Genomic DNA, 72,089 nt, shown 5'->3' with positions numbered 1-72,089 from the left:
TTTTGTAGATAAGGCTCTGCAATCAGGATCGAAATAACCATGGGGCGAATCACCACATTGTCATACTGTAGTAAAATGTAATGATTTATAAATAAATACACGGACAACAAATAATACGGGCAAAAGCCCGCGAAGCGGGCGTTGACCGTTTATTCGTATCACTTTTCTGAAATACAAAGAGACATTACCTTATAGGGATACAAGTCAAATAATTTCTGCCGTCACCTATTTTCGCGATGGAAAATCATAGAGCGCTGGAGCACATAGGCACTTTGACAAACGCTATATGACACGTAGATGCATTCCTCAGGAAATAATACGGCATGGCAGTAATTATTAAGTAGCGAATTGTACTCTATGTTATTGTATTATGATTTTCTACGATCAAAATACGTCTGTTTGCCCCCCTGTGTGAAACTTCCTGTTTCCCATAATGCATTGCAAATTGAAAATTGCTCTAGATGTTGTTAACAAAATCTTAAAAAAGATAACCGGTCTAAATTATTTGCGTACTTCCGGTTTACAATACCGAATAAGATTAGTTTCGAATTAACTTCTTTAATGAACCCAATATTCTATAGTAAGTATTATCCCTTTTCATAAATAAACAATTGTTTAAAAGTTTAATTTGTTCACAACATGAACGGCCGCGTTTCTTTCGTCGACAACTATAATGTCTGTGTGACGTCACTGCTTTCGCCAATACATCATTAAGAAGTGAAAATTGAAACTGACATACTCTGGTGGATGTTAACATTGTTGAAATTTAATAAATTAATGGAATGCACTCGATTGGTAAGTAATTATTCAATTAAAATATTGCGTTTGGTTACATAAAACATCAATCCATAATTATATTGCTAAAGATTACCTTTGATAGCATGGGAAATGTTTTCGGCACATACAAAATTTCGCCGATTCTAAATTTAAGGTCATTATGATTATTATTCAGTCAAACTAATGGAACATAAAAGTTATCATTTTATTTAGTTTTGGAGTTATTTCTTGAGTATATTCTACGTGATTATTCTAAAGACCCTTTCTTTTGTGATGTATAAAGTTACGTTGTGATTGTAAACAATATTGCATCTCCGACTCATACTCGATCATTTTCCTACCAAACTGTTTCAAACTGTAAAAAATCAAACTGTGCTTACATACATATTGGAAATAGACTAATTCATATGTACCTTCTCTTTGATTTTCTTTTAGAAGCTGCTCTGTCAAATGCTGAACTTCACACATTCCATGCAGCATTCTGCTGAGCAAAACTGACTGCGTGCTTTGTACTCAACAACGAAGCAATTCTGGACCTATAAAGCTTGACCGGGACTAAAACATTAGCAATTGTGACTCTGTAATGTTCAACGTTAGTGGGACTGTAAAGAAACTGCAATTATTATGAAGAGACTCTGTATGTCTGTAAGCAAAAAGAATATACAACATAACAAATATCAGGTGTGAAAGAATAGTGAAATTAACTATTTGCAATCAGGCATGTCAAATGAATTGTTAATATTAAAAATGATAGTTCCCAGGCAGCTCTAGACGTTTTTTTCTGTATTTCTATTACTAGTATTATTTCATAAAATGTATGCCACAATTAAAAAGCACACTCTGTTTAGAGACCATTGTGTTGTCTTATTGTGTGATGATGACTTTGAGTAATACATTGTACATTAAACAATATCTACTAAGTGGTTTTTTAGTATCATATTTCTTGTTTATTACGTAAATGAATGTTAATTTTTGCTTAAATATAAATGTGCATAATGCAGTGCCAGTAGCACACTTTGCAATATTTTTATTGCAAAAGAGTGTGTTGTACACTTGAACTTATACCTATAATTAATAATCCTTGCCTTTAAATTCATTTGACACACCTGAGACCATATTGTGTATTACCATTATTATTTTGCACATTATGCTGACACTTTGAAAAAATTGCAAATAAGCGAAAAGTAGAAGTTTAGTCTTGTTAACTGTCTCTGATTAATTTTTTGAAGACCATATAAGAAGCAAAAGTGTAGGATACGGTATTCATTTTATTTGACGACTGCTTGTTATTATTTCTTCATAGAAGGCGTACTGGATGAGTGGAGTATTTTTTTTGGTTCTACATCTTTGATGAAGTCAACTCATTGACATTTAGTGCCATGACTGAGCGTGTTTTTGAACTAACAAACGCGTGGTAGGAACTTATCCGAATATATGCAAACTCATAACTGTGTGTTTAATACTATACATGTATGTGTTGAGTGCACAGAAACAAGGGCGAGAAGATAAGGGTATAAATGAACATACTGAATGTGTTATTTTGTTTATGAGCTTGAACATACAAAAACTTTACTTTAGTCAATTGGGATGTACATGCAGTTTAATAATCGGGTTGTTATTTTATAATCATATTCATGTGGAAACTGCCTCATTCACATGCAATACGCAGCTGCTGTCTATATGTTTAATGCCACATTCCATAATGACTGAATATCTTCACTTTCAAAACATGAAAATGAATTAAATGAAATGAAAATAAACGAAATAATGAAATTAAATTCAGGTGAAAAATACTTGATTATATTTTATTTAAATATGGTTTTGTAAATTATTTACTGGTAAAACAATGCTTGTTGATAACAGTAAATTCGTGATAATAAGTATGTTGTTGTTTATTTTTTATGTCTCACACATAAAGTGACAGGTACACTTATATATTTAGCGTTAAGCTTATGATGTGGGTCTTCTCTAAATTTTTGCTACTACTATTTTCTCATTAGCACAAACCAAATAATGTTCAATCTGTGTATGCCATAAGCGATAGTTTTTACCAACTGTTAATTCCTGAGGATTCAGAAAAATACAATAAGTTTACCACATTTCATGACATAAGCTCTAACAGTGCGGAAGATATGCAAAGAGTATTGTGTCCAAAGCCAAAGGTGATATTTCTGGTCTGTGTAATTTTGCGCAGTGAATGAGGTCTATGCACTTCTTTCAAAATAGATGCAAACACTCCCGCAAGCATTGTTGCATTTATATGTTTATTAACATTAATTAAGTACAAAAAGTTTTTCATTTACATATGCAGGGGATACATTTACGATGTCGATGATTTAGACATGGGACCAAAATAATGTAGTACGGCACCTTTCTTTTTTATGCTTAAGTTAAATAAAATCGTTTTAGAAATAATCTAGCCCTAAAACATAAATGGCATCCCTGCATATGGGAAACATCAATAAAACACAGTTTTGCGAGATTTTTGTTATATTTTTTAAATTCTAACATTGTTTTTTAAAGTAAACAAAAAATGAAATACATGTTTAAGAGTTTGAAAACAGTACAAGGGGTTACTATACATAAAGCATAGCTTCATAAACGTGTTTAAGATTAAAACAATTATATTTTATTGCTTTGCTAAATTACATATTGTTTTGTAAAGAAATTGAATGTTTTGTTGCATGATAATGTGCAGACATATATTACCCGTGTTATCTTTAACAAACATCAAATAAGCTTTTGCCCGTAAATTAGGTAGCACCTATTATCATATTATAAGCTTGTGTAAAGAAAGACCTACCTCAGTTTATATCGTGTTGGTTACAGAATGGACATTTTTGTAAGTTAGACGCAATTTTCCCTCGTTGTGATGTCACGCTCTTAAGATTTAAGTATCAATATTTTTATGTTGTCGTGAAAGTAGGGGCAGGTATAAAACCCGGAAATATCCGGAAAACCCGGAAATCTTTTAGTTAAAACCCGGAACCGATATAAATGGTTATAAATGCATTATTATTCGTCCGATATTAATTATAATGGTACTGTTGTAAAGAAGATCCTCTACAGTTTCTAACCATGTCAAAATATTTTATGGCAGGATCGTAGTCGGCCTGTAAATCGCGGACAAAATCGGCCTGTTTTAACGGTTTTTTTTACACACGCAAATGCCGTAAAGAAAACCCGGAACCGATATAAATGGTAATAAATGCATTATTATTCGTCCGATATTAATTATAATGGTACCGTTGTAAAGAAGATCCTCTACAGATTCTAACCATGTCAAAATATTTTATGGCAGGGTCGTAGTCGGCCTGTAAATCGCGGACAAAGTCGGCTTGTTTTAACGTTTTTTTACACACGCAAATGCCGTAAAGAAAACCCGGAACCGATATAAATGGTTATTAATGCATTATTATTCGTCCGATATTAATTATAATGGTACCGTTGTAAAGAAGATCCTCTACAGTTTCTAACCATGTCAAAATATTTTATGGCAGGGTCGTAGTCGGCCTGTAAATAGCGGACAAAGTTGGCCTGTTTTAACGTTTTTTTTTACACACGCAAATGCCGTAAAGAAAACCCGGAACCGATATAAATGGTTATAAATGCATTATTATTCGTCCGATATTAATTATAATGGTACCGTTGTAAAGAAGATCCTCTACAGTTTCTAACCATGTCAAAATATTTTATGGCAGGGTCGTAGTCGGCCTGTAAATCGCGGACAAAGTCGGCCTGTTTTAACGTTTTTTTTACACACGCAAATGCCGTAAAGAAAACCCGGAACCGATATAAATGGTTATAAATGCATTATTATTCGTCCGATATTAATTATAATGGTACCGTTGTAAAGAAGATCCTCTACAGTTTTTAATAATTTATATAATATTTTATGGCAGGGTCAGAGTCGGCCTGTAAATTGCGGACAAAGTCGACCTGTTTAACGGTTTTTTTACACACGCAAATGCCGTAAAGAAAACCCTGAAACGGAAAAAGGGGTTATCAAAACATTATTATTAATTCGATATTAATTATAATGGTACCGTTGCAGAGAAGAACCTCCACAGTTTCTAACCATGTTAAAATATTTTATGGCAGGGTCAGTGCCAACCTGTAAATCGCGGTCAAAGTTGACCGAAAAATACCGTTTTGTTTTTGTACACAAAACAATGTCTTTAGGAAAAGCTAAAAGGGGCTGTAAAAGCATTCTTTTTCTAACCGACCATACATTTTTGGTACCGTTGTTATGGTTTTCTTCCACTGTTTCTAAATATGTAAAAAAAATTGTGAGAAAGCATAATATGAATTTGCATTAGTTTTCTTAAGCCAAGTAGTTACGTCTGTTCGTACGTGATTCCAGCAGTGAATAATTTGTATGTTGGTTAGCGAATTCTGAATTGCTAATCTCGATCACAAATTAGCGGAAAATGTGTTCTTTTTAAATTTGGCATATGTTCCTTTATAACACTGAAAAACCTTTCATGGAATTTTGCGTCTCGCCGTTCGTGCATCATGAATGCTACGGGCACTATGTTATTGCCTTCAAACAAAATATGTTGATATGACAGAACAAACAAGTGCCCCATTTTATAAGTTGTGTCATAAAACATTTTTAGGGGTGTATCGGAGTCGAACATTAGTAATTCATTGAATTCTGTCAGTATTTCTTCCAACCCCGATATGCACACCAGGGATGGAAAGACGTCAATTTGTTTGTTACAATTTTCTAATTCTATTGAAATTTCACAGAGATTATATATTTCGTCGTTGCTATAACGTTTTTCACTTCTACTTTTGTATAAATGATTTTTTACCTGGCGAACGTTTCTTGCTGTTTTTCCTCCAAAATATGTACCTTTCTCAGCTTTGCATTTCAATTCTTTGTCTATAAAATTAGCACAAACGGTGACATCATCAGCACGTGACTTGATATGTTCAATAACAGAAGGATTTGTTCTTATAAACACCGTTTCCTTATTCTTAGAATTTCCATGTGCTAGTGGTGTATATATGGTGGGGTCTCCAAGGTAGTGTATAATTGCATATTTTCCATTTTCTAAGCGTTTGTATATATGCTTTTGAAAAGATTTTAAATGTTGGTTTTCGACTAATTTAATTTTGAAAAATGACTTAAACATCGTTGGTTTTTGTTATAATACTGCATGCTATACTGCCAGGGTCATGCGAAAATGTATCTTATTTCTTAATATCCAACTTCACACTTTATTAGCGCCGTCTTTATTAAGGCTATGTCTATTTAAAGAACAGATTACGGGGCGCCCAGATGACAGTGAAGTTTATACTAATGTGCAACAATGATGTGGTTCCACTCTCGTTGTTTATTTTAAATGTACATAACAATTTGGTAATAAGTGACAGTTATTTTCAGTAAATCCAATTTGTTCATAACAGTAGCCAGGTACCTGAGATAGAGCTGATAAATAGGGATAACCACAGCGGGTGGCTAATACACAGTGTAGACTTCCCCTGTTTTATTATTGAAATTGTTTTTTATCTGATTGGAATTTATGAAGTGTATTAATTCGGGTCTGTTGGCGATCATTTTATGTTCAAAACTGTGTTTCTTACATAATTTCAATCGTTATGCTTTTAAACACAATTTCATGAAACCATTTAATTAAACACATTGGCGCGTTGGAACATGAATTATAAATCAAGCTGAGTGGTATCAGTTTTTAAATCGCATAACTCGCTTAAATCAACGTTCAATGTCACGCACGCTTAACAAAATTATAAAAACATCACGTGATTCATTATATTTGTTTAAAAAAGTATGTACACATATTATATGTAATACATTGGTATATTTTGTTGTTAATCAACAAGAAAAAAATTAAAACATTGCCATATATAAAGCGCTTTATCTTTGCAAAATTTTACATTACATAAAGAAGTATCGTATTTGTTAAAGTGAACATGCTTGACATATTTATAATGCATTATTTGTAGTACAAACGGTTTTGACCTTTAACTTTATGCAATCCACATTTTTTAGCGTCGTATTGGAACAGTAGCAGACAACAGGCATCAGGTTAATAAGAATAACTGATGTATTTATTGAACGTGAATAACATCAAGAAGTAACATGTTTTGAAATTACAAATAATAGTATAACATTATTCATCTATCAATGGTCATTAAAAGGTATGTTTAAAAGCAAAAAATATCAAAATGTTTACTTCATTCTGAAATCGTAAATGCTGTACAGTTTAAAACTTAAATTTACGGATCATTGTAATTTCCTGCAACGATATCTATTCATACGACACACGAACACTAACACGGATCTTAATTAAGCAGACAAATGCTTCTGTTATTAACAAATTCACACGAGCCGCACTTTTATAAAGGATAATAACTGAATATACACTTATATTTGCAAATGCAGCAGCATCATACTACAACAAATCCCAGAAGAAAAAAAATGAATATCAACCGACAGAACTGACAGAAATGATTCGATGTACGATGTGAATCAAAATTTAGTTTAAGTTATACGACACACAGAAACTTTTTTAGTATACGGATCATTTCGGCTTAGAGGACTGAGACAGTCATGTAAAATATCGAATATAATATATATGTTTTATATACAACTGGTAGCAAGTTATAAATATATCGGCAATATACCAACCGAAAAGCACTTCATGCTGTTTATCATCTTATACGTAAATTGGTGTATATGTTTTTAAGTAGTTCTAATTGACGTGAAACTCTTAAATAGAAATTGCAGCATGACTTTTATTTAATGTGCTTTGTATTAATAATAGCGATTTTAATCGTTCCATTAAAACCATTTATTGCGCGAGAATCGAGACAATTTTGAGTTAATAATGTTAGCACAATTCAAGCTGACACAATAGTATCAGTTTTTAATTATGTGTAATTTCATTCGCACCTCTCGCTTAACTCAACGTTCAAAGGCACGAACATTTTCACACTTTATTAGCGCCGTCTTTAATCTGTTCTATCTCTATTTAAAGAACAGATTAATGTGAACTTAATTAACACAATTATTTTAACTAATGCAAGCTAGAATTAATATATGACTACTTGCTATACAATTAGTATCATTCGAAAATGGATCTTATTTAATTGTGGTTCCTTCTTTGAACTTATGCTGTCCGCCGACATTTAGAAATGTATTGCTTCAGATTCACATGTTGTTTTTTTTTAAGATATGAAAGATGCAAATGTGTCTTACTTAAATTGTTTTCTGGTCTTTAAGCTATCTTATATATGTGACTACGTGCTATTTTTTGGAGAAATGAAAGATTCAAATGTGTCTTATTTATATTTTATCCATGTATCATGTGTATTCAGTGTCATGCGAAAATAGATCTTATTTCTTAATTTCCACCTTCACACTTTATTAGCGCCGTCTTTAATTAGTTCAGTAAATTAATTAATTTAATATAAGTGCAATGGTGAGGTGGATCAATTCTCGTTATTAATTTAAAGTAAACACCACTTCAGCAATAAATGAAATCAGTTATTTTGGCTGTAAATCCATTTTTTCAGTACAGTAGCCATGTTCCTGTGTATTGAGCTGATAAGATCACCACAGCAAGTTGCTAATACACAGTGTAGACTTAAATGAAATCGGTTATTTTGACTGTAAATCCAAATTTGCCAGTACAGTAGCCATCATGGCCATGTTCCTGTGTATTGAGCTGATAAGATCACCACAGCAGGTTGCTAATACACAGTGTAGACTTCCCCTGTTTTATTATAGTATTTGTTATTTACCTGCTTGGAATAAATGACGTGTATTCATTCGGGTCTGATGGCGTTATGTTAAAGGTCATTTAATGCGAAAAGCTGGTTTTCTGACATAATTTTTCAATCATTTGAATTAAAAAAAAAATAATGAAACAATGAACACATATATAATTAATATCGGACGAGTAATAATGTTTTTATAGCCCCTTTTACCTCTTCCGGGTTTTCTTTACGGCATTTGCGTGTGTAAAAAACCGTTAAAACAGGCAAACTTTGTCCGCGATTTACAGGCCGACTACGACCCTGCCATAAAATATTTTGACATGGTTAGAAACTGTAGAGGATCTTCTTGACAACGGTACCATTATAATTAATATTAACCAAAATAATGAGGAACGCGAAAGCCTTGCGAACACTAAAAGACCCGGTGTATGTGAATGATCACCTTACAAAGCTCAATACCACAATACTTGCTTGCGTTAGGAAAAAGCAGAGAGACATAGTCGTGTCGACCTGGTCACGCGAGGGAAATGTGTACTACCGCGACGTCAACGAGATAGTACACAAAGTCGTCCAAGACCAATACCAATACTGGCTGGATCTACCATGGCCTAGCACTTAAGCCAGTATTGAAAATGTGATCTCTTTTCTTTTATAAACACTGTGTCCATAAACCAGAAACGCTCCACGAGATTTTCACAGTTGAACATTGTATATGACGTGCAGACCGCGCAACGAGAGGGCGAGAAAAACGATTCTACTCGCAGGAACACTAATTTAATTGTCTCTTATCGATAACATTATACTTTGCTTGATGTCGTGTTGAATAACCAGTACACATTTAGGTTTACAATTTATAAGTACGCAAACAACTAATACAATCAATACATACATTTTTTATATTAACAGAGTTATTAATAATTATTAACTATCATTGAAATTATATAGCCATGAGGCTTATCTAGTTTTTCATTTTCGTGCTAGACTTGCCAACTTGTGGGATTAAAAAAAAATAATTGTTCATATAAATGGGGCGTGAAAACCGCAAAACGTAAACGAACTTTAACGATGTTTTTATAACCGCACTTACTGTTGGGTTTTTCATTCGAAACAATCGCTGTTATTGATTGATTTTTTTAGTAGCTTTTTACACACCATTCATTTCTGCATATTGTAACTTAAATCCCCGTTAATTATCTACTATAAAAATTACATCTAAAAGAAAGCACACACAATAGTCTAAGCTGTATTGTTTTTGAACCCAACATACTGTTAACAAAATTAAATTGAACGATACACTATACAGTAGATTTTTCTAACAAAGATCGTCTTATATAATAAAAGTCCCCACGATATCTATAACATTACAAAACCAAATAGATGAATCTATTCTTTACATAAATAGATTCAATAATTGTTGGTTGTAAATTAGTTATATCTTTTATGTTAAAACAACAAAAACGGATTGTGCGTTTCTAATGCACGCCTGTACCGTGATTGTGTCTCTTGTTTAATCTTGCTATAGCTGGTAGAGGCAACTACTGCTTTTACATTATTAATCAGTTGTATAGTGATGGATGCATTACGCACGTACACACACAAAAGACAGACGAATGAACTCTTTTTGAAAAGTTTATATAAGTCGTTTGATTGTATTACCCTCTGAAATGATTTGCGTTAATAATGCGTCTATGGCTGGTAGATAAAATAACTTTTGTCCAACAATTAGTGATAGTTGATAGTAAAACCAAATGGTTCTTTTACTTATTTATTGCTCAAACGTATTCTGTGTTACAATTGTGAAAATGCCAACAACGAACTTAACACGTTAATTTCACTTAAACTTAAAATTTCAACTTGATCGGAAAAACTTATTCTTATAAAAATGTGTTGTATATCATTCAAAACTATATGTCACGCTCGGTTTTGTTTTCTTGTACATTGCTGTTTTGTTGCTGTATTTCCTTTTTGTCCAACAATTAGTGATAGTTGATAGTAAAACCAAATGGTTCTTTTAATTATTTATTGCTCAAACTTATTCTGTGTTACAATTGTGAAAATGCCAGCAACGAACTTAACACGTTAATTTCACTTAAACTTAAAATTTTCACTTGATCGGAATAACTTATTCTTAAAAAAATCTGTTGTATATCATTCAAAACAATATGTCACGCTCGGTTTTGTTTTCTTGTACATTGCTGTTTTGTTGCTGTATTTCACGCTCGGTTTTGTTTTCTTGTACATTGCTGTTTTGTTGCTGTATTTCTTTTTTGGTGTAAAATGAATCACTTTTACACACACAGTAAAACACACAAATGCATGCATACATGCAAGCAATCACGCTATCTCGAACACAAACGAATTACCTTTTTTTTTAAATAGCTTTCAACATGCTTGGTTGTTGTACCTTATGTTTTTTTCTACTATGTTTTATGATGTTCTGTTTGTTAATATTTTTTTTCTTTGTTTCTTTTTGTGTATTATATATTTCACAAGATACCGGGACATACACGCACGCTTAAACGCGCACACAAAAAACACACACGCGCACACACACACGCATACACACAAACGCATGAACGCACTCACACACACACACACACACACACACGCACGCACGCACGCACGCACGCACGCACGCACACACACTCATGCGCGAAAGTGAGCATATACTTGTTAACAATCACATTTCATCAACAAGAAGGCGTACAAACTACACTTTTTTATTTTTTTGGTGAAAAATCAGTGTTACACACACACACACAGTAAAACACACCAATGCATGGCTACATGCAAGCAACCACGCTCTCTCGAATACAAACGAATTACCAATTTTATTCTTTTTGTTCAAAAGAATTTTCAACATGTTTGCTTGTTGTATCTTATGTATGTTTAATGTAGTTCTGTTGTTTTTTCTCTGTCCCTTTAGATGTTTTATATATTTTCACAAAACACCGGGACATATACGCGCGCCTACACACGCACAAAAATCACACACACGCACACTCACGCACACTCACGCACACACACACGCCCGCGCACACAAACACCCACACGCACACACACGCAAACACGCACACCCGCACACACACATACACACACGCATGAACGTACACACACACACACACGCGCGCATGAATGTACATACACACACACACACACATGCACGAACTTGCGCATATACTTATTAACAATCACATTATATCAACGAGCAGGCGTACAAACTAAACATATTTATTACTTGAGATTACAGCATAGGAAACAAAAACATGTACTGTTTAAATACGCAAACGCCACGCAAACATTGTTGTTGTTTTTGCATGCCAGTGTTTTTTGTGTTTGCGTTGTTCTGTGTGCTGTTTTTCTTTCTCTTAAGCTTTTTTTTACTTGTTTAATGATAGTGTTTGTTACACAATATATATTTTTTTTTATTGGCGGAACCCTTTCTTCCTATTTGTCATTGTAAACAGCTTTTTTTATCATGTGTACCCGTTGCTTTTCGGGGTGTAAACATAACATTTTTTCTGCTCATTTTTGTTTCCATATTTTGTTTGTATGTAGAGACATATCTTATCTTACAATAGAAACTAACTGGAGATGTTTTAAATTTGAAACTAACTGGACAAGCACACACAAATCATCATTTACATCACCCTCCATTAAATTATTAAATTATGTACATTGAATGTAAAAGGGCTAAACAATAAAGACAAACGCATAAAAATCTTCAAATGGTTAGACAAAAAAAAAATATAGTATATGCCTTTTACAAGAATGTCATTTGACACCTACTTTAGCACAAACCTTAAAAGATGAATGGGACGGAGAAATCTATCTCAGTGGAGAACATACTAATAAACACCAAGATAAAAACATCATAGTCGGTGGTGATTTTAATACTGTTCTTAACCCATTATTAGACAAAAAGAATGGAAACCTTTATACTCATCCTAAAAATAGAAACATTTTAAATAACATAATTGAAAACTACAATATGATAGACATCTGGCGTACTATAAATCCAAACGAAAGCAAATTCACCCGGCACTCAAACACAAAACCAACAATATTTTGTAGATTAGACTATTTTTTAATATCTGAATCTCTTTGCAACATTATTGACACATGTAACATAAAACCAGGACTTATGACTGACCACTCTCTAGTTGAACTTAAACTGCACAATATACAACCTGAAAGAGGCCCAGCATACTTTAAAATTAACAACAGCATCTTATTAGATACACAATATCAAACACAAATAAAACAGGAAATATTAAATACAGTTCAAAATAATAAAGATGCAAACCCAAACACCTTATGGGAAGTAATTAAAGGAAATATACGTAACACAACAATTAGATACACATCATTTAAACAAAAAGAAACACACAAACTTGAAACTGAAACCATCAAAACCATTGAAACACTTGAAAAACAATTGCATCAAACAAACACAAATGATACCACCGACATTGAAAATGAAATAACATTAAAAAAACAAATATTAGATGGAATCTATCATACACATCTCAATGGAATAATACTAAGAGCGCGTGCACAGCATGTTGAACACAATGAAAAAAATACAAAATATTTCGCAAACATTGAAAAACGTAGAAGTGAACAAAAAACTGTACACAAATTAGTAGTCAATGGCAAAGATATAACAAACAGAACTGAAATACTAGAAGAACAACGTTTATTTTTCGAAACCCTCTATAAACGAAAAAATGTTGAAAATAACACCCGTTTTAAAAATACATATCACGCTTTAAACCAAGAGGAAAAACAACTGTGCGACGGATTGCTTAATGAATATGAATGTGGATTAGCCCTAAAAGAAATGCAAAATAACAAAAGCCCAGGATCTGATGGCATCACAATCGAGTTTTATAAAATATTCTGGAATGAGATAAAAACACATCTAATTAATTCACTTAACTATTCATTTAACAACGAAAACTTAACTACGCTACAAAAACAAGGTATTATATCGCTTATTCCAAAACCTGGAAAAAACTTAGAATCCTTATCAAACTGGCGCCCGATTAGTTTACTAAACAATGATTATAAAATTGCAACTAAAAGTATAGCAAACAGAATTAAAAAAATATTACCACCAATCATTTCAAAATCTCAATCTGGTTTTATAAAAGGACGTTACATTGGTGAAAACTTTCGTCTTATCCAAGAATGCATAAACTATTTCAACAATTCAAATAATCCTGGTCTAATATTCTTTGCAGACTTTGAAAAGGCATTCGATTCGCTTGATCATTCATTTATGTTCTCTTGCTTAGAAAATATGAACTTTGGTGAAAGTCTCATTCAATGGGTCAAACTATTCTATACCGATATTAACAGTATAATCATTAACAATGGCTTCTTTTCATACAGTTTTAACATCGAACGAGGGGTTCGACAAGGATGTCCACTCTCATCATCGCTATTTATTATTTGCATCGAGTATCTATCACATCAAATCCAATCAAATAAACACATAAAAGGCATATCACTAGAACCTGACGAAGAAATCAAACAATCCCTATTTGCTGACGATGCAACTTATTTTTTAAACGACAATTACGATTCTTTCCATAACCTAATAGAGTCGCTAACCCTTTACGGAATGACATCGGGTCTTAAACTAAACAAAAGTAAATGTACTGTGCTACGAGTAGGTAAATTAAAACAAAGTACTGTTCAATATAAAAAAGAAATGAAATTACATTGGACATCCGATGAAGCCACAACGTTAGGCATTACTTTCACAAATAATGAAAAGGATACAGTTCTTAAAAACATACTACCTAAATTACAGAATTTTAAAAACTGCTTAAAATCATGGCATCATCGTAAACTTACACTAATCGGAAAAAACACAGTATTGAACACGTTTGCACTTCCTAAATTAATATATGTATTAACAGTTCTCCCAAATCCACCAAACGATGTAATTAACGATATAAAATCAGCAATATTTAATTTCATATGGGACGGTAAGCCTGATAAAATAAAAAGAACTCAGTTAATTCAATCTGTAGAAAATGGAGGTATCCAATTAACGAACATTGACTCATTCTTGAATGCAATCAAATGCAGCTGGGTTAAAAGATACCTAGATAATACCAATACGAGTAAATGGAAATTATTCTACCAGAAAATCCTTAAAAAATATGGTGACTCCTTACTTTTTGAATGTAACATCAGCAATACTATCTTACATGAAATTGCAAACGAAAACATATTTCTGTCTGATGTTCTATCAGCGTGGAGTGATGTCACTCATAACTTAGAAACCCAAACCAGCAGTAAAACAATTTTATGGAACAATAAAGACATAACTTCAAACAATAAGATGTTTTTCTATAAAGATTGGTTTGAACGAAGCATTAAATATGTCGACCAATTATATGACTACAGAATTAAGGATTTTTACTCTTTTGATAATATATGCTACATATACGGAATACCTTCAAATAATTTTCTGAAGTACTACACACTAATCAAAAGCATACCCATACATATTAAATCTGAAATCAATACAAATAATACACCATGTACTCAAACAACATTTGTAGAAAACATACTTGGAAGAAAAAACAAAACAAATAAAATATTTTACACACTACAAATTAAAAACCCTACAGAAAACTCCAAAATCCAAAATAAATGGCAAGACCTTTTTGTAGAAAATGAACTTAATTGGAAACACATATTTACCATGCCATATAAAGCAACCATTGAAAGCACACTGAGAAATTTTCAATATAAATACATCCATAGAATTATAGCTACAAATAAATATCTCTTTAAATGCAAATTAGCTAACTCAAATCTGTGTGACTTCTGCAGTGAAAACATTGAAACTATAGAACATCTTTTTTGGGAGTGCAAACACATCCAGCCTATTTGGAATCAATTAATATCATTTCTTGAACAACAGCAACTAAACGTTAAACTATCTTTCTGAAATGTAAGTTTCGGAATTAACTCATTGAAATCACTAGACGGTAATAATATTGTGAATTTTATGGTTATATTGATGAAATACTTTATCTTAAACATGAAGTACAAAAAACAAGTACCAAATTTTAATTGTTTTGTCCATAGTCTTAAACTAAAAATCCAGATTGAGAAAGAAATAGCCCTCAGTAATGACACATTACAAATCTTTGAACAAAAATGGAATCGGATTAAATTCTCATAATGTTTTGTCCACTTTTATACATTTCACTCTAATGTTAGTTTATCTTTCTAAAATAGTTTTGTTTATTTTTTTTAAACATGAAGTACAAAAAACAAGTACCAAATTTTTATTGTTTTGTCCATAGTCTTAAACTTAAAATCCAGATTGAGAAAGAAATAGCCCTCAGTAATGACACATTACAAATCTTTGAACAAAAATAAAATCGGATTAAATTCTCATAATGTTTTGTCCACTTTTATACATTTCACTCTAATGTTAGTTTATCTTTCTAAAATAGTTTTGTTTATTTTTTTTTTCAATCTGACAAGATCATTGTGAATATAAAACAAAACACACAAGTCCAGTATGCTTTCTTCCGACTTTATACAACTCATCATTTTTCATAACTATTCCTCTGTTGTTCTTTTCTATTCTCTCTAAAAATATATATATATTAGCATATCTTGTATAACATGTCTGAACTTTATTGCTTTGTACAATCACTATGTTGTATGATCATATACATGTTTACATTGTATGTATGATATTGAATAAAAAAAAAACAAGTTAAAAAAAAATAAAAAAATAATAATAATTAATATCGGACGAATAATAATGCATTTATAACCATTTATATCGGTTCCAGGTTTTCTTTACGGCATTTGCGTGTGTAAAAAAAACGTTAAATTAGGCCGACTTTGTCCGCGATTTACAGGCCGACTACGACCCTGCCATTAAATATTTTGACATTGTTAGAAACTGTAGAGGATCTTCTTTACAACGGTGCCATTACAATTAATATCGGACGAATAATAATGCATTTATAACCATTTATTTCGGTTCCGGGTTTTCTTTACGGCATTTGTGTGTGTAAAAAAAATGTTAAAACAGGCCGACTTTGTCCGCGATTTACAGGCCGACTACGACCCTGCCATAAAATATTTTGATATGGTTAGAAACTTTAGAGGATCTTCTTTACAACGGTACCATTATAATTAATATCGGACGAATAATAATGCATTTATAACCATTTATATCGGTTCCGGGTTTTACCTTAAAGATTTCCGGGTTTTCCGGATATTTCCGGGTTTTATACCTCCCCTGAAAGGAGCAGTTTTTATCAATTCGTGCCCCCCACATTTCGTTCCAATATCATTGAGGTAATTTTCTTTTTATATAAGTTGCTCAATAACAGCGTAATTGCAACGCCCTTGCAAATAAAAGTGAAATGCTTAGAAAACATTTAAAAAAAACAATATAATTTGCCGTATAAGTACTGAAATGTACACAATAATTGTCACGTCTTCTCCTTTTACAACCCTATTTTTTTTACTGCTACCATAGGCATAGAAATAATCTTCTAATGTCTAGGACTTCTATCACTATCGTACTTTCAAACGTAGGTATTAAGAGTGGAACTATAACTTGTGAAATGTTCTTCAAATCATTATGGAAAATTTAGCTCGACGTGTTACTTTTTTCTATACATAATATCACTATAGAAGCATACACTCAGAGTAAAAAACTACATTCTTAACATTAATGCTCCATAACCACGTTCTATGCGCTTTACGTCGATATATGGCTTTTTAAAATAAATTAGGAGAAAACAATTTATACCACGACCCCACCTGACCCTTTGTTATGCCTACTCTAAAATTGTTTGTGTTATTTCAGTTTAAGTTTTCGAACAAGAGGGCGACTTTCGATCATATTTACTAAGCGTTCACAAATATAGAGAGAAATATGGAAAACATATTTTTACGATTTCTGTTTTTTTTTACATATTTTATTTAATCGGGAAATACCTTGCGTATGCTATTCTTATTGTCGATTACTCAAAGATCTTGCATACGCAGGACACCATCATACAACAATCTATTGTTGCCATAATTGGAGTAGAAAGCGTTGCACCATCGTTATGTGGACTTTGGCCCCGTGCATCCGTCGTGAGCTGTGGTTTATTTTTCGTATTGTTCTTGTCGTATGAGACAAACCAGCCAATGCTTTAGCGCGTCTCCCGTCCTTGGTTTTCCTATCTGATTGACCTATTGGCCTCGAGCAGAGGTGGGTGATACAAGTCTGACCACTACTCTCCAACTTGTCAAGCTTGGGAAGCTTGGGAAGCCTACTTAGAAGTTTAGACTCCCGCTGGTATAGCTCTAGAGGCACTCAAATCACCACACCACAATAAGGAATCAGCCATGCGTATAGACTCGCGTATAATAAAACCAGTTTACAAAATAAAGCTAGGAAAACCTGCGAACACGATATTTGGGGGGATATTAGTGGAACTTTCACTTAACTGATTTTATTTGATTAATCGGTCTTACTGCGCAATATGAAGAAACACCGATGTCTTAGATCAACGCAATGAACGTTGAACGGAGTAGTGGTTATGCTTTATAGTCAGAAAACTTAGACAAACGTCTACAAAAAGGCTGCAACCGCATAAGCTAGCTAGCTAAAGGCACGTCAGTTTACCCAATCGACGGAGTGCGTTACGGTTTACGTTTAGTCTCAAGCGATCAACGAACCATTTCTGTGCGGCTCCACGGAAACTCTCGAGGGTATGCTTCCCGTCGGTGTAGTGTTGCACTCTATTGCATTGTAGTTACCAAGACGTCACCAGTTAGAGAACCTTGGGTTTAAGTACAAAGTATATCCCGCGACATGGAGCGCTCTGGGTGCTCTACTAAAACGGCTGTTCGGTTAGCGCAGTGGTGTGCACAACAGCATCTCACATGAGCGACCCTTAGTCAATACCCGCTTCTGACGCATGTGTTGGTTGCAATGTGTTGAATCTTGTTGTTGTTTTAGTTGAGGAGCCAGCATATTGTACACACATGGTATTTGTTTGGTTTCGTTTATTTCCGTGAATATTTTTACAAACAACTTTGATTACCATTATATTTTTTCAAATAATATATAATCTAAATACACTTGAAATATAATTGTTATTTTATGATTTTGATATAGATGATTATAATATTTCTTTCTTATATATAGATACTACTTCTCAGACATCGGTTTTACAAACGACACTATTTAAAACGGTCCCAAGCTTTGTCCATTCAGAGCAGTTAATTCATTTGCAGTGACGATAGTGTAATCATAGAATTCAAGAATTCCTTTGTGGTATTTAACTAACTATTATATTTTGCTTATTAAAAAAACTGTTCACAGTACTCGGTATGGATTGTAGTAATATTTTCATTTAATGATCTAGATGGTATGATTGGACATATTATGCAGTTTTGTGGTATGTTAAATAGCAGTTTACGCGATAATATAATTTATTTACTAACAATTTGCTCATTGTTTTAATGCCGCTTGAAATACGTCGTATAACTGATGCCTTCGTTTCATTTGAACGTAATTAATATGTATGTCGTCATTGCGTTAAATCGCATCGAACTATATGGCTTGGAATACCCTAATTTATGAAAATGTTTTTCCGTCAATAATGGACACAGTTTGTTCTTAAGAAAGCAGATTAACAGCAATGTGAAATATTATATAAATTAAACTTAGTGACGAAATCGCTCTTAATATTGATCTAGTTAATCCTATTTAATATAAATAAGCATTGAATGTATTATATTATTCTAGCTCATATGATCCATGCATCTTCCAATTCCTAGACTGTTGATGACTTTTCTAGCAACATCCGCTTAAACATAGTTTTCGCTCTTCAAAATACATGTACATACTTGTATCAGCATAAATGTTACAAGAAAATTGTAAACATTTTAGACTGGTATTTGCATTTGTTAATTCCTCTTTTGGGCGTCTACATTTCAACGGACCGGAAACTTGTTGTTAAATAAGAATTTAAAAATTAAAATATAAATTAAAAAAAATAATTTGAAGTAATTTAATATGACGGAGAAGTGTTATATGATTTGTATATCAGCACCGATCATAAAATTGTTATTGAGGTGCTCTACTGAAAACATTAACATCAAATAATACACTTTACATCCATGTAAAACTTCAATATTTTGCATGTATTTGCTTTTCAGTGAACATCGTACTAACCAGGATCTCATGCGAATTCGAAATTAGAGATTTTGTTACACTGCTTCTTTCACGTTTCACAATGCCCTGTGCTAATATCAACAAGAAAGGCAACCCAATCATACTTTTGGTAAAAATGCACTGTGATTACAACCCTTGCTATATTAAATATACTTTCGTACATTTGCAATTTTCAAGATGAAAACATACAATTTTTCATCGCTGCTTGTTTGGTCATTTATTAATCAAAACTAAATGTTTTTGCCTTAGCAATGCAACAATATTAAAGTCATGAAGAACAACATGAAGTCTGCAAAAACGTGTCAATATTACTAATAATTTAAATTAAATAATGTGAAATGACACAATACGTTTTAAACTCGTCGATACAAATATCTTCACAATACAGAATGTCTAATGACCATGCATAATTGTTCGATTTTCTATGACACTTCGACCATGTGTTGTTGGCGAAGTCTGAAATAGTCTCATTGTTGTGCCATGCCATATCTGAAAAAAAGTGCTTAGATAGCACAAATACCATCCTCCTACGTATCGCCAACATCAGCATCCCCACGTATCACCGACATCATCATCCGCACGTGATCACCACCATCATCAGCATAAACATAATTGATGTCATCATCATAGCCCTCATCGTCGTTTCTGTCCTTATTATCATCATACATGTACATCATGTTGTATATCATCATCATGTTCCCGAGATTATAATAATCCGTTTGTGTCGGTACCGAGTAGAGCTAGTCGGTGTAGAGCTCATATTGATGTCTTCATTCGGTCATCTGACTTGCTCATGATGAAAAGATTGGTTGTGGTCCATAAAGAGAATTTCTGCAGATGAAACCTAAAGTACAGATGTCATGGTGTTTTTTTATTCGTTGATATTGGGGTCTTCATGTAAATCAGGATAGAAACATATCAATATTAACATGATACATACGTAAGTGTAAAGCATGTAAACTACGTTATGAAACATAGGCGATGCAATACATGTCATGCAAACATTTCACGGCTAGTTTAGTTAGTTGAGGATAAATTGTGAAATAACGAATGCGTTACAACTTTCACATTAAAACATCTTAACTTTCCTATTACTTAAACTTTTTCTTTACTTGTATTTTTGATTTCATATATACAAACTGGTTTTGCGATTGGCAAAGTCGGTGGTTTTCAAAGCCGCAAGTAGTGTGTCGTTTGCTTGGTCATGCATTCACTCCAATCAACAGAAAAATAACCGTGTCTGGCACATTGCTTGTATAACATTTCGTCAATGTTGGTTCGATCAGTGTAATTCATAAAATTTCCCCTGCATATGCGTCAGCGCCCTTTCGTCTGTACGAAATGCCAAACAACGGAACAAACAGCTCACACTACAAACATGTGACGAACACAATGTTATTTTGCCTATATTGTACATACATGTACAATTTTAGCGAATAACTTAAAATTTCAGTGGTGTAGTTGATCGGAGATCGTTCTTATTACTTTCCTAACAATACGTCTCTTCACAGAAGTGTTCCAATAACGTGGGGATTTCTTCACAGTTTACTAAACGGGTTTAAGTAAAAAATAATCATCATCTGTCGTCTATTATAATGTGCTATCGTTTAATCTGTATATGTTGTATTTCATCCGTTTTTTTTTCTCTTTCGTCTTGACCATAACCTTAAACTACCGCACTGGTTAAATATATAAATAAAACTATTTATACAAATTTTTTATATCTTTAAAGTATCTTTACGCTAATATTATTAACTAACAAACAATGGATATTGCTCTTGACATGTTTCCTCATTTGAAGAGCGAGCTAAAGTGTCATTGTTTTATAATTATTAATAATTAAATGCCACGACGTTTTGAAAACGTGTTAAAAACTTTTGCGACATCAAGTGGTTTAGTTGATATGGTGTCTGCCTAGGGGTCAAGATGTTTTGAGTTCAACCCCTACCAATTTACATGTTTTGCGGTGAGATAAAATTTCTCAAAAAGACGACTAGTTCTGGTTATTCTTGAACTTGAATGCGTCTCAATACACGCACGCTTTTGACGCAGTCAATCTTTAATAAGTATATTTATACTTTATTCTGCATGGCCTAGGCTTGAGAATTCCCAGTTATAAACACTCCCTTTTCCCGATGTGAGATAAGAGTAGAAAAAGCTCTAATTGTATAAAACATAATTCTATTGTCAAATTAATACAGAACGTATTTTATCCACAACATATTTTCGAGCCTTAGCTAATATATGCGAAACTAATAATTATTTATTTAATTTTCATTTATCAGGATTCTGAGATGTCGCAGTGGTGTCATCCATACGATATTGATGTCGTGAGTTCGATCCATACGAAATTAAGCACTTGAAGGGTCTTTGTCAACACTTAGTTATTGTTTCACACAGAAAAGAAACCTCTTTCTTTTGGCTCAATCTATTGGTAGTCAGTACGTTTACTCTTAAACTTACGGTTAATACTTGAGACGCTAGAAAGGACGTCATACTTTGGAAGTAAGAAGAGATATAAAAGCTTGAAAAATTTATGTGGCACTTCAATAACGAAAAAAGTGTGTTCCAAATTTACCGGTATCCAGTAGCAATTGGCCTCGTTTCAGCAGCAATCGATTTTAAAGAAGTACGCCGGCGAAGCGAGATACAGTCTGCACGAGATCCACTAGAACGGTCATAGTGGCGACCAAAAATCTCAAAACGGACAAAAATGTCGATAGGAGACGGATCAAGGTTGTATTTTTAGTCAGCTTCATTCATGCATTTAGGTTTAAATAACAGATAAATCAACAAGAACAGCATGTATCTTTATTTGCTAACTGTTAAACACACATATCTTTAAACACCGATATGCGGTCATACAATTTGTGAATGTCTGTGAAATAGAATCAGCTATATCAATTAGATCAAATATCGCGGATGATTGTTTTCCCTGCGCAGTTTTTAACTGCATAAAACCCATATCGAAGAGTCCTAAATAAAATGGTGAAGTTGATGGAATAATTGTAATCTAATCAATACCAAACGTTATCGTTCATTGTTAACACATTAAGACTGTATTATGTCCTCGCCATGTTATTGGATAAGACAAATATCTTTTTTCAATAGATATATGGTCAAGCAATATTTAAAGTTTCGCCTTAACACGAAAGCGTTCAAATGACGATTTCCTAACAGGCTGCCCCGCGCATTGATAGTGATTTCGTGCGTGATGCAATGCAATGTATTTAAAGAGAGATCATGATGGTATTGCTGAAATCACGGCTTATGTAAAACTCAATTCGTTACAGGAACTTATTCACAGAGCAGTGAGTGTTTTACGTGTTAGTCAATTCGCTCAATTGCTGACTTTTAAACACATGACTGTAGAGCTACGTTTAAACGACACGAATATAATTTAAGAACAAAAAGACAGAATAAGATTGACCGTGGCGGGAACGAGAACATAATCAGTCACACTTATTACTCGTTACTATGGTTTCAAGTTTGTAAGGCTTTATAATTTTATCAATATTTATTGATTTATATTCATTAACGATGTTGTCGATGAGGCCTACCGACATTTGCCAGTTTGCTAAAAATAACACCGTATGACATCAATTTTCTACCTAGAAGTATCGTTGTTTGATGTACAATTAACAAGACGCAATTAGATTTTTAAAGACCTGCGTTTTGCAAAAATGGGTCTTATGCACTATGCTGCATGCGTTGCTCCAGTGCAGCCTGTGCATAAGCACAGTCTTGTCAGGACATGCATACTGAATAGGCTACTCCAGAGAAACCACGAAACCTTGTGTGTGTTTTTTATAGCGGAAAGCGTAGCCCATGACCAGACTGCACAAGTACACATGCTTGACTTGAGCTACGTTGGCTGCTTATGCCATACGACCAAATTTCGTATGAAGCTGATGTAACAGTGTTATTTGAATGTATGGAAATAAAACGGTGTCTTAATCCAACATAAACATGTTTTGATTACAAAGGAATATATTTATAATTAACCATGTGAGGACACATATGATGTGATCTCCTGCAGTAAAATCTCTATCTACGAACACTGTTTTCTGATGTCATATACCTGCACTTCAAACATTTCATGCGGTGGATATGCGACTTTAAAGTGAATAGAAAACACATAAACCTTTGTTTTTAAATAATAACACACACACACACACGTCAATTTTCTACCTGTATTTCAAGGTTAGGATATACGCCGAATTTCTTTTTAAATGATATGTCTTGTTTATCGATATAGTCTGAATGTACTTTTAAGTTTTGTTATAGACGTTTATTAAGCTTAAATTCCTATGCAAACAACTACGTCATCCAATAAATGGTGTTGGTTGTTTCAGAGAAAAGAAATTGCAAAACTAAAATATTCACTATACTGTAACTTCTACGGACAAAACACTGGTTATAAAAATAGTGAACCAAAACAAACATGAGTAGTGGAAAGTGCTGTGTTTTTATCACAACAACCACAATGCGACAATTTGCACAATATTTAATTTAATAAGCCGGACAATATAAACACATCTCAATAAATTAAACAGACACCCGGTTACAGTTTAGAGAAACATTTACACTTTAACTATAAACATACCATTAACAATAATGTTACATATTGAATATATTTACAAAAGCAATTAAAATTCATTGGGGGCAGTTTCAATAGAGTTTATACAACCAATATCTACTAATAAAAAATGTTAACTTAAAGTAGATGAACAAATCAAGACGTGATTTAAACATTTCATCTTACAGTATCATATAGTCCAATACTAATATGCTTGTATGATAACATTTTTTGGGCTAAACATGCATACCAATTATTGCACATTTTGTATTTTGTTTTCTATGTATCAATTTGATATATCTAAAAATGAAACACAATGTACACAATTAAAGCTATCTTCAGTTGTTCAACAACAGAACAAACATGTTTTATGCATTCAATACAAATTCAAGATAAACAACCACACTGTTATGTAAATCTGGATTTAAGACATACGTGTATGCTGCAGTTTTAAATTGGAAGATTTACAGAAACTGGCCCCAGTGAATTCACTCCACTGACAGCTTATGTTGAACGGTCAACGTTACACAAACTGGAATAAGACTAGTACAATTACACAATTCTTTATCAGCAATACATCAAAACTATTCAAGTACTTTGCATACAAGTATACCATTATTATTGAAATATACACATTTCGTATAGAGGTATTTTTTGCAGAATATTCACTTATAATCATCAAAATTACAAAACTCAAAGCACTGAGTAGTCATGCAAATTTAAGGAATTTTAATAAATGTCATTACTGATGCATTTTGTTATTACACATTGTGTTTGTGTAACAATAAGTACCACATTTTACCTTAACTATTACTTCATGAAACAAGCAAATAATTTGCAAATTGTTTATTCCACAAAATCCTTTTAGACTTTCACTTATTGCAGAGTATATAGTGCGAAATAATTTGAAATTCTGTTTGTATTTACTCGTTATATCAAGTTGTAAACACAATTATTATCTAACAAAAAAGACATCTTAATTTGTATTGTTTAAGCAAATAATATTGCTCTGTTATATTACCCATAGAGGCAATTGCTATGCCTGACAATTGTAAACATATGACATCACTCTCCCTTATTTTGTAATTGACTCATTTCTAATTTCAAGGTACTATCGTTGTATTTAGTAAAAATTAAAGAAGAAATAAATTCATTTTAATAGTTGCTCAAATTTATTCGATGAAAAGCATAGCATATAACAAGGTGTTTCTATTGCCGTAAATATCCTTTTCTCTTCAGAATATTTAATGCTGCATTATTAAACAGTTTTTATACATATATGTGCATTTACACAAGCAATGTTGTTTTATAACAATGGTGTGTACAAATAAATGTAAACAGTGAGTTTATCTTAAACAATGGCAACACTAAATGTATGATTTACATCGAAAATACAATCGCTTTGCAGTTGCTCTATGTATAAATGGCAAAATATTCCTATAAACAATTATCAAGAAATCTGGGTTAAATTACTCACTGATTTAAGAAGGTACAATCTGGTTGTGTAAATCTACATATGCATATAAAAAGCATTATAAACTTTAACATTCAAAATCGAATGTTAACACTTATGAGCATGTAAGTCTATGATCTTACTACACAAATTAACAAACATAAAATGTGCCATTTTTCATGAAACTCATCTTTTTTTAAATATTGTTTTTAATTCTGAGTTTTATTAAAAGCTTTCCAAATAAAACAACAGTCATGCTTTAATAATTTAGCAAACCATAGCAATTGAAATCAACAAAGTACTGGTGCTAAACAAAGAATCAATAATTTAAGTAGATTAAACACTTTTTCCCAGAAATAATTTATATTCCCTTGAAATAGTATGCTACTTAACAAGATTTTGGATCAAATACCGACCCGAATGAGCAAATTGACAAGTATTGTGTTCAGAAAGATTGATATACAGAAAAGCTGAAGTGTCATAACTCTCAACCTCTTTGGAGAATTATTTTAATGAGCACATCTATATTACTGGTAAAACAGAAAACTGAAACATGGACAATACGCCAATATATTTTCAATTGTGTCCAAGTTACCATAAACTTTTAAACAGCTTTGACAATCTTAGAATAACTTTGTTATGATTGTATTTCCCTTAAATTTACCATATCCGGATCAAAATCTGAAGTGAAAGGTTCATAATACAAACACAGACATTGGATATACCTGCAATATGTGTGCTTCAAATAATACATTTTGTAACATACTATATTTAACTAAAACGTCCAACATAACATGACTGACAGCATCATAATTCCCATAAAAACATGAACTATTGTTTTTCATTAAATACAACTTGGTTGGTCACAAGAAAATATAAAGTTAACTATTGTGTCTCTTTGAATACAACTTTGCTGGTCACATAACAAATGTGGCTGTTGATATGACTTTTTGGCATTTGAATTATGAATTGTAATTCTGACATTTCGACTTGAACAAGGTCATTTATTTTCCACCAGTCAAACAATTATAAGATGAAACCTGTCAGAGTACGTGCTCAACATACCACAAGGTATGTAGAGACTAGAACACCATAAACAGTATTTATCTCTGAGCTTCTTTTGTTTGACTGGGGTCAATATGGTAATAACTGCTGCAACAGGATGTGTTTCTGATTGGATGGTTTGATTTCGTCATTGGCGTCTAAAAAACAAGAAAAATGCATACGAGTAAATTTCGGTTTTTCATATTATTTTTGATACCAATTACAAAAAGAACATGAACCGCACTGTCATAGAGTGTTACAACTTCTCTGATTTGAATCCACAGAGGAAATAATGGTCCTGAAACTATTGATGAAATAAGCATCGATAATACATATTAAAGGTGAAATATAACCTCTTTATCTACTAATACGTTGGGATTGGATTTAATAAAGATTCGTTTTTGGCATTGGAAAAGTAGTACCTAATAATTGATGAAAATAGGCAAGGGTCGACTAGCTGATGGCCCCTAAAACATTCATTGGGCAAGAGTTTTTCTGAGAAAACTCATATCTCTTTGGTGAAGTAGGAAAATGTTGGTGACCATGGTCACGGATGCACCCACATTTTTCTTGTGTCACAAAATTCGACTGACGTCAAACAAAAATGAACCAAAATACACAACAAGGCAAGTTCATATGATGGTACATATGTTTGGTTTCATCACACAAGAAGCAATAATTTTCGAGGTTACAGTAGACAAAAAATACGAGAGTTGCAGCGAACGACATATGGACGGACAAGGGTAAATTTATATTTACCCACCTAACGCTTAAATTGGGACCATGCAAAAAGCCTGCGCATGACTCGTTAACTCACCAAAGGTTCCCTGTGTACACAGACTGAGGGTCCTGCACCATAGAGATGATATAATCTGAAGACGATGACTGCAGCGGGTTCATGTGCTGTGTCTGCAAATGCTTCTGGAGCAGACTCTGCATATTGCAATCAGGGTTTTCTGGAAATAAAGTCAGTCATGTGTCAAACGAGACACATTTTTGAAGACAATTCTGGCTTGATTTTGACATTCTTCAAGACTCCCAGGAATGGTTCAACTTTTTCAACCGGTCACACTTGTGAGTCCCTTAATAAGTCATACACGTAAAATAATCAGGCTTATCTAAAGCCTTTTGTCCACGATGTTCTAGAGTTGGAAGCCTCTTAAAACTTAACATACAGTCAATGCAATCAAGACTAAATTTTAAAAATTAGTTTTTTATTGATAGGTTATGACCAAATTGTCTTTGCAAAGTATTTATATAAAACAATTTACAAGTGGCACAGGCACAGGTTGAATATACTTTTTTTCTGACAAAACTGGTATACATAGTTGATGATTCACGAAATGCAACACAATTTGAGAAAGTTGATTGACATAACTTTGGGACAATCAAACAGAGGGGATAATTACTTGATAATCAAGATGGTTGCGTCCGGGCTGAGTAATAAGCGTTAATTTTGTATTAATACTCCCTCTATATCTCTACTCGCTACAAAATGTTTTAGCGGGGACACAATATTACAGATCCTGCTAAACAAATTTGTAGAGAGTAAAGTCGAGATATATGTGTATATCAATACGAAACAAACGATCATCACTTTCTTACGGCATTTCAAAATTAATACAAGTAATAATTAGTATAAAACAGCGAACCATACCAGTCTCGTGATGGACGTCGCCTTCTTGACTTGCACGTTATAACCCCCTCTGATCACTTCTTCTGTGCCATTGATGCCATATTGTGCAGTCATGTTGTTAACTGCAAATGGTTGAGAAATGTCAACGATAATGTTAAAAGATACATTCCTGTTCTGTAATTAATCTGTTTGCAGTAAAAACATATTGAGTAATCTTTATAAAGACAAAGTCTTTCTTTCTGCATACATTTTGTTCACTGAGAAATATTGAGCAATATTTAAAGGAAAATGTTCAACGATGTTCTTGTAAATGCCCGTTTTGTAGTCATTTTGTTTATTGTTAATTTTACACATTTAAAGGGGAAAGTATGTAGATTTTCGTATGATTCCCTGTATTGCAGTCATTTCGTTTAAATATACATTTGGAACAATATTAAATAACTTGGTCATCGAGTTGGTCAACAAGTCCCTTTATGATCTTAAATTTTCTTACTACCATGACCATATATGCTGATTTAAGCCTTTAAACCTTATGTGACCTTAAACCTGACTCCCACGTGAGTACAATAACCAGGTCAAGTTGGTAGCAGAAAAATCATCGCTAGGCACCAAGTGCTTTTGGGTGATCCTCGACCTGTTTAGGAGTAGAGAAATCATAGGGAAAATAAATCAAAGCGAAGTCTAAAACATCAATATGTTTAGACATATTTTGAAACACATATTGTTCAGATATATTTTGAAACTAAGTTAATAAGTTCTTCATACATTTTTTGAATAAAAATATAAAGAAATTTATGTTTTGATTTTTGGCATTAATAATTCTATTAGTTATCATTTATATGCATTTGTGGTGTTGATGTATTGTGCTAAAAAACATTTCCATCTTACACGGAAATCAACAAATATTTTCAATAACTACATAAGTATTTTTTTAAACAATCCGTATTGAGCAAAAGACTGCGGCCCTTAGTACTCTTAAATGTTGAAGACACCTTTCTTGACTGCTGTTATTGCTGCTTTGCTGACGTGGCTTGGTCATTAGACTACTGTTAGACACTGAACACGAACCGCTGAAAGAAAATATATTCTGGTAAATGTGTCATAATAAAACATACTAATTCACAATGGTTCCTGCATTGGCAATTTTTTATCTCAAGTGATTCTAGTGACTCTATGCTTCCTTTGTTTTAAACAAAGCTATTTACACAGTTCTGTGGTCAAAATGTTAGTTAATAACTCTGAATACAATATAAGTTACACAGCCTCTGAATTCCCATGTATGGTGAGATACAGAGTCAGTACATTAATATTGTGCAAGAGAGTGACTTGTCCAATGATAACTTAGAGCTTTGTCACAAAATGATTACCATACCTCAACCCGCACTTCATGGGGTTCACACAGTTGAAGATATAATAAAAACCCTTGAGAAAGGTAGATTTGGTTTGATACAAATATGTTTACATTTTATGCAGACAAAAAGCCCCTCTGACTGACCAACTTACAGACATTGACTCCAATAAACTATCTCCAAAACTTGGTGTGTGGGATTTAATTATCATTAGTTCTTATCCCCACCTTTCAGGTCATGTTGATCTACTGTTGCTGTGAGATTGAGAAGTTCAGGGTGCTTCATAAACCTGTCCCCCATGGCTGAGGTTGCTGCTGGAGCCCAGATTGGCACCGATTAGATATTTGGCTAGGAAATCCATTCTCTGAAGGGTCACATATGGCGCAGTTGCACTGTTCATTAGCTCGGCAAGGTTTTCAGAGAAAGGTGCCTTGTTCATTGACATGTTGTCCTGTGAAATAAAATATCAGCAAATGTAACTTCAGTTGCATCAGCAGGAGATCATTCTATTTGTCACATCTACACAGTTTTCAGACAGTTCATACACCGAATAAACAAGAATGCCAACAATACACCTGCTAAGAAGACTGGGTTATATTGATCGTGAGTGAAATGGCAGACATGTTTAATTTGGTCAATTTTTCTTCATTAAACAAAAACATATGTTGGAGGTGCTACATGAGATCTGGTTGGCTATAAATTTGGTCTAGATATTATGATCAAAAACATTATCAACATATTTTATGATGATCAGATGTTTTGAAATAGAGAGCAGACGCAATAGTGTGTGCAAACCTATCGACAGCGCACTTACAGCTGCCATAGTCTTAAGTTGGGCGCAAAACAATAATGTGCTATTGCAATAAGGATATGGAACAATAACAAGGCATAAACATTAATCAGTCAATTGGTAGATATAGTGGGCTCATCAAGTTATGAAAAGGTCACATGGACAGCATATCAATGTTATATTTATAACAATTCACAAAATTGCGCCTCAACTGTGAAAATGGTTAAATGTATGTGTTTAAAGTATCGTCTCAAATAGGCCTGTTAATTCCTTGCAGGCTAATCGCTGACGACACTCCGCCTAAACTAGATTTTTTCCAAGAAGAGACGTTCTTTATACAAACATAAGAGCTGTGATTGTGAAACACAACGCCCCTTACTGTGCTTTGAAGCCGCACAGCAGCTATTTTAGAAACAAAGTTATATTCGATCCGGAGGAATAAAACACCATTTTAGCAGAAAGTGTCTTCCCAGATAAGCCTGCACGGACAACACTTAAGGCACATGCCTTATCTCACAGCTAGGCTCAACTGTAATTACCCAGTAAAAGAATAAAAAAAACATTCAGCACAGGTGAGTCTCGATAATGAGTATGCTCAAGTCTCATACATTTAAAAGCGCTCGTCAATGGGACTGTTTATTATTGAATTGTGAGCGTTGTTGCTTCTGCTGCTGCCGCTGCATTTCATATTGAGGTGTGTGCATGTTCTGCTATTTAAACTTCGTTGTTGTCTCTGGTTGAAGACTTGCCCTTTTGACATAGTTTATGACCTCAATTAAGCGAGTTTCGAAAATGGCATTGATTATAAGATGATATTGTCAAGATAAACATTATGCCCCAGTTTAAACATGACTGAGTCATAAATGTGGCTTCAAGAGTGGTCTGAGATTTAATTTAAAGACCTAGTTTATGGAAAGATGTGACCCAATTTCAAAATTGGTCTAGACAAAATACAAAAGATGAAGTTTTATCAAGATTGAGTCGTCAATGCAACCTGTAGAGTGGTAACATGATATTTAGAACATTTTACCTAGTTACCCAGTTTTTGAACGCACATGATGTGATTTCAATATGCAGCATTCAAGATCAACATTCTGACCAAGTTTGATCGATTTTGAGTGAGAAGAAAGATTGTATCTGGTGACCTAGTTTTTTGGTACATGTGACATAGATTCAAACTCAGACTTGAAAATTGAAAGATAAGCAGTTTGACCAAGTTTCATCAAATTGAGTCATAAATGTGTCCTCTGGAGTGGTAAGAAGGCTTTTCTAACTGGTGACCTAAATTCCAAATTGGCTTAGACATTGTCAAGATAAGCATGCTTACTAAGTTTTTATCGATATTGAGTCATACATGTTGCCCCTATAGTGGCATGGGGTTTTGAAAGATTTGATCTGGTGACATGGTTTCCTAGCTTTTGGCCAAGTTTCATGAGGATCGCATCAACAAATAAGGCATCTAGAGTGTTAACGAGCCAAAAGTTGACCACACGCACACAGCACATTGATTGACATAGGGTTATCACAATTTCTTACCAGAGCATTTTCTGCTCAAGTAAATATGTACCACATATCACTAACAATTCTTCTGGGGGCTATAGCCATAAGGCACATTCCTGATGTAGTCAATACAACGCTTCTTATACTACTACTATCATTTGCATATAAGTACAATTACAATCACAGTATTGGTGATTAAAATTGCTATCCAGATCTCCGCAAATATAACACCCATCTAACACAAAGGCACAAACAACATTGACCCCTTTGATATAGAAATGGCAGTTTCATTACGATCATTACATTTGATATAGAACGTGATTTTGGTAAAGAGTTAAAAAGTCAGTTTGGTTGGTACCTAGAGATAATTTGCATGCTATTGACGTTTTTGAAATAAAGCTCTGGATGTTCAATATAACCCATAATTTTAGGGTTGAGCGTGAAGCTGTCTATATTATTAACATTTGTATCGAAGATGCACTAGTTTCACTTTTAACCCTTAAATTAATAAGATATTCGTGTCAATTTATTGAAAAGCAGGAAACCCAGTTTTGTGTGCATTTTGGTTTAACCAATTTGTTAAAGCTTGATTGCATTAAAAGTCTCAGGCTTATAAAAGCCGCATTTAGGGAAAATTTGGCTTAATGCATGTGCACAGGCACAGGCTAATCAGGGAAATTTTTTCGACCAAGACAGGATTTTCATTCAGAAGAGACTACCTTAGCATTTTAAGACAGGACATTGTGTTAGGTACTCACAACTGTGCCACAGTTATCCCTTTTCCAATGATAAGGGAACTTACTTCAGTTTTATTTTTTTTATTTTAATATTTTGGGCTGTTAATGTTCGGTCCCATTCCAAATGTAACAAAATATCCATTTTTCCAAAATGACAGATTGAAATTAACAAGTGAAGGTTTCCAAAACAAAGAAAAATATATGCCATTTTCAGTTCAAGTTAAACCATAGTAAATGTAATATTGAACAAACTTTTATCCTCAATATCAAAGTATTTGTTAGCAAAAACAACCACAACACCTATTTCTCAATTTTACTTAAAACAAGCAAATTTGTTGAATTGATATCCCCCATGAAATAAATTTTGTTTATGGATGGGTGTAGAACAAAAAGAAAAGGTATAAATGAATTGTTGTGCCTTTTGTCAATTATTGTTTTTAACTCATTTGTACCTGTGATGGGTTTGCAGACAATTAAATGCAGATAGCATATTTTTCATGAATCAATTTACTATGGAAAGTTATTACAGAATTCGTTAAATGCATAGTAAAGGAATGACTAAATAATGAATAATTCATCAAATTTGTGACCTTTGACCACAATGTATGACCTTGACCTTAACACCTAGGATTATGGGTGTTGAATGTGAAGCAACCCCGGATGATTGAGAACAATGGCAAGTTTTATGGCTCTGGCTCATCTGTTATTGGAGATAAAGCTCTAAGCTTATATTAAAAAGCATTTTTTTCAAGATACAAAGGGCCATAACTCCATTATTAACAGATGGTGTACAATGCCATTTTGCATGCATCATCATCTTATCCATATATATACGCATACTAAGTTTCAATGAAATGCACCAAAGCACTTCCAAGATTTGGCTCCGGACATAAAAATGCCCGTCGGACAGAATGACGGACGGGCTCACGAATGATACATTGTGTGTCTAATAATTTGTGGGACTATCAAAATCGTATTGTGGGTCTTTTCATTTTTGTTTCTAACGAATGATACATTGTGTGTTTTTCAGACTTCTGTGTCTATATCACTGCGTGTCTTTTCACCCAAATAAATTGTGGGATCATATTATGTCAAATAAAGAGTTACAACTCCACTGAAAAACTATGTATTTAACACAAACACCAACACATGACACATATGTTAGATATGTTCAATAAAAACATATTGTATCAAATAACTGTCACGAATGCATACTTTTATAAATGTAAACTACAGGTAATACAATCAAGTATTTGCAATCTATGCTAGTGCTCTAAAGAAACAATAAAACACTTATTCTTTGAATGTAGAAAAGTTCAAGCATTGTAATCACTTTCCCAAAAAACTTAAGCAAAAGGAATATTGACATAAGTTTCCTTTATCATATCAAAAATATTATAAATGAAATGATCCGCATTGTGCATCAAATTGCGCTTAACCACAACTTACTGGATTCACACATTACTGCCTTTCTGTGTCAGCATGTATGTATGGTGCTCTGTGTTCACAGCCAAGTCATTACTGCCTTTCTGTGTCAGCATGAATGTATTGTGCTATGTGTTCACAGCAAAGTCATTACTGCCTTTCTGTGCCAGCATGGGTGTATCCTGTCCTGTGTTCACAGCCAAGTCATTACTGCCTTTCTGTGTCAGCATGGGTGTATCGTGTTCTGTGTTCACAGCCAAGTCATTACTGCCTTTCTGTGTCAGCATGGATATTTCTTGCTCTGGGTGTTAACAACCAAGTCATTACTGCCTTTCTGTGTCAGCACGGATGTATTGTGCTCTGGGTGTTCACAGCATATTCATTACTGCCTTTCTGTGTCAGCATGGATGTATTGTGCTCTGGGTGTTCACAGCATAGTCATTACTGCCTTTCTGTATCAGCATGGATATATCGTGCTCTGGGTGTTTACAGCATAGTCATGACTGCGTTTCTGTTTCAGCATGGATGTATTGTGCTCTTTGTTCACAGCCAAGTCATAACTGCCTTTCTGTGTCAGCATGGGTGTATCGTGTTCTGTGTTCACAGCCAAGTCATTACTGCCTTTCTTTGTCAGCATGGATGTATTGTGCTCTGGGTGTTCACAACCAAGTCATAACTGCCTTTCTGTGTCAGCATGGATGTATTGTGCTCTGGATGTTCACAGCATAGTCATACTGCCTTTCTGTGTCAGCCTGGATATATCTTGCTCTGGGTGTTCACTGCATAGTTATTACTGCCTTTCTGTGTCAGCATGGATATATCTTGCTCTGACTGTTCCCTGCATAGTCATTACTGCCTTTCTGTGTCAGCATGGATATATCATGCTCTGTGTGTTCACAGCATAGTCATGACTGTCTTTCTGTTTAAGCATGGATGTATTGTGCTCTGTGTTCACAGCCAAGTCATTACTGCCTTTCTGTGTCAGCATGGGTGTATCGTGTTCTGTGTTCACAGCCAAGTCATCACTGCCTTTCTGTGTCAGCATGGATGCATTGTGCTCTGGGTGTTCACAGCATAGTCATTACTGCCTTTCTGTGTCAGCATGGATATATCTTGCTCTAAGCGTTCACAGCATAGTCATTACTTCCTTTCTGTGTCAGCATGTATATATCTTGCTCTGGGTGTTCACAACCAAGTCATAACTGTCTTCCTGTGTCAGCATGGATGTATTGTGCTCTGGGTGTTCACAGCATAGTCATACTGCCTTTCTGTGTCAGCATGAATATATCTTGCTCTGGGTGTTCACAGCATAGTCATTACTGCCTTTCTGTGTCAGCATGGATATATCTTGCTCTGGGTGTTCACAACCAAGTCATTACTTCCTTTCTGTGTCAGCATCGATGCATCGTGCTCTGGGTCTTCACAACCAAGGCATTACTTCCTCTCTGTGTCAGTATGGATGTATTGTGCTCTGGGTGTTCACAACCAAGTCATTACTGCCTTTCTCTGTCAGCACGGATGTATTGTGCTCTGGGTTTTCACAACCAAGTCATTACTGCCTTTCTCTGTCAGCACGGATGTATTGTGCCCTGGGTGTTTACAACCAAGTCATTACTGCCTTTCTATGTCAGCATGGATGTATCAAGCTCTGGGTTTTCACAATCAAGTCATTACCGCCTTTCTTTGTCAGCATGGATGTATTGTGCTCTGGGTATTCACAACCAAGTCATTATTGCCTTTCTTTGTCAGTAACATTGCCAAAAGTCCGTTCTATTATGATATATTGGCCGCTGAGAGGCCGCTCCGTAACCCTGCTGTTGTCCAAACTATCAACAGCAGAAGTATCCCACTAGAAAAGCTTACGCTTTTATTGTTCCTTGATTTTCTACCTTTCAATTTCTGTTTGTCCCATAAAGATTGGAACAAGTTATTGAACTTTTTATTCTTCATGATATTTGTTGTGATGTCCAACAGCAACAACTGACTGTTAGCGTTACCATAACTACTGCTATAACTGTTTGTGTCTGTAACACGTGTCCCTTTCAGGCCCACGCGGAACTCTAGCTTAACAAAACTACCCAGGCTTATTTTTGGAAAACGTGACGTGGGCATTGTTCAGAACAGAATCATGCTCAGAATTTCCTGCAGAACGGAGTTGTTCAACGATGCTGACTTTTTGAGGCAGGCGGTCAAGGGGAGGAGTTAGAAGTCAAGGGAGGGGAAGGGTCGTTCTGGACTGGGGCTTCTGCAGGCGGGACTGGTGCGGTTGCTGGGCCAACTCGATATCAATGCTGGTGCTCTGCTGAAAACAACAACAACACAGTGGGTGATAGGAACTTGTAACAAATTATATTACAATCTATAACAAACTATGCCTCTTGACTGGCTGTGAAGGTTCTCAACAACATGAATTTCTAATCTGGCATTTTATTGGTTCCTTGTCCTTAATAGCATGAACATATATACAATTAAGTCATTTTGTATTAAAACAAGAAAAGTGTTGGCTAATGCTATACACTTCAACACCGTTATTTCAAAGTCGTCGGGACCGTTAAAAAAACTTTGGATTAAGGATAATTCGAAATAAACATTTGACAAACGACTTCTTTGATTCTGTAATAATAAAACATTGCGGAATTCGCATGGTTCGGTAACACACTACTATTAATAATTGTTTTACTGAAAAACGTAAACTAGTCAGATTGCAATAGATTTCTACTTGTAACAAACGAAGGAATAAACGATTCTTGTTCTTCTTTTTATGTTTTCTCCAAGTACAGAACATATTAAATATAATGAATATGCACTAATTATCAGAACATATAAAATATAACGAATAGCACAAATTATCAGACCATATAAAATATAACGAATAGCACAAATTGTCATACATGTAAAAACAGATGAATACATTTTCGGAAATGAATTAACATTTTTATTAATAAGACGCGATGTCTCTCTGAACACTGGCCTTAGCAGCACTAAACTGGACGCGTGTAACATATTTCTCCAATTTGTCAAGGACATTGAAGAACTCATTTTCGCCTGTGTTTTGCTCGTAGAAGGCAGAGTTTATACAAGATGAATTTTATTGGACCTCATTTACTGAGACCTAATGGGACACGTTTATTTGTTACTTAAGAATGCAAAACTACATAAATAGTAATTATCGGCTTTTGACGACATTATAAAATTAACACGCTACGCGAAGAAGACAAAGGTGTGAACTATCAGCTTTTGACGCGCCACGCCCAGACGACAAAGGTGTGAAATTATGCTCAGCGTTTTGCAGCTTTGACTTCGGATTAAAGATTGATGATTAAGTACGAATTATAGTGTTGGGACCGACAGAATCACTTCGAATTAACGATTTTTTCGGTTTAACGAAGTTCTGATTAACAATGAAATTTTACATTAAACAAAGAAGAACCAAAGTCGGGACCGGAAAAATACTTTGAAATAACGGTGACTTCGGATTATCGGTGTTCGAAATAACGGTGTTGAAGTGTACTTAGCTGTAAATTTCTATAATCTTTACTCCATTTCCAGAAATGTATTTTCATAAGCCAATATGCGGATCACTTATGTTAGAAACTGTCGTCTCAGATAAGCATGTGGAATTCACATACCGGTAAGCTAATTAGGGAGGGTACTTTCTGACTAGACTTGATTTTCATTAAGAGGATTATTTGTTCAACAAAAAATACCTTTAAGAGGAAAGTGTTGTCCATTATTAGCCTGTGCAAACTGCACAGGCTTATCTGTGACAACAATTTAAGCACATGCATTAGGCCCCATTTTCCGGATATCAAGTATGATGAGCTATGGGTCAGGGGAGTGGATGGGTCGTCCTGGACTGGGGCTCCTGCAGTCCGGACTGGTGCTGTTGCTGGGCCAACTCAATATCAATGGTGGTGCTGTCCTGAAAACAACAGCACAGTGGGTGATGTGAACTTGTAAAAAATGTTTAAATTACAATCTATACGAAACTATGCCTCTTGATTGGTTGTGAAGGTGTTTAATAGGCAAAACTTCCTTCTAATGAATTTCTAATCTGACATTTCATTGGTTTATTGTCCTCAATAGCACGAAAATTAATATAATCAAACCAGTTCGTATTAAAACATTGTTGGCTAATAATACACTGTATACAAACCTGTATATGCATACTGATGTAATTTCATTAGCCAATATGCGGCTCCTAAATATTACAAATAGTCGTCCCAGATTAACATGTGACGTCCACACAAGCTAATCAGGGAGGACACTTTTTGACTAGACTCGATTTTCATAAAGAGGATATTTCTTTTCAACAAAATACCAAACATATGAAATTGTTGTCCCAAATATGCCTGTGTGGATTGCACAAGCTAATCTAGGACAACAATTTAAGCACATGCATTAAGCCCCATTTTAAAGAAGTTTTTTTCCTGTATAAAAACAAAAAAATAAAAGATAATCATCTTCTTAACATTGTTTTTAAATTGTACTCATAATATGTATCACTTTACTTCTCCATATATTTTACTGCTCATATACATTGGATTTAAATTATGTTATAGGCCACTTGCCTTTAAAGACTACATGCTGACAACACTAGTTTGCCCGTTCTTTGGTGACGCCTAAAAATCCACATTTTCACAGTAACCAATACCAAGAAATGATTTTTTTCCAAGTAAATTGCTATCATAAACTTTGTTTGATATGTTGAGGGAAAACACAAGTTTCTAAAAACATATTACCCAATTGCCCACAAACACAAATCCGATCACAGGGCATGTTTTGTGTCATGTTTTGTATCATCCTTTGACCCATTCATTTTGTGAAAGAAAAATGATTCTCGAATTTTAATAATAGTGGAGAAATGAGTAGCAAACTTCTTAAAATTGCGAAAATTCTAGTCACAAACTTCTTTAAATTGTGACCCACAAAACTCTCAAATTTGAAAAAAAAACTGCGATTCCATAAAAAGGAAAAATAGCCCAGAATCATGCCCCTTCCAGAAAAACTACAACTTTAATCAAGAGCACCGCTTTGCGGGTGCAGACCGCTCATCTATTTTCTTTTTAAAGGTGAAGGGACTCTCATTTTCAATCACAAAGGAGGGAGGGGTGGAGTGAAGAGGGGTGCATTGTGTGGGGGTGTGGACATTTATTACATTATCTTCCAAAAATGCAAAAAAAAGGAAAAAAAATCGGGGGGGGATGGGGGGGTGGGGGGGATTCTTGGGTGCGATGGTTGGACGGTATTTCAAACATAAAATAATAAAAATAAATATTTGTGTTTTTTAACCGTTTCAAAAAAAAATAATTGGGGGGGGGGGGTGAGGTGGGGGGTATAGTGTGAGGGTGTGGTGGTAATTTGTGAGATGATCTTAAAAAAAAAAATTAGGGGGGGGATTCGGGTGGGGGGAGGGGGGGGAGGGGGGGGTGGGGGGGGATTCTTGGGTGCGATGGTTGGATGGTATTTCAAACATAAAATAATCAAAATAAATAGTTTTGTTTTTTAACCGTTTAAAAAAAAAATGGGGAGGGGGTGGGGTGGGGGGGGGATGGGTATAGTGTGAGGGTGTGGTGGTCATTTGTGAGATGATCTTAAAAAACAAAAAAAAAAACAAAAAAACAAGGGCTGTTTGTAAAACATGCATGCCCCCCATATGGGCTGTCCGTTGTAGTGACAGCCATTGTGTGAAAACGTTTTTTGTCACTGTGACCTTGACCTTTGACCTAGTGACCTGAAAATCAATAGGGGTCATCTGCGAGTCACGATCAATGTACCTATGAAGTGTCATGATCCTAGGCAAAAGCGTTCTTGAGTTATCATCCGAAAATCATTTTACTATTTTGGGTCACCGTGACCTTGACCTTTGACCTTGTGACCTCAAAATCAATAGGGGTCATCTGCCACTCATGATCAATCTACCTGTGAAGTTTCATGATTCTATGCATATGCGTTCTTGAGTTATCATCCGAAAACCATTTTACTATTTCGGGTCACCGTGACCTTGACCTTTGACCTAGTGACCTCAAAATCAATAGGGGTCATCTGCGAGTCATGATCAATCTACCCATGAAGTTTCATGATCCTAGGCGTATGCATTCTTGAGTTATCATCCGGAAAACATTTTACTATTTCGGGTCACCGTGACCTTGACCTTTGACCTAGTGACCTAGTGATCAATGTACCTATGAAGTTTCATGATCCTAGGCCCAAGCGTTCTTGAGTTATCGTCTGACAACCACCTGGTGGACGGACCGACAGACCGACCGACAGACCGACATGAGCAAAGCAATATACCCCCTCTTCTTTGAAGGGGGGCATAAAAAAATAGGGGGGGGGAATCAGGGGGGGGGGGGGGGAAAAGGGGGGGGAAAGGGGGGGGGGGCACGGGCAATGGTTTAGGTGGAGTCTATTGTGGTATGTCAGGTAAAAGTAGTTTTGTCAAAGTATCAATCAAATCTAATCATAAATAAAGAAGTTATGGCAATTTTAGCAAAATTTAATAATTTGACCTTGAGAGTCAAGGTCATTCAAAGGTCAAGGTAAAATTCAACTTGCCAGGTACAGTAACCTCATGATAGCATGAAAGTATTTGAAGTTTGAAAGCAATAGCCTTGATATTAAGAAGTAAAGTGGATCGAAACACAAAATTTAACCATATATTCAAATTTACTAAGTCAAAAAGGGCCATAATTCCGTAAAAATGACATCCAGAGTTATGCAACTTGTCCTTTTACTGTACCCTTATGATAGTTTGCGAGTGTTCCAAGTATGAAAGCAATATCTATGATACTTTAGGGGTAAAGTGGACCAAAACACAAAACTTAACCAAACTTTCAATTTTCTAAGTATAAAGGGCCCATAATTTCGTCCAAATGCCAGTCAGAGTTACATAACTTTGCCTGCACAGTGCCCTTACGATAGTTAATAAGTGTTGCAAGTATGAAAGCAATAGCTTTGATACTATAGGAATAAAGTGGACCTAAACACAAAACATAACCAAATTTTCAATTTTCTAAGTATAAAAAGGGCACATAATTCTGTCAAAATGCCAGTCAGAGTTACATTACTTTGCCTGCACAGTCCCCTTATGATAGTTAGTAAGTGTTGCAAGTTTGAAAGCAATAGCTTTGATACTTAAGGAATAAAATGGACCCAATACAAAACTTAACCAAAATTTTCAATTTTCTAAGTATAAAAAGGGCACATAATTCTGTCAAAATGCACGCCAGAGTTATCTAACTTTGCCTGCCCAGTCCCCTCATGATAGTAAGTAAGTGCACCAAGTTTGAATGCAATAGCATTGATACTTTCTGAAAAAAGTGGACCTAAACGCAAAACTTAACCAAAATTTTCAATTTTCTAAGTATAAAAAGGGCACATAATTCAGTCAAAATGCACGCCAGAGTTATCTAACTTTGCCTGCCCAGTCCCCTCATGATAATAAGTAAGTGTACCAAGTTTGAATGCAATAGCATTGACACTTTCTGAGAAAAGTGGACCTAAACGCAAAACTTAACCGGACGCCAACGCCGACGCCAAGGTGATGACAATAGCTCATAATTTTTTTTCAAAAAATAGATGAGCTAAAAAGGCACTGACTGATAAAACAGATGCAAAATATTGGTCAACAATTCAAACTAAAGACTGGAATGCTACACCCCTGATCCTGGAAAATCATATATATTAGTTGGCATAATACTTGGAGGTTTTTCAAAAAAATACTTTTTTGTGGACATGTAAATTCGTGCATTTCTTACTTGTTGAAAAAAAACAACACGACTTTGCTTGGATCATTTTGTTATGTGTTTGAGTAAATTTCGTGGATCAGTAAACCCACGAAATCAACATTAATTAATGTACCACAAATTATAACAAATTTACAGTACTTAATCAACATGTTTTTAGAAATGTGTTTGACAAGATTTATTTTATTAATTTTTAATCTAAATTAATGATTGTTCATTCAGAACAATAATTAAGATTTTTTTAGTCCGGTGTATTCCTTAGTTTAAATACAATGCAAACATTAATTGCTGAATAAAGTCGAAACCCAATGACTCTAACTTGCCTGGACTGACAACAAAAGTTTAAGCCATCCAGAATTCGAGCCAACCGATCTGAATATGCTTATGTTTACTAACATAAATCTGCAATAGATTTACATCTCCAGTTGAAGAGTATTCATACTGCCTAATCCCCGTACTACTTTTTTCTTTTGAATCAGTAAGAACAGAATTTATATACTTGACATTTTTAAGTAATAACTATTTTCAAACAGTTACACAAACAATCAAACAATGATATTATGTACGGAATAACGCTAAGAATCAAAGCAATATTATGCATTATATGCGCATCGCCCAAGTATTAAACAACACATGTATTACTTTATTTCCTTGTGTTTTTGTTTAAGAATGACATGACCCATAGATACAAAATTGTCTATTCCTTCAAGTTGACATATTATAACTGTAACTCCAACTATTATAGTATAACTTTATTTTGTATAATCATAAACTGTGTATTTTGTAAACACTGTATGCTTGCTTTGTCCACTTGGGCTTTTGGCCTTCTGGATGGATTGTTTAATAAACCATATTGTGATGCAGCCGTTCCAGCCATAATATTATAGCATCTACAAAAACGCCAGATTGCCATCTTTTACTCAAATCAATTAATGATTGAGTCAATAACATGTTTGAAATTATAGGGAGCCTTTAATCAAGTGCTCATAATCAAGTAACAGCTTTATGCTACCCTAGACTTTATAGCAAGGCAAACAAAACAATGTGAAAATTGTGACGTGGACTTAAAAAAATATGAGATATTAATCCCACCCCTGCAAATTCGAGCCATTTGACATAAATGAATATGAATATTTAGCAATACAAAAATAGATGCTTCGAGGATAGTCCGAGCAAACCGGAAAGTCGAGCCAAGTATATTATAATTTTTAGAAAATTACTATTCTGCTTATCTGTGAACAAGTCAAAATTCATAGGTTCTCTAAATACACTTTTATTGTATTTATTATTGCATTTTATGTTCATTCTTTCTTTATTTAAATAAATTAAGTTTCCACAATTATATAAGAATTAGTTTTCTTGTTTGGATACTCGTTTACAGTAATTTATAAATATATTGAGACTTCACCACTGTGAGAAAAGTTTAAAAAAGCACAAGAGCCATTCAATTTTAAGCGCTCTGAAATCAATCACACATTGCTTACATTAGTATCTCATAACAATTATTTTTAATTTGAATTAACATGAACACCATTGTCCCAATTACCACTTTTTTAATCATATTGTTTGTCATACCAAATATATGCTCATAAGAATGTATACCGTAATTACTCTATGTTTTCGGACACTCTTAGTTTTCGGACACCCCTCTTTTACGGAAAAATAATTATTTTTCGTGACTCTTAATTTTCGAACACACGAGTTTTCGTCCATAAGGAATGTTTCTAAGTTTTCGGACAATATATTTTAAAGCGCTATTTTACCAAATTTCGATCCTGTTTTCAATATCTAATGACACTTGAACATTGGGGTTTTACAACCAGATTAACATTATAAAACATGGCAGGTGCATGCCTGAGGGCAACGGACCATTACATTTGCTTTATTGGGTAAATAACCTTGTTATCTGGTATTAAACAATGGTTCCGCCAGATAGCATAAGAGTTATAATGACTATTACAAGGGGTGGTGCCAATTAATAGTTCAATTATCTACCGCAATGGTACTACCCCTACTCAGTAAAATAATTGTGACAAATACTAAACGCTTCAAAGTGTGATGCACCCTTTATCGCAAGTTTTACGAACAATGGCAGGTATTAGACAACAACTATGGTAAATAAGCAAACAAAGAATTCATAGTTTGCTTTTTTATTGCGTTAATTACAGGTTCGTACTATCAAGTATCGGTACATCACATGGTCAAAGTTTGATCGTTGGTCAAAGTACAACCTTGTAGTAACTTTCTGTCAAATAAATTAAGCATTTAAAAATAATTAAAATGCAATGCAAACATATATAACTGTAATTTATACTATACGGCATGGTATTTAACAAGCGCGCACTATTACCGCGGTAGTCGTTGATACAATTGACGCTATTTTCGGACACTTCAATTTTGGACTCTAATTTTTTCGGACACCTGTATTTTGTGAATATTTTTCGTATCTAAGTTTTCGGACACGAAAAAATTTATTTATTTTTAAGTGTCCGAAAACATAGAGTAATTACGGTAAATACAACCCTTAAATAGACTTAACTTGAGCATTGCTCTTAAAAAACGGGACTTAATGAATGTGTATAGTGTCTTCCCACATAAGCCAGTGGAGTCCTCATAGGCTAACCTGAGACGACACTTTTTTACTAAGACTTGATTTTTGTTTAGAAACAAGAGATGTGTTCGTCAGAAACAAAATCCCCCCTACTTTGCCGCTTTGAAATAAAATTTCTATTTATCATGTGGCAGGTATAGAAATAATCTCAATTTAAAGCTTATTACTTCCCTTGGATTTTGTTATTCACCTTCAACATTGAAGGATGGCGTTGACCTTTCACCACTCAAAATGTGCAGCTTCATGAGAAACACAATCATGCCAAATGTCAAGTTTCTATCTTCAATATTGCAAAAGTTATGGCCAATGTTAAAGTTTTCAGACCAACGACTGACAGACAGACAGACAGATGGACTGACAGTTCAACTGCTATATGCCACCCTACCGCGTGTGTGTGTGGGGGGGGGGGTCTGTAGACAGTCAAAAATGACCAAGTCAGACATCGCTGACCAGCAAGGCCTGTGGTTTATCAAAGAGATCATTGCCACAGTTCATCATGTATCTATGTACATAAGTTCATAGGTAAGTAATGAAACCAACCATTCACAAATTAGTACAGGAAAGAAATGATAGTTATATCATTAAAAAACAAGAGCTGTCACCATAGGATGACTTATGCCCCCTATAAAGGCTTGATAGAAGTTATGAGCTTTTTTCGAAACCAAAACGCAGATTTCGAAACCTAAACGCGGACCCTAAGTTCAAAGTCAAGGTCCAGGGGTCAAAATTTGTGTGCGTATGGAAAGGCCTTGCCCGTATACACATGTATACCAAACATAAAAGTTATATCTCAAGGGACATAGAAGTTATGAGCATTTTTTCAAAACCTAAACGCAGATTTCGAAACCTAAACCCGGACCCTAACTTCAAGGTCAAGGTCACATGGGTCAAAATTTTTGTGCGTATGGAAAGGCCTTGTCTATAAACACATGTATACCAAATATGAAGGTTATATCTCAAGGGACATAGAAGTTATGAGCGTTTTTCGAAACCTCAACGCAGATTTCGAAGCCTAAACGCGGACCCTAAGTTCAAGGTCAAGGTCACAGGAGTAAAATTGTGTGTGCGAATGGCAAGGCCTTGTCCATATACACATGCATACCAAATATGAAGGTTATATCTCAAGGGACATAGAAGTTATGAGCATTTTTCGAAACCTAAACACAGATTTCCAAACCTAAACGCGGACCCTAAGTTCAAGGTCAAGGTCACAGGGGTAAAATTGTGTGTGCGTATGGAAAGGCCTTGTCCATATACACATGCATACCAAATATGAAGGTTATATCTCAAGGGAAATAGAAGTTATGAGCATTTTTCGAAACCTAAACGCAAAGTGTGACGGAAAGACGGACAGACCGACAGACGGACAGTCCGATCACTATATGCCCCCCTTTTCTTCGAAATGGGGTATAAAAAATCTTTAACAAATCAATCATTTAAGTTATAAATAAACAAAATACAAAATATGTACAGTAACTGTGAAAATAACTTAAATTCTCGGTAGGGAAATATATAATCTGAGATTTATAATTATATAAATTACTTCTCTTGAAAATAATTGTCTCTGTCAAATCTCTATTTTTAGTATTAATTAATTATAAACCACTACCGTGACTGTAGATTCACAGGTTACATTAACATACCTAAGATACTTGTATGCCAAAAAGTGTCATTTTGTTCTTGGCTTGACCATAAAATGTCATTTTGATTATGCTTCAGTTGTATGGTTTCATATTATTATATATAATAATTATCTCCCTTTAAATCTTATTACTTCCCTTGGATTTGTATTTTTGACCTTAGACCTTGAAGGATGACCTTGACCTTTTACCATGATGTGTTTGTCAGAAACACAATGCCCCCTACTGCGCTGCTTTGATTTATTAATTTTTTTTTATATATTTGGCAGGTCAGATAATTATCTCCTATAAAGCTTATTACTTTCCTTGGATTTGTATTTTCGACCCTAGGCCTTGAAGTATTATCTTGACCTTAAAATTTTACCACTCAAACTGTGCAGCTTCATGAGATACACATGCATGTCAAATATCAAGTTGCTATCTTCAATATTGCAAAAGTTATGGCCAATGATAATTATTTTTTAGACGGACGGATAGACTGACATACTGACAGACGGACTGTTCAACTGCTATATGCCACCATACCGGGGGCATACAAATTCCCTTTAAACGAAAATTTCCTCAAAAGCGGAAAGTATCATCCCATAAGACTCTGTGTGCCCACTGCACAGGCTATTCTGTAGATGGCACTAAAATGCATTAAGCACTATTATCCCAGAACAAGGCTCACCTGGTATTATCTTGTACAACATTGTAACAGACGGTAGGGGGACTTACTTTAAGCCTCATTCTTAGAAAACAGGGCTTTATAAATTGTGCACTAAGTTTTGTCCTAGATTAGCCTGTACAGCCACACAGGCTAATAAGGTACAACACTTTCCGCTAGACAGATTTTTTTTAAAGAAGAGAATTCCTATATACGAAAAATTCCGTAAATGCGGAAAGTATCGACCCTGATTTGCCTGTACAGACTACACAGGCTAATCTGGGACCACACTTTACACACATGCATTTAGTCCCTGTAAAGCTTACACAGGCTAATCTGGGACCACACTTTACACACATGCATTTAGTCCCTGTACAGACTACACAGGCTAATCTGGGACCACACTTTACACACATGCATTTAGTCCCTGTACAGACTACACAGGCTAATCTGGGACCACACTTTACACACATGTATTAAGTCCCTGTACAGACTACACAGGCTAATCTGGGACCACCCTTTACACACATGCATTTAGTCCCTGTAAAGCTTACACAGGCTAATCTGGGACCACACTTTACACACATGCATTTAGTCCCTGTACAGACTACACAGGCTTATTTGGGACCACACTTTACACACATGCATTTAGTCCCTGTACAGACTACACAGGCTAATCTGGGACCACCCTTTACACACATGCATTTAGTCCCTGTACAGCTTACACAGGCTAATCTGGGACCACACTTTACACACATGCATTTAGTCCCTGTACAGACTACAAAGGCTAATCGGGGACCACACTTTACACACATGCATTTAGTCCCTGTACAGACTACACAGGTTAATCTGGGACCACACTTTACACACATGTATTTAGTCCCTGTACAGCTTACACAGGCTAATCTGGGACCACACTTTACACACATGCATTTAGTCCCTGTACAGACTACACAGGCTACTGTGGGACCACACTTTACACACATGTATTTAGTCCCTGTACAGACTACACAGGCTACTGTGGGACCACACTCTACATACATGCATTTAGTCCCTGTACAGACTACACAGGCTAATCTGGGACCACACTTTACACACATGTATTAAGTCCCTGTACAGCTTACACAGGCTAATCTGGGACCACACATTACACACATGCATTTAGTCCCTGTACAGACTACACATGCTAATCTGGGACCACACTTTATGCACATGCATTTAGTCCCTGTACAGACTACACAGGCTAATATGGGACCACACTTTACACACATGCATTTAGTCCCTGTACAGACTACACATGCTAATATGGGACCACACTTTATACACATGCATTTAGTCCCATTATCCCAGAGGGAGGCACATATGTTTCTTGAAAAAACACTCAACAACAGACTGTAAGCAGACTTAACTTAAGTTTTTGCAATGAGGACGGAGTCCTTCTAATAGCTAGGGAAAATTCTTGGTGTTTTGACCACAAATTGGGTCATTTGTGTTGTTGGTTGTTTGCTTACAAATACTATACAATCGAGAATAAGCGTTTTCAATATTGCATTTAATAAGGTTCAATTAATAAAGTTGGGTAGAGAGATATACTTGGTATTGTGATAAATTTATTTTACTCTACCTTCAATTGGGAATTTAAGGAAGTTGTTTGGGAAAAATAGAAAGTTCCAGCATTTGTTATGGGGCCGATTTTGGCCCCTATATTTGACAACTAAATATCTCACAACTTGATACAAACTCAAGGCTGAATGACTGATGACTGAAATTTTTGTGGTGCTGTGTTACTAAGGTTTCTGTATTGGTAAGTTGGAAAGCAACAAGCTAAAGAATGTTTTGAGTTATTGATCCTCAAGTTAATGAAGTCGTGCTGTAAACACGATACATAAAAGAAAGGACGCAATTTTACCTTCTATGAAATCATATCATATTCTTGTCCACTTCATATTAAGCATTTTTAATACAGAGGTAACACTGTAAAACCTTTATTATGCGTTTGAGGCTATTTTTTGTTCATTTTAAGGTTTTACCGATCCACAAATTTATCACAAACACACTGCAAATGAACTGACACAAATTCCTTGTTTACTTTTCCAAACTGAGTAATCCACACATTAACTAATTATATGTCCATGAAATACTTTTGTACCACCAAAATTTCATGAGGAGGAATATCAATGGTTTTGCAATATACAAACAATTTAAGAGGATATTTTACCATATGCAATATACAAACAATTTAAGAGGATATTTTACCATATGTAATATACAAACAATTAAAGAGGATATTTTACCATATGTAAATATAGAAACAATTAAAGAGGATATTTTACCATATGTAAATTCATTCTGTTCTTTACCACCTCATCTTTTTGCATTCTTAATAAACAGAAAATACACAAGACAGCGCGTTCCTGGTGTATTTATGGGTCTGTAAAACAGACCCATACCCAAAGCATTTTATTTGTTTTTAAATAAGTGCCTTATTATAATTATAGTGCTTTCAACAGGAATTTTTTCAGACGTCCAAGGAGCCATGGGGGGGGGGCTGCACCCTACATATGTGGGTTGTTTTTTTTTTAAGATGTGAAATGATGTTATGACGGTGCGTTATGACTCTTCAAGAAAAAACAGCAATAAAGTCAAAAATAACGAGATTTAACAAAAATTGTTTTAAACCTTTCCCGCATAGATACGCATAATCGCTTCTCAATCGATTCCTTAATACATCCGTATGAAACCACACTTTTTATCTATTACTGCCAACTAACTACTTTTACAGTTGCTACTCATTACCCGATAATCCCGTATATTCCATTATTAAAAGGACATTCTGATAAATATTTACGACAAAAGTGATCTAAATTTCCAAGAAACACAAACATTCACCATTTGTTGTCAAATTTTGGCATATATGTTACTGTGTAAAGATCTGATAAAAAACGTCCAATCAGGGCGTTTTTTCAACTAAAAACACGTATATCACCTTACGTGATGTTCCCATTTTTATGCATTATAATTATTATATCTCAATCATATTTCAATTAGATCTAACAAAGTATATAACTATCATAAAATAATTTTATTCGTATAATTTGATATATTAAAAAGAATGATATTAAATTAGTTTTTCCCAAATCAATTGACTTTTCACAGGAAAATATTCAAAAACCACAATGGCATTTTCCCAAAAATGACAAAGAAAAGGTCTGACAAAGGGTCTATGTTACCTTCTGCGTATTCAGGTCATTCTTGTCCACCACATCCTCAGCATCGTTGTCCTGCAGCACTGTAGCAGCAGAATAGCTTGATGTATTTCTTGCATGTATATTTAGGACTCAAACATATTTATAAACAAGAGCACAGAATAAGGGGTGTCACTCTCGGCTGCGAAAGCTTGTAAGAATTTATTTTTTTAGAGGTCACAGTGACCTTGACCTAGTGACCCAAAATGGGTGTGGCGTGTAGAAGTCATCAAGGTGCATCTACATAAGAAGTTTCAAGGTTGTAGGTGGAAGCACTTTGATTTTAGAGGCAATGTTAAGGTTAATGTTAAAGTTTTATATTAGAGGTCACAGTGACCTTGACCTTTGACCTAGTGACTCAAAATGGGTGTGGCATGTATAACTCATCAAGGTGCAACTACATATGAAGTTTGAAAGTTGTAGGTGGAAGCACTTTGATTTTAGAGCCTATGTTAAAGTTTGATATTAGAGGTTACAGTGACCTTGACCTTTGACGTAGTGACCCAAAAATTGGTGTGGCGTGTAGAACTCATCAAGGTTCATCTACATACGAAGTTTCAAAGTGGTAGGTGGAAGCACTTTGATTTTAAAGGAAATGTTAAGGTTTTTGTTTAAGTTTTATATTAGAGGTCACAGTGACCTTGACCTTTGACATAGTGGCCCAAAAATGGGTGTGGCATGTAGAACTCATCAAGGTGCAACCACATATAAAGTTTCAAAGTTGAAGGTGGAAGCACTTTAATTTTAGAGACTATGCTAAAGTTTGATATTAGATTTCAAAGTGACCTTGACCTTTGACCTAGTGACCCAAAAAATGGGTGTGGCGTGTATAACTCATCAAGGTGCATCTACATATGAAGTTTCAAAGTTGTAGGTGGAAGCACTTTAATTTTAGAGCCAATGTTAAGGTTTTAGCGCCTACGTCGGACGGCGGACGAGCTGGCTTTGACAATAGCTCGGGTTTTACCCCAAAACAGCCTTACTAAAAATGTAACTAACACACACATGTTTATATAAATGTAATGAAAATCAAAAACAAATGTTCAACAGCATAAAACTTGGAAAATTAATAAATCTCACATCAAGTGTTACCTTTCTGTAAACATTGCGTACAATATCAATATATACTCCTCCAAATATTACTTAAAAAATTTCATATTTTATAAAAAAAGTATTCATCCATATACATTTCTTACATGGCATGGTTTTTATAAAAATGAAAGTCTAAAAATAGCCTCAGTTGCTATGTACATGTGCATCTATGTACAAATATTAAATTTTCAGTTGAAATGCTTTGTTTTTTCAGGCAAAGTTTACAAGAACTAAATTTTAGGACCATAATGACACAAACGTTTTGACAACATAACATAATATGCATTAGATCTTATGTTCCAACAAAAACCCTCACATTGTATAATCAGATAACAATATGTGCACATAAATTATGTGTATCTTTCACTACACACTTAATGTTGTATTGTAACATCACACACTACTATGTTCCTATGCTAACCAACACATTGTCATTGAAATACTAATCACTAATTACAACAACTAATACATACGTGTACACACTATTCCACTCTGAACACCAGGATGTTGTCGTCCCACAGTCCCACAATGATGGATGATGTGGTGCTGCTGTAGCAGACTGACCATGGGTAACTCACTCCATCCTCCAGTGTAGCAAGATTAGCCAGCTTACTCTCTCCCTCCCTGTCCACCTGTAGTACAGTGTAGGACAGGTAATCACAGACCAGCACCTGGCCTGCAGGGGTCACATGTAGACCACGTGGGCCACTTAGTGCTGGGTCTGTGTATGTAGCCAGGAGTGTGCCATCCCTGGCCAGGGTGAGAAGCTTGCGCTGGTCCCAGCTGATGATGTACAGCCTGTCCCCTGTGGGACTCACAGCACACTTCCATACTGCAAAACAGAGCAACATCAAGATATTGAATTACTGTAAATGTTAAATAATCTTATTAAACATACTGCAGTGATATTGTATTACGCATATGTTGTTATGAATAGGCCTTTACACATCTAAAATATATGCATACATTCCAATAAAAAAATAATAGTTAAGTGCGACAATAAACTTCAGTATCAGTGTTATTGTGTAGAAGTTTACCATGTTGAAATGTGACTGTGGTGAGTTAGAAATGAAGAGTTGCAAAATTACACAGATGGAAACAATTACACAATAGAAAACAATCGCACAGTTCAATCAACATTGGTACATTATGAATGTTACTATACACAGCAATAATTGATTTCTTACACAGGTACCCATGTGATAACAATGTACTAATACTTCATACATGTGCAATATATACGACTTAATTTGTATTTTTAAAGTGTTTAATTTTCTATATCAAGAAAAATAATACTTCAAACAAGAAATATTGATGCGTTTTCATCTATTTTCTCACAAAACCAATAACAACCGCATAATGCTAAAATTAATTATTAAAATTATTACCTACCTTTGAACACTTTTTACAATCCAACCACTTAAATTTTTAAGAGTACTTATTTATACAATGTTTTGAAATTCCTCAATTAATTGCATACATACGTTTGAAAACTTCTTAAAATCCAACTATAGCTATTTAAAGAGTATCTATTTTATATAATTTGTTATTTGTTTATTTATAAAATATATTGCACTGTACAGTAATCTGACAACCACACAAATGCAAACAAGGTCAGAAAGTGTCTCTTTCCCAGGAACTCAGTTTCTATTTATAGACATGCCATGTAGTGACAGTCAAAATACATGTACTTCATTACTCATGTTTATAAATCAATAATTCTGAAAACATGTATTATTTTGTCTACTGTAGCAATAAAATGGCACATATACATTATTGAACAATTACTTTATATAATATCAGAGGGTTTCTGCTATGTAAAAATTGCCCTAAAAGGTACCCAATTCCAAACCAATATTGAACAAAAAAAAATCCCAATTTCCATTGATGTCTTTTTTTTTTTTAAGAAAGAAGTGTCTAATGCTTATTATATATGAACTTTATTTTAAAATAACCTTACAAAGTATATAACTATAAATTATATTATTTTTTCCAAACTGGCAAGGTAAAGGCTTGATGTGGGACAATTTGGCATATATGGCAAGCATGTAACGCTGCACAAAATGCCTAGAAATCATGCCACGAAAACCGCATGGTTTAGAGCTATAAGCAGGCAAGATGCGACGCCAAACGGGTAGGTATCATTAGTGTATTGATATCTTATTTGTTGATGTACATAAATATCGTATTTGTAGGAGTATTACACCATGTAGATGGCAAGCATTATTATTATAAACATAATTTATTTAGTATTAATCGTTAAAAAAAATTAATTTAATATGGCCTAATGTGTTGACATTTTACACCATGCTTTGCTAATCTCAAACTTGAATTATTAATTTGAGCAGACTGTCATTGCATATTTATGTTACCAGAACAGACCAATGTAAATACCAACAATCATTTCTTCTATTCCATGAATGCCCAAAATTGTATTATAATAAAATTAAATTCCATTTATAATGAAAAACGTGTTCTTATTAATACAACATTGAACTATTTTTTCAATCTATATTGCTTGGTTTACTTACAGTAGATACAACACCAACAACCTGCCCCACTGTAACATATTAAATTTGCGGCCATGTTACACACAAACTAGCATTTTTCATTTATCACTATGGCAAATTTAAGGTGTGCTGGCTGTTAATAATTTTATTTAATTTTTTCGGTATTTAATTAAACCCTTTTACATATATTGATGTTGCAGATACACCAGGGAATGCTCTAATCATTGGTGGATAGAAATGGTCCAAACGCTATGAACAGGAACAAGGTACCAACAAAATACCACGGGCAAAAGATCATTTCAATCTAGAAAGTAAAGACATGTAAATCTCTGATAAAGGTGATGAATTGCCGTTTTAGCCTTTCAACCCGTTTTAAATTATTTATGCATCTCATGTTTTTCACAGTATGTGAATATAATATAAACAAGGGCTGTTTGGAAAAAAATGCATGCCCCCCATATGGGCTGTCATTTGTAGTGGCAGCCCTTGTGTGAATACGTTTTTTGTCACTGTGACCTTGACCTTTGACCTAGTGACCTGAAAATTAATAGGGGTCATCTGCCAGTCATGATCAATATACCTATGAAGTGTCATGATCCTAGGTTAATTATTCTTGAGTTATCATCAGGAAACCATTTAACTGAGTCACTGTGACCTTGACCTTTGATCTAGTGACCTGAAAATTAATAGGGGTCATCTGCCAGTCATTATCAATGTACCTATGAAGTGTAATGATCCTAGGCGTAAGTGTTCTTGAGTTATCGTCCGGAAACCATTTTACTATTTCAAGTCACTGTGACCTTGACCTTTGACCTAGTGAGCTGAAAATCAATAGATATTATATGCCAGTCATTATTACTGTACCTGTGAAGTTTCATGATCCTAGGCATAAGCATTCTTGAGTTATCATCCTTACACTATTTTACTGTTTCGAGTCACTGTGACCTTGAACTTTGACCAAGTGACCTGAAAATCAATAGGGGTCATCTGCCAGTCATGATCAATGTACCTATAAAGTTTCATGATCCTAGGCCTAAGCGTTCTTGAGTTATCATCCAGAAACCATCTGACGGACAGACCGACCAACATGTGCAAAACAATATACCCCCCTCTTCTTCAAAGGGGGGCATAATAATATATGCAATCAAAATTAATTAATTATAGACCACGCATTTTTACTAAAACTTTTCATTAGAAAATAGTGCAAAAAACAACAGCAGTTAAAAAATGTATGTTATATGACACTCAAATCATGCATATTCATACACATATGTAGCAATATTATTCAATAACATTTCAAAACATCAAACCTATTTCTAGCTTATCACTGAGGCACTTGGTTATTTGAATTTGAGTATGAAGTACCTCCTTTGAATATAAATTGTATTGTTATTTGCATTTAATCAGTATATTTGTTTGTTGTTGTATTTATTAAAAAGAAACATGCATTTATATGTTGCTATTACTTTTTTTTATAGGTGTTTGAAAGTGCTTATCAGTCATGATGACTCTTGAGGTCCACAGAGTTAGAGTAATTCCAGGGATCAGATTGAATGATTTCATGGGTAATGATATCAATATATGTCGTCTCCAAAAATGGCTATTTATTCTTTATAGGGTTGTGCATTTATGTATATATTTATGTAGAAATAATTTTAACTCAACAGTAACATGCCTCTAGTTCAAAGATTCTTAAGATTAACAACCATTTTTTTAATATGGACGTGAATTGTTTAAGTGAGAACAAAACATAACATACTTTAAGTGGTAGGACTAGGAAATTAATATTAACTTTATTGAAAACCATTCAAATAAACATTGAGATTGATGTATGTATAATAATAAACTTATTCATTTTAGCTAGACTGCATCCAAAGCCTTAGGCTTGTTGAGATACTCTCAAGTCTGTTTTCTGGGACGAACCAGTACATAGTGTTTTTGTAAAGATCATGAGAACCCTCCCCAAGTAGGGATCAAACGTGTGGCCTTCCAATGGCTAGGCAGGCACCATATCTACAATGCCACAACAAGATTAAACGATACAATATATAAATAAATAAATATATATATATAAGATTTATGTATTTCATTTATGCCAGGTCACATGCTGATGACACCAGTGTCGGTGATGGCAGCTTTGAAAGTGTCGGTGGCCAGGCATCTCCTGACATGCATGAAATCTCCACAAATAACAAACAAGAGGGCCATGATACATGTAGCCGTGTATCACTCCACTGCTGAAACAAATATTCTTGGCATGTGCAAATACTTAAATATAGGCCCTATTTAAGCACATGTACACTTTTGTGACCCTCTGGGCTGGGTCAAATTTAACCTCAGGGGCATAATTTGAGCACACTTTGTAGAGGACTACTATATCTCACGACATGCAAAATGTAGTAGCCCTAGGTCCTAGAGTTTAGGACAATAATATATTAAAAGTTTTCACAAAATAAGCAAGATATGAGCGTATATAATGTTCAATTTTGTGACCCGCGGGTCAAATTTGACCCAAAGGGCATAATTTGAACAAACTTGGTATAAGAGGACTATAAGAATGATGTTACTGCATACCATATTTGGTAGCAATAGTCCGAATGGTTTTTGACAAGAAGATTTTTTTTAAGATTTCACAAAATAGGCGCTTTTTAAGCGTTTATTCAATTTTGTGATTCCCAGGTGCACGGTCGAAGTTGACCCAGAGGCATTATTTGAACAACTGACTGGTAGAAGTTTATTAGATGTCTATACATACCAAATTTGGTAGCCCTAGGCCCAATGGTTATAGACAAGAAGATTTTTAAAGTTTTCACAAAATAGGCCCCATTAGTGTATGTTCAGTTTTGTGACCCTGCGCGCAGGGTCAAATTTGACCCAAGGGGCATAATTTGAACAACCTTGGTAGAGAACTATTAGATGTCACTACATACCGAATTTGGTAGCCCTATGCCTTGTAACACTTTTGTCCTAGTAAGCTGACTGAAATCAATTGGAACTATCATACATGTAGGGATGCTCTTAAGCCTTGGTTATTTGGCGGTCAGACCGATGTTAAAACGGTCACGAACTGCTTGTTTACTGGGGTTAGGAAAAAATACTCCAATTTGACAGGGTGATGGAAAGTTTTGTTTACTTGCTGAGATCACGTTTTCTGGAACATGACCGTTCATATAAGCATTCATACATGTATAAGCATTAGTATAAAAGAGGGGTATTTTTAAAACAAATCGAGCCATTATTGATAGCAACTCGCACAGTAAACATTATAATTTTACGGCTTTATGGTAAGTGCAGGAGAGACGGACATTTACTTTCTGGACGGATTATATTTGTGTTGGATAATCTTGTTTCTTTCTTGTTTTGATCTTGTTCAATTTCTTAATAAGAATTACATACATTTACAATACAAATAAGAATAATATACATTTACAATACAACATATACAAACATTTAAAAAAGAATAAAAAGACTATATATGCTATAAAAAGACTTGTTGCTTTCTTTCGCAAACTAACGAGTAGTTAAACGAACCTGGAAAATTCATTTCAAAACAAAAGATTACACAATGCGACTAAAACGAACCTTTGAACACTAATATATTCACATAAGGGTAGAAGTGTCACAGCCTTATGGTTAAAGGACAAGAAGATTTTTAAAGCGTTCACAAAATAGGCACTATATAAGCATATAATCGATTTTGTGGCCCCCAGGGCCGGGTCAAATTTGACCCCTGGGGCATAGTTTCAACAAACTAAATAGAGGACTATACAATGTCACTACATACCAAATTGTGTAGCCCTTAAGGCCTAATGATTATGGACAATTTTTTTTTAAGTTTTCACAAAATAGGCATTATATAAGCATATGTTCAATTTTGTGACCCCCGGGGCAAGATCAAATTCGAAAATAGAGGACTGTTAGATGTCACTACATACCAAATTTGACAGCCCCAGACCAGATGGTTATGGACAAGAAGATTTTTTTAAGTTTTCACAAAATAGACCTTATATAAGCATATGTTCAACTTTGTGACCCCGGGGCAGGGTCAAATTTGACCCAAGGAACAAAATTTGAACAAACTTGGTAGACAACTATAAGATGTCACTACATACCTAATTTGATAGCCCTAGGCCCAATGTTTATGGACAAGAAGATTTTTAAAGTTTTCACAAAATAGACTCCATATAAGCGTATGTTCAATTTTGTGACCCCCAGGGCAGGGTCAAATTTGACCCCAGGGGCATAATATAAACAAACTTGGTAGAGGACTATAAGATGTCACTACATACCAAATTTGGTAGCCCTAGGCCCAATGGTTATTGACATAGAGAATACTAGGTCGGTGCCGAATAAAGCAAAGTTTATTTTGCGAGGCTTAGAAAATCTGAACCACGAGCCTTGGCGAGTGATTCAGATTTTCGTGCCGAGCAAGATAAACTTTGCTTTATTCGGCACCGACCTAGTATTCGATTTATCCCATCAATTTTCTTAGTCGTAAATTATTTCTTTAAACATAGAATAGGAAAATCGAACTAGACGGAAAATCCCAAAGATATTTTAAGCAAACATTGTTTCATTATTTTAATCGTGTCGAGCCTAATACATTAAAAACTAATGAAAAAAAAGACACTAAACAACTGCATCTTTAGCGTGAAACAACATGCATTGTGTCGTATGACGTATTAATAATGACGTCACGAGTATGCGCACTTAATATTTGTAAATAATGTTTATTTGCTTTTTGAGTTGCATTATGTGTAAAAACTATATTACATCTTGGTATCAAATTGTTTGTTTTGTTGAATCTGGTTCGATTTTACTAAAAATGATTACTTTATAGTTGATTCCGAGTAATATGAACATTCTTCGCCGCGCGTGACAGCTATATTTCAGCACTGCTGAAATAAAGGTAAATTTATTTCACAGTGGTTTATTTCGACAATGCACGTCTGATGATGGGATAAAAGCCCTTTATAAGCATATATTCAATTTTGTGACCCCCGGGGCAGTTTTAAATTTTACCCCAGGGGCATATTGAACAAACTAAGAAGAGAACTATTTTATGTCACTACATACCAAATTTGGTAGCCCTATGCCATACGGTAATGGACAAGAAGATTAAAAAAAAAATCCCACAAAAGGCCTTATATAAGCATATGTTCAATTGTGTGACCCACGGAGCAGGGTCAAACTTGACCCCAGGGGCATAATTTGAACAAACTTGGTAGAGTACTATAAGATGCCACTACATACCGAATTTGGTAGCCCTACAGGCCCAATGGCTATGGACGAGAAGATTTTTTAAGTTTTCACAAAATAGACCCTATATAAGCATATGTTCAATGTTGTGACCCCTGGGGAAGGGTCAAATTTGTCCCCAGGGGCATAATTTGAACAAATTTGATAGAGGACTATTAGATGTCTCTACATACTGAATTTGATAGCCCTATGCCCAATAGTTATGGACGAGAAGAGTTTGAAAGTTTTTACAAAATAGGCCTTATATGATTTTTTTTATTTTGTGACCCCCTGGGCAGGGTCAAATTTTACCCCAGGGGCATAATTTGAACAAATTTGAAAGAGGTTTACCCCAGGAACATTCCTGAGAAATTTCATCAGAATTGGACCAGTAGTTTAGGAGAATAAGGTGTTTGAAGGAAAAGTAAGCACACGGATGGACGCACGACAGACACAGGACCATGATATAAGCTCCGCTGGCCTTTGGCCAATGGAGCTAAAAATCAGAAAAAGCCATCAAATATGTTAATGCCTAAGACGATACAATCATGTTTTATACTGGCTTGCCAACTTTCGTTATTTTTAATTCTTTGTTTTTGACATCGATTGAATTTGGTGCCTACGAGTTATGTTCTGAAAAACTGAAAACTGTTAAGATTGAGAAGGCGTAAAAAAAGTTGACCTGTTGATGAGTTTCAATGACATAATAAACAAATTATTTGAATTGTGATGCAACATAATGAAAAAAACCTCTTCATTGCAAGTACTGTATTGATAAATAAAACATTTGTTAATTTTGAATGAGTTGTATCTTTTCATTGTATTGTTGTTCTTTGAGTGCTATGAACAGTCACATGTGACAGTAACATATACTTTCAAATCACATATATCACAGGCCATATAAGTATAGATTGATATATTTATCACAACAGTCCATATTTATTTCCCAATTGATTAAAACTAAACAATTGGCCATGTGTTTATATAATGAACCAACAAAGACTTGAAGAATAATATGAAAATAGTTTTTATTGTTACTGTGTCCATATGAATTTATAAGTATTTTTCTTTGATGTCAAAATGAAACACTTCAGGTATCTGTAAAAAAAACTGTTGGAAACTTTTTTGGTTCATTATAAACGAGCATATATCTAATTACATAATTTTGCAGACATTTCTAAAAATTATGGGATACAGAGATATTGCTCATTTTTAGAATTTTCCACTTTTACCACAACTATTCCTAATTTTTATTGTATCTCTATTGATGGTTTTACTATATATATGAAGAACAAAAATTAAGGAGACACTCATCGAAAATATTCATTAAAAATAATCCAAGCAATTTAATTTCACGTGATTTAATCATTATCAGTAAAAAGCATTAATATTAACCGACTGGAAATGAAATCAGAATCTTAAAGCAAGCAGACGAATAAGGCACTTACTTAATAAATTAACTCTTTTTGGGAGGCACAAACAATTTGATCTAGAAAGACATTCTCCTAGCAGAGTTGTTGTTCGTGCCTCAACATACAACATCTCTGCAGCGGGCTGAATAAATTCCAGAAATCTTGGCGAAACACATCGAAGTAATTTTACGCTCTTTCATGGAAATCTAGGACACCAAGCATAATATTTTAAGTAGTTACCTTTAAAAACTGCATTTATTGTTAATTTATCGAGATATTTAATAACAATTATGAGAACAATTTTCATGCTCATTTACGCAGATAGCATCACTCCACTAAAATGTAAACAAAGGCTGAAATGGTGATGAAAAGCAAGTGTTAATCTACAAACACATTGAAAGTTTCGTGTATGTTTATGTTAAATATGTAATCAAATGAAATAGCTAATTATGGGAACATATCGTAAGTTTGCAATTTGGATAGATAGATAATAATGTCTACCCTGTATACTTGGCAGGATGGCCGAGCGGTCTAATTGGTTTTTACTCCAGGACTCCGGGGTCACTGGTTCGAGCCCTGCTGCGGGCTACTTTTTTTTCCCTTTTTTTAAATTTTATTCTATATTTTTTACTGGAGCTTTTTAGATCCAATATGTTTACATTTATCAATATATCAATATAAAGCTTTAAATGACAAACTTCAAAACATGCCAAAATCTGTGAAAAGGCCCCTTTAATGCTTACCAAGCACCATTAATTACTTTAAAATGTTACTTCTGTGCTTGTTCAATATTTTGCTTTTAATGCTTTTCAGTAAAAATCACAGGAGTTTGAAATTCTCTCCATGAAGCTAATAATCTAATGGCTAAATAAAAAAAAAACTAGACCCCTATATACTAATATAGTATATAGACTTACTATATAGGGGTCTATTTTTATTATTTGGCCACAAGAGTATATATATATATGTATAGAATTTCAAACTCCTGTGGTAAAAATTATACACATAATTAATGCTCAAGCATAATACATACTGTGCATTTTAAATATACTATGGTATTTTATGTTTTGATGACACAGGATGAGAAAATTGTGCAGCCAGTCCGGGATTTTAACCAGGGACCCCTTGATTTTCTGATTGAGCTAATGATATGCCAAAAAACATCTTCTGTTTAGTGACAATCACTAAGTTCGTGCACTAACATTCTCTTCTGCCAAGCTGGAATTTTTTCGAGAATTCAAGTCACGGGGATCATTGTAAACCGGATCCATTCAAACCATGAACAGGTTTTGTTGAGAATGGATTGTGCCATGGTCCCACATTGGACAACAAATGTTGCAGGATGGGACAAAAGTACAGCCAATCCGGAACTCGAATCTTTTACCCCTGGCTATCAGGGCCAGTGTCTAGGATTATGCTGTTTACATGTGTACAATTAATAAACATGTAGTTAATTTCTTGATCACTATTTATGGTTACCGGTAACCTGCTAATTTGAAACTGCCACCATTGTGCGATCATACTATTGGACATTTATATCAAGTTCTGAGTAAATTAACTACCGTAACCTACATGTACATGTAGAATAGTAGATGATTGTTTCTTTGTCACAATGCTTAAAACTTTAAATGTATAAACTGCAGTTCTAGGTCTTATTGCCACTTACAGATATAATAAATTATGATAAATAAAATGCTTAAAATGCAGAATTCTTAATTCCTGCCCTTGCTTTTCAAGAGAGAATACTTTCAAGTCAACCCATTTGGAAAGAGGTCAAATTTTCTTACACTTTCCTTTAAACAGGTTTACTAGGATATATGTGCTATCTTTAATTTTGAGACATGACTAAGATTACATTTAGAACCATTCTTAATGTAATGTACATGTATCATGAAATTTGTTTAAAGTTTTATAATTCCAAGCATATTCTGAAACAGCTTGTGGTACAATAGGCCCCATATACAAATTATTCACAATATAAATCATATATTTTTTAAACAAAAATACCATAAACATTTATTATCTTAATAAGTTAATTGTAATTATTACAATATAATAGTAATTAGTAAATTATCACAGTTATTGTTTAATGAATAAACTTCACTCCAATCAATGCACTTTACATTTATCAGTGCAATATTATGTACCCATTCATAATAATAGAATTCATGATTATGAATAGCATTCATATAGATAAAAGGGTTAGATCAAATTTTAAAGCTAGAATATTTTTATCTTGAAGTGCTTGCATGTGCATGTATATTTATTGTTGTTTAGATTGAAAAGAGACTCAAAAATATGCTATTGGTATGGTATTGTATGTTGAAAAATAAATAAAGCTGAACATCAGGGATTAAACATTAAAAGTCAAGTTGTGTTTTCCTTTTTATTTTAATCATTTATTATTTATGGAAAAGTATGCAAGTGTATGAAAGAAACAAGAGATGTGTTCATCAGAAACACAATGCCCTCTAGTGCACCGCTTTGAATTAAAAAAAAAATTTTTTTACCTTTGGCCTTGAAGGATGACCTTGACCTTGAAACTTCCACCACTCAAAAAGTGCAGCTTCATGAGAACCCCGCTTTGAAATATATTTTTTTACCTTTGACCTTGAAGGATGACCATGAAAGATGACCGTGACCATGAACATCCACCGCTCGAAATGTGCAGCTTCATGATAACGCTGCTTTGAATAATGAACCTTGAAGGATGACCTTGACCTTGAAGGATGACCTTGGCCTTGAACTTCCACCACTCAAAATGTGCAGCTTCATGATAACGCAGCTTTGAATTTTTGTTTGACCTTGAAGGATGACCTTGACCTTGAAGGATGACCTTGACCTTGAACTTCCACCACTCAAAATGTGCAGCTTCATGAGAATGCACCTTTGAAATATTTTTTTTTTTTTTTTTACCTTGAAGGATGACCTTAACCTTGAACTTCCACTACTCAAAATGTGCAGCTTCATGAGATACACATGCATGCAAATATCAAGTTGCTATCTTCAATATTAAAAAAGTTATGACCGATGTAAAAAGTTTTCGGACGGACAGACGCCATATATTTGACATTTGACCTTGAAGGATGACCTTGACCTTTCATCACTCAAAATGTGCAGCTCCATGAGATTCACATGCATGCCATATATCAAGTTGCTATCTTCAATAGTGAAAAAAGTTTTAAATTGTTGACCTTTGACCTTGAAGGATTACCTTGACCTTTCATCACTCAAAATGTGCAGCTCCATGAGATACACATGCATTCCAAATATGAAGTTGTTATGTTCAATATTTCAAAAGTTATTGCAAAACTTAACTATCTTAAAGTTTGAAATTTTTGACCTTTGACCTTAAATGATGACCTTGACCTTTCACCACTCAAAATGTACAGCTCCATGAGATACACATGCATGCCAAATATCAAGTTGCTTTGTTCAATATTTTAAAAGTTATTGCAAAACTTTACTATATTAAAGTTTAAAAAAAAATTACCTTTGACCTTGAAGGATGACCTTTACCTTTCACCACTCAAAATGTGCAGCTCCATGAGATACACATACATGCCAAATATCAAGTTGCTATGTTCAATCTTTCAAAAGTTATTGCAAAACTTTACTGTAAGGTTAAAGTTTTGGGACAGAATGACAGACAGAAAGACAGGGCAAAAACAATATACCCCCGATCATTCGATCCGGGGGCATAAAAAGTATTAATTGAGGACATTCAAATTTTTACACCCCACCATCCCTTTTTCTCGTATTGCTTTCTATTATTAAACTCATCCTCTACACTTGCGAAGAATACCTAAAAAATCTTGTTATATGTAATCATGTTTAAATGTGTGTACTTTGATGCATTGCTGAACCTTCTGAATATCCTGAATAATGATATTGACAATGAACAAAACAAGGACATGCACTACTGTATCAGCAATGCAGGTCTTTCTCCAGAAATTTGCACAGGGGAAAATATGTGTGATTTACAGGGTACTGGGTTACTCCTTTGAATTTATTTAATGTTAGGCACTTAACCATATGTTACTGTACTTAAGAAAGTGCAATAATTGAACAAATATATATTTTAACTTATCAGCCTTTAAAAACCTGATGAATCTTTAATGTCTTTCATGATATTGAAGAATTACAGCAACACAAATTGGTGAGATAAAGTAATAAATTAAAGATTCAGGCATTAAGGTCCTTAAAGAGCCGGGGAAGGGCATGAGTATTACAAGTATTGCAATTTATTATTTATTTAAAAGATCATGTAAAGGTTAATTTGATTCTGTGCAGTTTTGATTCTGTACTTTTTTGACAGATTGTCATATTTCTCTTATATAATTTTGTATTTGTAAACATATTCCTGAATGAACTTGTAAGTGTATGATAGATGCTAAACCAGTTGTCCCCTTTCAGGATAAGCATGGGACAATGAAATGTATATTGTTAAAACAACAATAACAAAACAACTGTACTGATGTTGGCCTGCAATTTATTTTAAGATGTGTATTTTACCACACAATTAGTTTGAGTAAACATCTTCAGGGTTTATGTGTACCAAACTGGCATTGCATTGGTAAAACATTAACAGACTGTTTACTTTGGTCAATATTTATATTCAATATTTCTCATTCACTCAAAATCTTGTCAAAGCAGCAACTACTTATTGATGCTTCTGTATAATTTTATATTATTTTCTAATACAGATATACAGCTTTGACTCATTGTTAATATTGCAATATGTTCATTTAGTTAAATATGTGCATGAAATAAAATTGAATAGCACGCGCCCAGTTGTAAACTTCAAATACTATCAGATAAAGCAAAGCCGATGGGCGGGGCCATTTTGAATATGCGACTATGATCATGTGACTAAAGTCATGTGTGGTAGAAAGTAGTCCGTGAGCCCACGACAGAGGTGAATGTAATGAACCGTAGCATAAGAGAGTGCTAGAAGGAGTGCTGTATTCGAAAAAGAAACCGGTCAATTAATTTTGTCAGTGGACATTCAAAATAAACAACACAACACTGAACTATGACCAATCACAACACTCTCACACAGTATTATCAAGAAGATATTTAAACCAAAAAATCAGTTAAAAAACATCATCAAGTATTTATCGTAAAATCAAGAAAATAATGTACTAAGTTAACTGGTATGAAATTGCTGTTAAAACATTTTTTCTTTCAGAAACTGATAGTCAAGTGTGACAGTGACAGAAGAATATCAATCAATATTTAAAATAAACCCACATTACTGAGGTGAATGAATCAATGAAATACTTGACAGGAACGTAATAAATGTTGGGAATCAATTGAATAATGCAACAGGCACAGTTTTAAAAGCAGACAGCTTAATTATCAGTGGTGCTTAACTTTTACTGATGAAGAGCTTTTGGTTGCAAAGTTATATGGCAATACAGCATTAAAATACTAATGTACACACACTAGTATATAAGTATATCAATCAATAAAGAAATAACTGTATATGTAAATTGAAATGAACAGTAAATATTACGATTTCAGAGATCTGAGAAGCATATGATAACTTGTTTTCTTTTGGTTCGTTTACTTGTTACGCGATACCTACCTGAATGCGAGACAACTCTTGTTTACCCTTAGTTTCGAAAAGACCGAATATTTGTTGTTAAGAAAAAATCGGTCCATTTAGTCGATAACGAAATTCCCCCAATGTGCCATTTTATCGATTTTAAAAATATCAATTTGACGAGACTCTTTTTCTTAAAATTTCTAGAAAATCTCTGTACATATCACACATGTTATTAGGATGAATCCACCATGATTCTTACCTGTTAAATCAGCTGATGAATCTTCATAAAGTCTGCAGACCAGTTCGCCACTCAATGTGAACTTGTACAGAGCAGTACCAGAGCAGATATATAGGTCACCCTGGTTGTGGGCAATACCTGCACAATAATGTTGTAACTTAAGCTTCCTGCCTTTGGCAAGCTGGCTCTGGCTTACTGTGATAAACTGGACCTCTTTATTCGACATAGCCACTGCAGCCTCAGTGGGTGTGATCTGACACATGTCCAGTGGCCTAACCCTCACATCCAAGTGGCTTACCACACGGTACTGCTGGTTCAGAAGCTTGACTCTCCTATTATAGTAGTCTGCAACCAGTACCTGTCCATCTGGGAGAGCACATACTGCTGTGATCCGGCATATGTATGAATCGCTTGGCATTTTTACATTGTGCACAGACTTCCCATTCACAGTGAAAACATGGTTTGGAAAGTTCTCTTTTATAAATATATTAGACTGTTGTATATTTTCCAGACATTTTTTACTGGCAATAAAAGAGAGTTCTTTACCCAGTACTTTCGGTATGGCTACATGGAGATGGAACAATTCATAGTGAAGTCTAATGCAGCTGTTTCTCACAACCTTGAGAGGAGCTTGTTTCAGGTTTAGATCTTCTTTCTTCTCCTTAATAGTGCTTTTCTCAAAATCTGCTAATAAATATTTGATTTTCTCACGCATTTCACTGATTGGGTATTGCATATACAGTCCCACCTGTCAATAAAGACCACTCAAGGGATTTGGTCGTTGTGGTCTTTGTTCACAGGTGGTCTTTATTCGCAGGGTCGATCGAAACTTTGCAAAATATGCTAGTAGTTTTTTAACAGGTACCTTATCTATGTATGTGCTCTATTGTTTAAATGTTTGAATACTTATGCATGTATAATGAAATAAAGGATTGAAACACAGTTTTGTTTTACATTTGTATATTTATTACATGTTGTATTTCTATTCCCTTATGTTTTTATTATTTATTTAATTTATCATATTCTGTATGAATAACATTTGATATACATGTATACGTACATGTACATGTAATTCTACAAAGAACAAAGTACAAAATACACATAACATAGCAAACATTTATACATGAAATACATGAATCACTACTACACAACCAGTAAAGTTGACAGTAATGGACAATAAATGACATCTGATATTTATATACGCGAATTCCGACTCACGCTTAAGGCGTTTACTTTCACAGTTTACGTACTCCTCGAATTCGTCCATAATCTCATGTTTACGCTTTAAAATGCTCTGAATTTGAGTTTTTCCTACACAAAGATCACTAGCCACTCGTCTACAACTGTGTCCTTTACCTAACAAACTAATGACCTTAACGCGTTCTTCCAACGTCAAGAACTTACGCTTGGAAGCCATGGTGGTTAACTTGAACTGACAATTTACTTTTCTATAATCTATGAACGTCTTATTACGGAGAAATTTAAGAAGAGAATGACTACTAAAATGTTTGTCTTTAATAGGCATCGTAAATGATATGAAACCGTTAATTTCCTTAATGAGTTTATGAAAGCCCCAAATTTGTCTTTGATATTTTCGGCAATTAGTAGATTAATCGCGAGTCACTTAAATACAAAGGCAAATTTTTACACTTTTGACAAACTGTCAAATGCATAAAAGAAGCAGGCGACTACCAATTAGCAATGCATGTTAAATAAACAAACAACTGCTATCGAGTGCAATAAACTGTCACTTGCCAATATCTCCATAGCGACCGACGAGTCCACTGGTAAGATGTGTATCACGTGACTACGCAGCGTCCTGGCGGCCATTTTGTTATTTGAAAGTTGCGAAATCGTTGATTTTTATGATTGCAGTGGTCGTTGTAAGCTATCAAAATGGAGATTTGGGAATGTAAAAGGGTGGTCGTTGGTCTTTGTTCACAGGTGGGCTTTATTCGCAGGTTCAATATATAGTGAAATCGTTCGGGAGGAAATCGGTGTGGTCGTTATTGACTGTTGGTCGCTATTAACAGGCGGTCGCTCGGGCAGGTTGGACTGTATACCCAATGTGTTGTATTAACTGTGCTGGTTTCACATTCGTGTAAATACGATACTATATTCACACGCAAACCATCCACAATAAGCCTCTCAAGTTCTTTGTATGAAACCTTAAGAGACATCATTCTGTCCTCCTGATATGTCTGACATTGTTTCATTTGTGAAACAGTAATTTCCGTTCTGACAGACAGCTTCTTGAAGTTGGTTGACTTCCCTCTGGCAGCCTGAGGTAATGGAGTTACTTGTAAGCATAGTCTGAAAAACAAACACACGGGAGACAGTAAGTGATTGAATAGTAATCAACTGACCAATAACCAACTGTGTACCCCGAAACGATATTAATTATAATACAAATTTAAAGGGGCATTTTAACAACAAGAGGGCCATGATGGCCCTGTATCGCTCCACTGTTTTTTTATGCGAAAAAAAACGCGCAATGCGCATGGGTTGAAATGTACTCAAGCATGTGACTTTCTCTGTCTATCCTTCGTCCCACTGGGCGCTTAAAGTTGGAAGGGTGAACATTTTTATATATGGAAAAAGTTACTACCGTGTTAACTAAACTGAGTAAAAAGCCCGGGAATTGTTCCTTTGAAGCACAGTCCCATTGCTTATAACGTAGGTACATTTATCTCTCCAAAAGATATTGTTGTTCTTTCTATTTCACATATTTTTAGATGCTGAAGATCAAATATACGCATTTGATTTGAAACAGATTCACAAGACCCGTAGGAATCAAAATGCCTTAACCCCTTACCAAACGACACATTTTGGACTTTCCTAATTTGAACAAGATGTGTTTGTGAAACACAATGTCCCCCTATATTATGTTTGACCTTGTAGGATGACCTTGATCTTGTGAAGGATGACCTTGACATTGACCTTTCACCATTCAAAATGTGCAGCTCCATGAGATACACATGCATGCCAAATATCAAGTTGATATCTTCAATATTCCAAAAGTATTCATAAAATAAGCGATTTGGTCCACATATATTTGACCTCTGACCTTGAAGGATGACCTTGACCTTGACCTTTCACCACTCAAAATGTGCAGCTCCATGAGATGCACATGCATGCCAAATATCAAGTTGCTATCTTCAATATTGCAAAAGTATTTATAAAATAAGCGATTTGGGCCACCTATATTTGACCTTTGACCTTGAAGGATGACCTTGACCTTGACCTTTCACCACTCAAAATGTGCAGCTCCATGAGATGCACATGCATGCCAAATATCAAGTTGCTATCTTAAATATTGCAAAAGTATTCATAAAATGAGCGATTTTGGCCACATATATTTTACCTCTGACCTTGAAGGATGACCTTGACCTTTCACCACTCAAAATGTGCAGCTTCATGAGATACACATGCATGCCAAATATGAAGTTGTTATCTTTAATATAGCAAAAGTTATTGCAAAATGTTAAAGTTGGCGCAAACAGACCAACAGACAGACCAACAGATCAACAGACAGACAGACAGACAGGGCAAAAACAATATGTCCCCCATTACTATAGTGGGGGACATAAAAAGGTTGCAGATGACAATTAAATTGTAATATAATATTAAGGAAATAAATAATCAGGTAGGGTAGAAATAATTGTGATAAAAAGAGAAATTGCTCATCTTAAGCAATTTCTCATTTTATCATAATTATTTATAAAGTCGTCGGCTATAAACCCGTAAAATCCTGTTGGTGTTTGGTAAAGGGTTAATAATCTCTGGTTCCTTCTTAGAGCCTTTCACACATTTAAAACAAATACAATAGTAGCATCTTTCTTTGTAAAGAATCATCTCAAACAAGGGCTGTTTGTAAAACATGCATGCCCCCCCCCCATATGGGCTGTCAGTTGTAGTGGCAGCCATTGAGTGAATACGTTTTTTGGCACTGTGACCTTGACCTTTGACCTAGTGACCTGAAGGGGTCCATCTGTGAGTCATGATTAATGTACCTATGAAGTTTCATGATCCTAGGCGTAAGCTCTCTTTAGTAATCATCCGGAAACCATTTTACTGTGTCAAGTCACCGTGACCTTGACCTTTGACCTAGTGACCTGAAAGTCAATAGGGGTCATCTGCGAGTCATGATAAATGTACTCATGAAGTTTCATGATCCTAGGCATAAGCGTTTTTGAGTTATAATCCGGAAACCATTTTACTAAGATGAGTCACCATGACCTTTGACCTAGTGACCTAAAATTCAAAAGGGGTAATCTGCGAGTCATGATCCATATACCTATGGAGTTTCATGATCCTAGCAATAAGTGTTCTTGAGTAATCATCCAGAAAACATTTTACTATTTCGGGTCACAGTGACCTTAACCTTTCACCTGAGAATCAAAAGGGGTCATCTGTGAATCATGATCAATGTACCTATGAAGTTTCATGATCCTAGGCATAAAACGTTCTTGAGTTATCATCCGGAAACCATTTTACCATTTCCGGACACCGTGACCTTGACCTTTGACATAGTGATCTGAAAATCAATAGGGGTCATCTGCGAGTCATGATCAATGTACCTATAAAGTTTCATGATCATAGGCATAAGCGTTCTTGAGTTATCATATGGAAAACATTTTCCTATTTCGGATCACCGTGACCTTGACCTTAGACCTAGTGACCTCAAAATCTTCAGGGGTCATCTGCGAGTCAAGATCAATGTACCTTTGAAGTGTCATGATCCTAGGCCTAAGCGTTCTTGAGTTATCATCCAGAAACCATCTGGTGGACTGACATACAGACGGACCGACATGTGCAAAACAATAAACACCTTCTTCTTCGAAGAGGGGCATAAATATAATTAACAACCCACACATCCCTTAGACCAACAGGCCTGAGAATATTATGATAATCTAAAGATTATATCTTATATTTATTAATGTATTTAATTAAGTAAATACATTTGACTTCTACGATCAATTCATGGTAATTATATTAAGAAAACTATAAAATGATCAGAAATTTATATGGATCGTTGAGCAATTGACATGACGCATTATCTGTGATCGCTCCGTCCACTAGAATTGATCCACCAATCAGCGATTGATTAATCGGGCGCACTCATTAGCAACGACCTGTCCGCCATTTTCTAGACAAGCTACATGTTTAGGTTCACTTTTATTCCAACGAGTTTCTTTTGTTTTCTTTTAAAAAAAAAACAAAAAAAAATGGTTAAACGGTGTCAATGGGGATTATGTAACTCGGACAATCGATATCCTGAAAGATTAGTTGGTGACATTTAATTTATATTGTTTCCAAAGCCGAAAAGAGATCTTGAGAAGTGTAAGAGATGTATAAATACATGCGGTCGTCACCACGAACAACTGAACGTCAACACTGTCAAAGACAATTATAATATATTTTTATCGGATATACTAGCAGATTTAAATAGTTTATGTTATCAATCTGATTATCACATAATATTTCACTTTTTTTAAGCCTAATTCATGCTGTGTTTTATTACTCTGATAGTAATATACTTAATTGACATCATACATGTTATTTGAAGGTGACATGTGATATATTATCTTATTAACGGTATCTACACATTTGCACTCATGTGGTGCCACCAATAAACGCTTTTAATCCACACTAGGAGCTCGAATGCCTAGATCTCATTTTTTAAACGAGTTTCGTTTATTTTGTTCCGATTAAAAAACGGAAATGAAATATGGCAAAACGGTGTAAAAAGAGTTATGCAACTCTGACATTTGGTATCCAGAAAGATAAGTTAGATCAATTAAATTTATACCATTTCCAACGCGGCAATGCGGTCTTGACAAGAGCGAGTGGAAGCTTCAAGAATTACCGAGATCCCCTTTATAGAAC

At 34.5% G+C, this 72,089-nt stretch overlaps 1 protein-coding gene and 1 long non-coding RNA gene across 4 annotated transcripts; both read right to left on the bottom strand.

Moving 5' to 3' along the window:
* Positions 1-24,246: 24,246 nt before the first annotated feature.
* LOC127841706 (uncharacterized) lies at positions 24,247-36,366 on the bottom strand. 3 transcript variants are annotated; one of them, XR_008031265.1, is made up of 6 exons: positions 34,294-36,366; positions 30,045-30,268; positions 28,998-29,538; positions 28,490-28,590; positions 27,650-27,788; positions 24,247-26,990 (listed from the first exon to the last, which is right to left on the bottom strand). It is a non-coding gene; the product is annotated as an uncharacterized LOC127841706 (long non-coding RNA). The 3 variants fall into 3 exon arrangements; XR_008031266.1 differs by having other exon boundaries at positions 29,008-29,538; positions 34,294-36,365; XR_008031267.1 differs by lacking the exon at positions 34,294-36,366 and adding an exon at positions 31,216-31,307.
* A 25-nt stretch (positions 36,367-36,391) lies between these two features.
* LOC127841696 (E3 ubiquitin-protein ligase TRIM56-like) lies at positions 36,392-66,933 on the bottom strand. The gene is made up of 5 exons (XM_052370758.1): positions 66,222-66,933; positions 51,725-52,083; positions 50,145-50,203; positions 37,977-38,191; positions 36,392-36,571 (listed from the first exon to the last, which is right to left on the bottom strand). The coding sequence occupies exons 1-2, from the start codon at positions 66,913-66,915 to the stop codon at positions 51,734-51,736; spliced, it is 1,044 nt and encodes a 347-aa protein (XP_052226718.1). The 5' UTR covers positions 66,916-66,933; the 3' UTR covers positions 36,392-36,571; positions 37,977-38,191; positions 50,145-50,203; positions 51,725-51,733.
* Between the last annotated feature and the right edge of the window lie 5,156 nt (positions 66,934-72,089).

This window comes from Dreissena polymorpha, chromosome 8 (assembly GCF_020536995.1).
Source record: "Dreissena polymorpha isolate Duluth1 chromosome 8, UMN_Dpol_1.0, whole genome shotgun sequence".
Taxonomy (NCBI): domain Eukaryota; kingdom Metazoa; phylum Mollusca; class Bivalvia; order Myida; family Dreissenidae; genus Dreissena; species Dreissena polymorpha.
Note: the sequence above shows the minus strand (reverse complement) of the source record. Positions and strands in the feature narration are given on the sequence as shown.

Coding starts and splice junctions, on each gene's coding strand:
- LOC127841696 (XM_052370758.1), bottom strand. CDS start 66,915: ATGCGTGAGAAAATCAAATATTTATTAGCAGATTTTGAGAAAAGCACT. Junction 52,084..66,221: donor TTCATCAGCTGATTTAACAG/GTAAGAATCATG, acceptor TCTGTTTTGCAG/TATGGAAGTGTGCTGTGAGT.